The 72,089-nt window shown below is 43.4% G+C and overlaps 1 long non-coding RNA gene across 1 annotated transcript; it reads right to left on the bottom strand.

The window, feature by feature from the left end:
* Positions 1 to 19,698: 19,698 nt before the first annotated feature.
* On the bottom strand, positions 19,699 to 34,903 carry LOC117515073. Its single transcript, XR_004562032.1, has 4 exons — positions 34,821 to 34,903; positions 29,968 to 29,977; positions 26,986 to 26,989; positions 19,699 to 19,709 (listed from the first exon to the last, which is right to left on the bottom strand). It is a non-coding gene; the product is annotated as an uncharacterized LOC117515073 (long non-coding RNA).
* Between the last annotated feature and the right edge of the window lie 37,186 nt (positions 34,904 to 72,089).

A 72,089-nucleotide genomic window follows, 5' to 3' on the forward strand; every position in this document is an offset into this window, starting at 1 on the left:
GCTCCAATCGCTCAGCCATTTCCCTGACAATGAAAATCCGACGAGGGGGGTGGACCAGTGCTCAGTCAAAGCCTGCCCACAGGCGAATGATGCAACCGACGGGCGTGAAAAAACTCACGCATGCGCACGAAGGTCCAAGCTTGGCTGATGCAAGTGCACATGATTCAAATCCATCTAGTTTTTTAAAAAAATAAAAAGGTCGGATACTTTTCTAACAGAACTTGTAATTGTTGAAGCTTTGTAGGTGGAATTCTTTCCCATTCTTGCTTGATGTACAACTTCAGTTGTTCAACAGTCCGGTATCTCAGTTGTCATATTTTGCGCTTCATAATGTGCCACATATTTTCAATGGGCGACAGGTCTGTACTGCAGGCAGGCCAGTCTAGTACCTGCACTCTTTTACTATGAAGCCATGCTGTTGTAACACGTGCAGAATGTGGCTTGGCATTGTCTTGCTGAAATAAGCAGGGACGTCCCTGAAAAAGACGTTGCTTGGATGGCAGCATGTGTTGCTCCAAAACCTGGATGTACCTTTCAGCATTGATGTTGCCATCGCAGAAATGTAAGCTGTCTGTGCCATGGGCATTAACACACCCCATACCATCACAGATGCTGGCTGGTGAACTTTGCGCTGGTAATCAGGATGGTCTTTTTCCTCTTTTGTCTGGAGGACACAACGTCCATGATTTCCAAAAACAATTTGAAATGTGGACTCATCAGACCACAGCACACTTTCCACTTTGCGTCTGTCCATTTCAAATGAGCTCAGGCCCAGAGAAGGCGGCGGCGTTTCTGGGTGTTGTTGATGTATGGCTTTCGTTTTGCATGGTAGAGTTTTAACTTGCACTTGTACATGTAGCGACGAACTGTGTTAACTGACATTGGTCTTCTGACATTGGTTTTCCTTCAGTGTTCCTGAGCCCACGCGGTAAGATCCTTTACACAATGATGTCGGTTTTTAATGCAATGGTGCCTGAGGGATCAAAGGTCACAGGCATTCAGTGTTGGTTGGAATCTCTAAATGTCTTGAAATAGAACGTTGAGAAACATTGTTCTTAAACTGTTGGACTATTTTTTCATGCAGTTGTTCACAAAGTGGTGATCCTCGCCCCATCTTTGCTTGTGAACAGCTGAGCCTTTTGGGGATGCTCCTTTTATAACCAATCATGACACTCACAATTAGTGTCCTCAGTTCCCAAATGCTCATTGAGTATTGTTAGAAAGAAAGGTGATGTAACACAGTGGTAAACATATCATGGTCCCAGCTTTTTTGAAACGTGGTGCAGGCCTCCATTTCAAAATGAGCAAATATTTGCACAAAAACAATAAAGTCTATCAGTTTGAACATTAAATATCTTGTCTTTGTGGTGTATTCAACTGAATATAGGTTGAAGAAGATTTGCAAATCATTGTATTCTGTTTTTATTTACATTTTACACAACATCCCAACTTCATTGGAATTTGGGTTGTAAGAGGCGCAGCAGCAGTATTCTGTTGTGCACCCTCTCTCTCCCTCTGAATGAGAGTAAAGAAAAGCAACACCAGAAACCCTTGTACACATGTGATCTGTGACAGCACAGCAATGCCAGTGTCACACATACTCAATGGAGCTTGTGTGCAACAGGCATCAGAGAAGGCGTAATTCCAACAACACACACGTTTATTCTGCTTAAATAAAATTATTACTGATGCTTGAATTTTTATTCTAATTTCAAGTTTCACAGCATAGTAGGTGCTTTTGGGCCCCTTCCTTCACACATAGTACAAATAAGTACAAATCACGACAAAACAGCATCGAACGGGCAGACATGCAAAATCCTGGTGCGATGCTGTCATGCGAGCAGGAACACAGTGCAAGCAGCTGCACCACATCACGCCGCTGATGTGGAGGGAAATAAAATAAAAACCAGCTGTATAATTAGTGAATATCACTGAGTTGATATAAATAATAAATAAAAGGGGACGCAATACAGAACCCCACAGTTAAATAACCCTGGTTAAATAAAAAAACAAAACAAAAACAAATGCCACTCAGGGGATTTGAACCCATAAGCTCTGATTACCAGACAGAAACTTTACCACTGCACTATAATCACTGTCTTGTAACAGGAGCATTAAATGGCTAAAACCAACAAACAGATAAACACAATTTTTAAAAAAAGAAAAAAAGCACTGTGATAACTGACCAAACGGCGTTTGATACGGCATATTTCTGCTGATACGTGAATGAAAGTGGCATATTTGTTGGACTGTTGGCTTGTTCTGTGGCGCGCCGCTCACACAGCCCCCACAGCCCTCACAGCCTGACACGCATGTCCTGTCAGACAGACGTGACATTCAGATCGCCTGCTGCATGTCCACATGAACTGATGCTCCGTTTCTCCAGCCCGTTGCCAAGCTGATATATGTTTTTATGGATTTCCACGTGATGACAGCAAGCACACACATGCACGTGTCTGTCAAAACACTGGATGTGTTCTGCAGCCGTGACATCCAGGACCAGAGATGTCTCAGCAACTATTGGCAGCCAGCCACGCCCCCTGTCCTGTAAGTGCACAGACCAAGATGTCACTCTGTGATCTGATGAGAGGTGCCTTGCCTGCAGGGGGGGCACGCGAACCACACACACGCATGTGTTGGGGTACAGTGGGGGGGGGTTGCAAAACACACGCACACGTGTTGTGGGGGAAGCCGACACTCTGGCACGCCACATGTGCACTTGGCAACTCTACAGTCATGGGAGCACTTAGACAAATTGCACAGCCAACTCGACAGTGATTGTCTGCTGATGATAGTGTGAATGGCCACACATTTTTTAAGTGCCAAACGAGTGGACTTAGATGTTCGTGCATGTCACCTGGAATTTGGCTGACACCTGCTGCGAGAGGGATCAAATGGGCTCTCACAGGACACACTCTGTCTTTCAGCCGCTGGTGTGCGCAAATAGTTGTAACAATAGGTGTACGAGGCGCTGGAGGCAGCTACGATTTTACACCTATTGCATACGATTCCTGCTTCATGCACACTTCATTCGTACTATATGAGTGAAGGGGCTCTTAAAGTTATATTCATATTTCTATTTATATATTTGCACATTTATTACAAATCCTGTTGTCCTTCCATACTCTCAAAGAAGAAGAAGGGTCTTTATTATCACTGCACATACAAGGAAATTTGTCCTCTACATTTAACCCATCCTAATCAGACAGAATGTAACCACTAGGAGCAGTGGGCAGCCACAGTCCTACGCCTATCAACCATCTCCAGATATAGAGAAACTGCCTCGGCCAGGTGCAGAGAAAGGAGCAGACACTAATGTGTATGTATTGATGGTGGGAGGAAACCAGAGTGTCTGGAGGAAACCCACACAGACACAGGGGGAACATGCAAAGTCCACACAGAAAGGAACAAGACATGGGTTGCATCGAACCCCAGACCTTCTTGATGTGACCTAAAAAGTGCTAACCACTGATCCATTGAGCTGCCAAGGACCCTCACAAAGAAAAACATCTGGAGCCACTAGTGAACCCTGACAGCCCTACACAGGAAATGTTACAGAGTAAAATTTACTCTGCTGGGATAACGTTTGGTCCCAGTCTAGAGTTAAATATACTCTACCACAGGGCTAAATCAACTCAACATAGTGTAAAATCAACTCTTATTGGAGTAAAACCACTTGCATTGACTAGACATGTCACAGACTGAACGAACCCCCTAAAACTCAGTCTGCCCTGCCTTCACTGTGCATGAGTCATCAGCTGCGGTTCATGGATTATCACCTCATTTCTGCTTCAAACTACACTCCAGTCATCAGATACTGTATCTCAGCAACAGATATCTGAAGCTTTCATTCAACAGTCACTACCACATAAATTCAGCATTATTTCATCAGAAAAGATAGAGGAAGCGATCACAGCGCCACAGCTACACGGGCTGCTTGCTGTTGCGTTCACTGACCATCTGCCATTTTAAAGCATGACTTATTAACGCTTCGTTCCTGCTTAAAACGGCCTTGTTTCTGCTTAAAACTGACTTTGGAATGATTTAAGAGGTTTTACCTTGTCATCTGATGGTTAATAATCCCATTAATATATTAATATTTACTGTGTACATATTTCATAACACTACAATCAATACGATTTTTGGCACATCCATTGTCACAAGATTTTTACTAATTTGGGAGATGCCGTGACTTATACTCTGGCTTTTGTACCAAAAAAGTATTGTTATAAACAATAATTACAACGAGTTAATGATTTACCAAGTTAATGAGCTGATAAAAAAAACATGGTGCAACTTATAGTCCGGTGCAACTTACTCATATGTATGTTTTCTTCTTGAAGACCCATTTTTTTCAATATTTGCAACTGATCAGTAACTAAAGATCAGACAAGCTGAATGTGAGTCGTCCATGTGTGGGCCGAAAACATTTATTTTCATACAGAAACAATAGCGGCAAGAAGTTTGATCAACTACTTTAACTATTTTCGCACACAGCCATCTCTGGCTCCAACATGCATGTACACACATTATTGTCGTGAAGACAAACCTGCTGTCAAGACAAGGCAGCTGCAGGTGGTTGTAGAGAGCACAGACTCGCTGCAGAAATGATCACAGCGTCAAGGTCACCGTTTGCTCTGTTTTTCTTTTGTTAGTTTTGGTTTTATTTATGTCTTTTATGCGCTCTGCACTCACAGGCTTTTCAGTGATGGGAGATGTGCCAGCTCATTCATCCACTTTTTCTCGACGATTTGTGGCTTTGTGACTTTTTTTTTTGTTCATTCAGCGAATGACGTGCCGTGTGACCGGGCCATCAGTAAGCCCTGCGGGAGGATGAGGATGCTCATTACACGTAGTCTCACAAGTGCCACTAGCTTAGCTTATGGCAAGCTAAAAATGGACGCTCTCGTTTTGGCCGAACAACAATACAGTTTTTGTATATGCTGTGTTAGTACGTGCCTGCAGCCAATGTCCTTGATGAATTCCTGTGCAAAAAGTTCCCAAACAATGCTGTATTTGCTGCGACTTATACTCTGGTGCTGCTTTTGTACCAAAAAAAGTATTTGTTATAAACAACAACTACAACAAGTTAATGAGTTACAAAGTTAATGAGGTGATTTAAAAAAATGGCGCAACTTATAGTCCGGTGCAACTTATGTATGTTTTCTTCTTGAAGAGCCATTTTTTTTCAATATTTGCAACTTATGCATCAGAAAATATGGTAATTTGTAGTAAGGTACAGAGAGAGAGAGAGAGAGAGAGAGAGAGAGAGAGAGAGAGAGAGAGAGAGAAAATAAAAACCTAAAAAAGATTGACCATTGATAAAAACCTAAAAAAGATTGACCATTGATAATCAAGTTCTCCTTAGAACATCCTTAGGTACTGCTGAAACTCAGATGAGTATATCCTGGATTGTGAGGGAATGTCACCAATGACATTTTGGTTATTTCTCTCGGCATGATCCAGCACAGAGGTGCTGCGGGCCACAACAACTGGAAAAGGTCAAGGGTAGGGCCCAGTGTCATCTGACTGAAACATATGGTTGACTACTTTAGAGAAATTGGGATTGACCAATTGTCTACATAGGTGATTGCTATCCAGGACCTGGGGCGATTCCTTGGTGTGACGGATGTGGCCTTGGTACATCCTCCAGACCTGACCTGAATCAAGCACAGAATACCAGAGTGACAGCTAGTCGTCGAAAGGTCAATGGTTACCAGTTTTGGACAGGTTACTTTAAAAAAGTAATTGGTTATAGTTACTTCTCCCAAAAAGTAACTGAGTGACAGCATTATAAAAGTAATTAGTCACTAGGTAAAGTAACTTATTGTGTTACCTAAAAAAAAGTTCAAATATATCAAAGAATTTGGACCCCCCCCAAAATAAACTTTGAATTCTAAGTTCAATTATTTATTGCAGTGGAACAGTGTGAGACAAGACGTCCATCAAATTTAATATATTATCATTTCTATGTTTATAATAGTAGAACAATCAAACATAGATATTTTACAGCTTTTGACATTTATCTCAACAGGCCACAACCCATCAAATAAATCTAAAATTAAATTATGTTCATTCACATGTACATTATGGCCTTTTGTCTCAGTGAGGGGGAAGCAATGTTTGAAGTTCCTTTAAAAAATGCAAATGATACGTGTGTGTCTTGGTCGTTGGTGTGAGCGCATGCGTGTGTTTGTATTTCTGTGTGAACTCCTGCCTACCTCTGCCTCTGGTTGGCTTACCATGAAATTTCACTCTTCCTGAGCCAATCACCATCACTTATGCAGTTGTCCCACCCCTCCCTCCCTCTGAGAGATGAAAATGGCTTCAATAAGCTTAATTATAGTAACACTCTGCATTTTATTGTCAGTAACGATAAAGACATTGTAACGATGAAAACAGTAATTAGCTAGATTACCCGTTACTGAAAAAAATAACAGTGTTTGTAATGGCGTTATCCCCATCAGTGCTAGTTACAGGAGCGACCAGGTGAGTGCAAAGCTGCAAGAAATGTGGAGTGTGAGGTGTTCAGAAACACCAAACCTGTGAATGAGTGTTGTGACAACCAGACAAGAATCTGTTCTGTCACAAGATGTAAATTCCAAGTGCAATACTGTTAAGTATGATGCAAAATTCAAGAATTGTTCAAGCTTGGCAGATGTTCATGCTCTCTAGTGCTCTTTTAGGTTGATATGGAGCTTGGACCTTTTTCCTGGAGCCTCATGGTGTGCAGGCATTACTCAGCTGGTCAGTGCTGCACACAAAATAAATGACACGTAATTACTTCATGACTGTCTGTTCCTGGGACTCTGGCCTTAATAATCAATTGTCCAGAGGGCCACAGACACACATCTCCATTAAGAAACTAATTAGCTGTTTTGTACAACGTGATAGCAGGTGGACCTGTAATCAGACCAAAGCTAGCAGCCCGTGGGTACAATTCCTTCTCACCAAACAGTTAACCCTGCAATAAATCATTCCACAGCTGCACCAGCACATGGCCTCTATCACCCTGTGCACCCTTTGCTCCAAGACGGCGCTCGATGAGAGAGCCGATAGCATCCAGAGGTTGGTGTTACAGATGGAGTCTTTGAAGTCTGAGATGTTATGGATGGTGCAGGAGAGAACAGCCCCCCTAGGGAGGACGTTTATGCTTTAGGATGAGAGGCTTGAACAGTGTTTTAGATTAGTCTTCTAATCCCTTTAATGAAGGCCAAGTTTTGTGCTCCACTGTTGTGTAAACTGTCGTGCCCACAGTGCGTACGCAGCACCGAGGGATCTAGCGCCTTGTCTTTCATCAGTAAAGGGGTTGAACAAGCCGCAAGAGCTAATGAAGTCAAGCTGATGGGAGAGAATGTGTCGGTGAATGCAAACGCACTCGCATGTGTGCAATTAGCTCACAGAGTTTAATGGGTGTGCATGTGGTTAGGAACACGTTTTGTGCAATCGTGAGCACTTTGAGACTAATTTCTCACCATATGTTTTTGTTATTAACATAAATGGGGAGGCACTGAATTTGGAAGCAGTCTGATTGGACTATTGTCCTGTGGAGAAATCACATTACCAATCACAGCTGTCCTCATCCCTCACGTCCCATTTCTTGCATACAGCCTTGAGGGCCCCTTCACACTTAACACGATTAAAGCCGACTAGCGTATGAAGGAGGAACTGCATGCCATTTGTGAAAAACTGGAGCCACCTCTAACACCTCTTACACCTGTCGCTACAACTATTCGAGCGGCAGAAAGACAGAGTGTGCCCTGTGAGAGCCCATTCGATCCCTCTTGCGGCAGGTGTCGGCCAAATTCCAGGTGACACACACAAACATCTAATACTGCTTGTGGAGCACTTATGATATGTGTGACCATTTGTGCTGTTAGCAAAAAAATAGTGAGCAGGCGATCACTTTCAAGCTGGATGTGAAATGTGAAGTGTCCCTACGACTGTGGAGTTGCCAAGTACACATGTGGCGTGCCAGACTGTCGGCTCACCCCAAAACACGTGTGCTTCAGGCACTCTCCCTGCGCCCCTGCTCCCCCCACTTGCCCCCAACACGTGGCGTGCGTGTGGCCCCCCCCCAGCAGGTGAGGCATCTCTCATCTGATCACAAAGTGACACCTTGTTCTGTTCGCTGAATGGACAGGGGGCGTGGCTGGCTGCCAACAGCAGCTGTTGCCATCTCTGGTCCTGGATGTCACAGTTGCAGAACACGTACCGTGTTTTGACGGACAGGACCTTACTGTCCACCCTGACGCACGTGTGTGTGATGGCTGTCCTCACATGGAAATACATAAAAACATATATCGCTTTTGCGATGGGCTGGAGAGCGTGCACAGCGCACACACTGATAGGCTGTCCCAGCTGAAATGGGCCATCAGTTCATGTGGACACGCAGCAGGTGATCTGAATGTCATGTCTGTGACACAATACGCGTGTGGGCTCAGTCTGACACGTGTGTCCTGTGGGCGGCGCGCCGCAGGACAAGCCAACAGTGTGACAAATACGCCACTTTCAGTGACGTATCAGCAGAAACACGCCGTAACAAACACCATTTGGTCAGTTATTACAGTGATTTTTCTTTTCTTTTTTTTTTTGAATACGTTTATCTCCATGTTGATTTTAACCATTTCACACTCTTGACAGTGACTGTAGCACAGTAGTAAAGGTTCTGTCTGGTAATCAGAGCTTTTGTAAATTGCAGGTTCGAATCCCGTGAGTGGCATCTTTTTTAACCAGGGTTATTTAACCGCAGGGTTCTGTATTGTGTCCCCTTTATTTATTATTTATATCAACCCAGTGATATTTACTAATTATACAGCTGGTTTTTATTTTATCTTTCTCCACATCAGCGGCGTGATGTGGTGCAGTTCGTCCCAGCTGCTTGCACTGTGTTCGTGCACGCACACGATGGTTCATGGTTCCCCATTTCATGTTTGGTTCACGGATTTTCTTCCGGTTTCTGCGTCTTTCGTGTTATGTGTGAAGGGGCCCTGAAGTATGTTTAACCCTCACAGCAGCACATTTCCAGAGTATAAGTCACAGTCAGTTTTTTTTTTTACTAGTTTGGGAGGTGCTGTGACTTATACAGAAAAATAACACATTCAATATCACTAATAATAATAATTATATCTAACTAAAATAATAATAATAATGCCTATCAAAAATGCATTCATTTAATTTGTCCATTTTTAAAAACTAAATTAATTGCACTTTCTTCTCTTATTTTTTTACATCACTCATTTGGACAGTAAATCACAAGTGTTTTTGGGAACACTAACTAGTGTGTGGATAGTTTCTTCTTTTGAACATTTTGTCAATCGTACCCAGCACAGTGTTTATTTGGTTTGGATGTACATGCCTTTGAACACTTTTGTGGGTTTTCGCAAATCAACAGAACACAGATTAGCTGTACATTGCTCTCTGAGTGGGGAATAAAAACATCCTCCTTAATGTTTCTTGCTGCACAGCTCCACATTTAGTCGTACACCCGTGAAATACTTTTCTCACACAAGTAACTTGCTTTAATAATAGTCATCTATATATTTCAAATGTGTGTGCATAAGCTGACATTTTTCACTGAAATGCTGGCTAGGTTTTATTCATTCATTCATTTTCTATACCTGCTTAGTTCAGGTAAAGGTCACGGGGGAGCTGGAGCTTATCTTGGAGGTCACTGGACGAGAGGCGTGGCACACCCTGGAAAGGACACCAGTCTATAGCAGACGCAACACAAAGACAAACACATTCACATACTGTCAGGTTTAGCGGGGGCATGGCTCAAACGGAGTAGGACACACATGCAAACTCTCAAATGCTGATGGACTAAGGAAAAAGGTTTAATATTGAAGATAAGCAAAGATTTGGTACACAGGCAAGGCACAAGGCAATGTCAAAATACAGGCAGGTAGTAGAACAAGGTAAAATGGGACTGTGGAAAAGGATGGAACGCTAATGTAAATTCACCGAACTGGCAGCGAGTAGGAAAACACAAAGGGCTTAAATAGGACAGGTAGTGATTAGGAAACAAGTCACAGGTGTGAGGGAACAATCAGGAAGAGGGCGTGGTAAACAGAAGGGACAAGACACACCCATACCAAACCCTGAACACAAGACAAAAGCGTCCAGTAAGATAAATGCAAAGTGAACAGGACCCAACTAAAAGATGAACATAAAACCCACAGTGATCCAAATAAAATACTAAAACCAAAGATGAACAATCCCAAGGCCTAATAAGGAAGAGGTATAATAAAGAAGAACCAACACCAAGGATCATAGAACTAAACCAGGAAACAAATGTAAAAACTGAAAAGGGATCAATAAAGAAAATAATGGCTAAGACAAAACTAGAACGGAACTCATGAGTGGCAAAAGTATAATCGGTTGATTACACAATAGCAAAACAAACCACAGGCTGGACAGAAAATAAATGATAAACAGAAAACAAAACCAGTGACTAAAGTAACACAAACCAAAGATCAAAGAGGGAGGGCATAGATACAGACATGCGACAAAACCATAACAGGAGCCCAGAACGGGTAGAATCATGACACATACACCTATCGTAAATATAGCATCATCAGTTCACCATTTTACTCTGCCAATCAATGCATTAATGGACGTATTTTGGTCGTTTAAGCCGCAGGGTTCAATGCGTGTGAAAAAAGCAGCAGCTTTTTAGTTTGTAAATGATCGTGCATCTAATACCGAGATAAACTGTGACTTCTAATACTGTGTTTTACTGCTTTTGAAAGATGATAACAGTGTTTGGGGTTTTATTTTTTATTCATTCATTTTTCGTGCATTCTTATGGGTTTGTGATCCTTGAATTTACCCAGCAGCGAAAAGTGAAAGTGAAACTGGTTTATCAGAAGCCAATAGTGTAATCTGATGTGGCAGCATCAGAATCAATACTAATAATTATCGATTATCTGTAATAAAGATACATTTTTTAGCAGTTTATCTGTTGTGTGGGCCGCTGAAGAAGAGGTACTGCTGGCCCACCACCAGAGGGCATCCTGCCTGAAGTGCGGGCTTCAGGCGCGTGAGGGCGCTGGAGCACCGGGAGTGGCAGCTGTCACTCATCTACAACACCAGCTGTCACTCATCATCATCATCCACACCTCCATAAGAGCTGGGCAGCATCTTCACCTCACTGCCGAGAAATCGTCTACTGTGAAGCAAACGTCTCAGCCTTTGATTTATACAGTTGTAACGTTTTTACTTCTGTACGTACTGACAGTAATCTGAGTTTGCAGGATCTGTACAAACTCCGTGATTGAGAGGTGGAGGTGCTTTCACCTTCGTGTTGAACTGTTTGCTGGTTGTTCATACACCCACCATCACCTGTCTGTTCTTTCTGCCAGCAGTACCCGATCTGACAGCCGGAGGCAGTGGCCACCTGGGGACCCAGTGCTTGGCGGCTCCAGGATTGCTTCAGGTCCAGTGGAGTGGAAGGCGTGTGGGATCCGGCTCTTTTCTGGACAGGCATCTTCTATCCTCGAGCCTGCTCACACACCACCGTAACTTATTTGACTGGTGATCTCAACTGTGTTGTCTGTTGCTCTATTGTGCACATTCACAACATTAAATTGTTATATTTGGCTTATTCCATTGTCCGTTCATTTGCGCCCCCTGTTGTGGGTCCGTGTTCCTACACTTTTCACAACAGGATTTCTTGGCCAGCGTCATGGATCCCGAGGGGCGTCAACCATCGCTTGAACCACCAATGGAAACACAGGGTGCACAGGCGTCGGCAGGAGGCGTGTTAGGAGAGCTGCAGCAAATCTTAACCGCCTTCACTGCTCGGTTGGATTTAGTAACCGAGCAGAACGTCACACTCAATCGGAGGATGGAGGCTCTCATCGCCCAGGTGGAAGCGCGCACTCCAAGTGCTGCTGCAGCGCCTCCTCCAGCCGACCGAGCACAAAATACAGACGTTCCAGTGGTGATTCAATGAACTTCCCCCCATCCCCTGAAGCATACAAATGCCCACCGGAACCTTACGGAGGTTGTGTCGAGACGTGCGCAGACTTCTTAATGCAGTGCTCGCTTGTCTTTGCACAACGTCCCGTCATGTACGCGTCAGATGCCAGCCGGGTGGCTTATGTCATGGCCGGGCACAAGCCATCCCTCTTCCTTCCGGGTCCGAAAGGGTGCCGCCGTCTCCACGCTCCACAGTCAGAGAGCCCCGTGGAACCACAGCTCCCCCTGCTGACGAAGCTATGGACACGAGCAGGGCCAAAGTAAAATCACATGACAGACAACGGAGGCTGGCTCGCGGGGAGTGTTTTTTGTGTGGCTCTGATGAGCACATACAAAGAAACTGCCCCAAACGGTTAAACTTCAACGCCCGCCCTTAGAGACTGGGTTAAGGGTGGGTCATAACATCCACGCGGGAAAAGCCCGTAGATCAGCACGCATCCCAGTAACGATCCTTTGTGGGGATCCTACCCTTCACGCCCCAGCACTGGTGGACACGGGGTCTGAAGGGAATCTGCTGGACAGCAGATGGGCTAGGGAGGTAGAGCTCCCCCTAGTGGCACTACCTTCCCCATTGAAGCTACGGGCACTAGATGGCACCCTTCTCCCATTAATCCCACATCAGACACAACCAGTGACATTGGTTGTGTCTGGAAATCACAGGGAGGAGATTGTGTTTTATGTAACACCTTCTACCTCCCGAGTGATTTTGGGGTTTCCATGGATATTAAAGCACAATCCCCGGATTGATTGGCCATCTGGGGTAGTGATGCAGTGGAGCGACACCTGCCACCGGGAATGTTTAGGATCCTCGGTTCCACCCGGTGTGACAGCTAATGAGGAGGTTAAAGTCCCCCCCAATCTGTCAGCGGTGCCTGAGGAGTACCATGATCTTGCTGACGTCTTCAGCAAAGATCTGGCACTCACTCTTCCCCCGCACCGTCCGTACGATTGTGCCATTGATTTGATCCCAGGCGCTGAGTACCCGTCCAGCAGGCTGTACAACCTCTCACGTCCTGAGCACGAATCAATGGAGACCTACATCCGGGACTCCTTAGCTGCTGGGCTGATCCGGAACTCCACCTCCCCGATGGGTGCAGGTTTCTTTTTTGTGGGCAAAAAAGACGGCGGACTTCGTCCATGCATTGACTACAGGAGACTGAACGAAGTCATGGTTAATAATCGATACCCGCTGCCTCTGTTAGATTCTGTGTTCACGCCCCTGCATGGAGCCCAAATTTTTACTAAATTGGATCTTAGAAATGCATACCACCTGGTTCGGATCCGTAAGGGAGACGAGTGGAAGACGGCATTCAACACCCCGTTAGGACACTTTGAGTACCTGGTCATGCCGTTCGGCCTCACCAATGCGCCCACAACGTTCCAGGCACTGGTTAATGATGCCTTGCAGGACTTCCTGCACTGGTTCGTCTTCATATACCTGGACGACATCCTCATCTTCTCCTCGGATCCTGAGACCCATGTCCAGCATGTACGTCAGGTCCTGCAGCGGTTGTTGGAGAACCGGCTATTTGTGAAGGGCAAGAAGTGCGTGTTCCACCGTACTTCTTTGTCCTTCCTGGGGTTCATCATCTTCTCCAACTCCGTCGCACCCGATCCGGCCAAGGTTGCGGCGGTGAGGGATTGGCCCCAACCGACGAGCCGTAGGAAGCTGCAACAGTTCCTCGGCTTTGCTAATTTCTACCGGAGGTTAATTAAGGGTTAGAGCCAGGTAGTTGGCCCCCTGACGGCCCTGACCTCCACTAAAGTCCCCTTCACCTGGTCGGATCGGTGCAAAGCCGCGTTTAGGGAGTTGAAATGTCGGTTCTCGTCTGCACCCGTTCTGGTGCAGCCCGATCCCAATCGCCAGTTTGTTGTTGAAGTGGATGCCTCTGACTCAGGGATAGGAGCCGTGCTGTCCCAGAGCAGGGAGTCCAACAAGGTTCTCCATCCATGTGCCTATTTTTCCTGCAGGTTGACCCCGGCGGAGCGGAACTATGACATCGGCAATAGGGAACTTCTTGCGGTGAAAGAGGCTCGAGGAGTGGAGACACCTGTTGGAGGGAGCTGCGGTACCATTTACGGTTTTCACGGACCATCGGAACCTGGAGTACATTCGGACCGCCAAGCGTCTGAACCCCAGGCAAGCCCGCTGGTCACTGTTCTTTGGGCGATTTGACTTCTGGATTACCTACCGTCCCGGGACTAAGAACCAGCGATCTGACGCCCTGTCCCGGGTCCATGAAGAGGAGGTCAAGGTCAAGCTGTCAGATCCACCGCAACCTATCATCCCCGAGTCCACTATCGTGGCAGCCCTCACCTGGGATGTGGAGAAGACCGTCTGGGGGGCCCTGACATGGAACCCGGACCCGGGGACTGGTCCTAGGAACAAACTCTACGTCCCAGCAGAAGCCAGAGCTGCTGTCCTGGACTTCTGTCACGGGTCCAAGCTCTCCTGTCACCCAGGGGTGCAAAGGACCGTGGCAGTGGTCAGGCAGCGCTTCTGGTGGGCGTCCATGGAAGCCGATGTCCGGGAGTATGTCCAGGCCTGCACCACCTGTGCCAGGGGTAAGGCAGACCACCAACGGGCACAGGGTCTCCTCCAACCGTTACCTGTGCCCCATCGGCCTGGACTTCGTCACGGGCCTCCCGCCGTCCCAGGGCGTGACCACCATCCTCACGATAGTGGACCGGTTCTCCAAGGCGGCCCACTTCGTGGCCCTCCCGAAGCTCCCGATGGCCCAGGAGACTGCAGACCTCCTGGTCCACCACATCGTGCGTCTGCATGGGATTCCTTCCGATGTCGTCTCTGACTGTGGTCCCCAGTTCTCCTCGCAGGTCTGGAGGAGTTTCTGTAGAGAGCTGGGGGCCTCCGTGAGCCTCTCGTCCAGGTACCATCCCCTGACCAACGCACAGGTAGAGCGGGCCAACCAGGAGTTGGAACAGGCCCTTCACTGTGTGACCACGGCGCACCCGATGGCCTGGAGTAACCATCTGGCCTGGATCGAGTATGCACACAACAGTCAAGTCTCGTCTGCCACCGGCCTCTCCCCGTTTGAGGTGTGTTTGGGGTACCAGCCCCCATTGTTCCCGCTAGTGGAGAGAGAGGTCGGGGTGCCCTCGGTCCAGGCCCATCTGAGGCGGTGCCGTCGGGTGTGGCGCTCTGCCCGCTCTGCCCTGCTCAAAGCCCGGATGAGGGCCAAGGCCCATGCAGACCACCGGCGGTCCCCGGCCCCTGCATACCAGCCCGGGCAGGAGGTTTGGCTGTCTACGAAGGACATCCCATTGCAGGTGGAGTCCCACAAGCTGAAGGATCGGTACATTGGCCCTTTCCCCATCGTGAAGGTCCTCAGTCCTGCCGCGGTGAAGCTGAGGCTGCCAGCTTCACTGCGGATCCATCCTGTATTCCATGTCTCCCGGGTCAAGCCTCACCACACCTCTTCCCTCTGTGCCCCCGGACCGGCGCCGCCTCCTGCCCAGATCATCGACGGGGAGCCTGCGTGGACAGTTCGCCGGCTCCTGGACGTCCGTCGTAAGGGCCGGGGATTCCAGTATCTGGTGGACTGGGAGGGTTATGGACCCGAAGAGCGCTCCTGGGTGAAGAGGAGCTTCATCCTGGACCCGGCCCTCCTGGCCGACTTCTACCGCCGACATCCGGACAAAACTGCCCGGACAAGCCTCCTGGCGCCCGTGGAGGGGGGGGTCCTGTTGTGTGGGCCGCTGAAGAGGAGGTACTGCTGGCCCACCACCAGAGGGCATCCTGCCTGAAGTGCGGGCTTCAGGCACGTGAGGGCGCCGGAGCACCGGGAGTGGCAGCTGTCACTCATCTCCAACACCAGCTGTCACTCATCATCATCATCCACACCTCCATAAGAGCCGGGCAGCATCTTCACCTCACTGTCGAGAAATCATCTACCGTGAAGTAAACGTCTCAGCCTTTGATTTATACAGTTGTAACGTTTTTACTTCTGTACATACTGACAGTAATCTGAGTTTGCAGGATCTGTACAAACCGTGATTGAGAGGTGGAGGTGCTTTCACCTTCGTGTTGAACAGTTTGCTGGTTGTTCATACACCCACCATCAGCTGTCTGTTCTTTCTGCCAGCAGTACCCGATCTGACAGCCGGAGGCAGCGGCCACCTGAGGACCCAGTGCTTGGCGGCTCCAGGATTGCTTCAGGTCTGGTGGAGTGGAAGGCGTGTGGGATCCGGCTCTTTTCTGGACAGGCGTCTTCTATCCTCGAGCCTGCTCACACACCACCGTAACTTATTTGACTGGTGATCTCAATTGTGTTGTCTGTTGCTCTGTTGTGCACATTCACAACATTAAATTGTTGTATTTGGCTTATTCCATTGTCCGTTCATTTGCGCCCCCTGTTGTGGGTCCGTGTTCCTACACTTTTCACATTATCAGTTTAGCGTCATAAAAGATAACTTTTCAGTTACTGGATTAATGGTTATCGAAGCTAACTTTTTGGTTAGCTGTGCCCACCACTGGGTTTACTCAGGTTTATATTTATGCTGAAACACTTGCACCTTATCTTTCATTGTACGTGTACAATGACAAAGTATCTGTATCTTTTTATCTGTAACCTGCACGTCTTTGGAAGTGGGAGAAAGCCAGAGGAGGATCTTGCCCAAGGGCCCTTAGTGATTTGGGTTGGGTTTAAACCAAGGATCCTCTGGTCTTAAGCCCAACGCTTAACCACTAGACCATCACCTCTACAAAGCAAGAGTAAGTCCTGATACGTATTTCTATTTAACTGATTTTTCCTAATTCAATGTTGCTGGAATGCCATCTCTTTACAAGCTCTCAATTAAGTTAAATTAAATTCAGTTTATTTACATTGTTGTAAATCACAAAATAAGTTGCCCCGAGGTGCTTCACAAAGGTAATACCCCCATCACACATACACCAATTGAGGCCGTTTTGCGTCAGAATGACACATCTGGCCACAATCGGGAAATATTGACTTGTGGTCCGAAGACCAACGGATGGCAGTCTGTGAGCAACTACACATTTGGTCCCATTCGTTCAGCTGTCCCGAGTGTGTTGCACATGTTCAAAACACTCTTGGCACCATTGAGATGGAACACACATCTGACGGCACTCTATATGCAGTTTTTGCACCATCTCACCACAGTCGACATATTCTGACGGCATCAAAACAGCAACTGAAATGATCGGATTGCTGTTGATTGAGCTCCAAGATTGATCAGTCACAGCAAAGCCTGCCGGCTTGTGGGATGTCCACCTCCATACCATGTGCCGCTGCACCTCTCCGTGGTCTCATGCACAGTAATGCATCAATGCACATGTCCGGCACGGGGCTGAATGGATCTCACCGCTGTAATATGCATGTTGTTACCTGATTGCCAGCTAAACTCTGTAGGAGGTGTGACATGGAACTGTATCCCAGGCCGTGACAACATTATTAAACATGAGACTCACCTCCAGCACAGAACCAGGACAGTGCAGAGTGCACAGGATCCAAACTACAGCCTGTGGTGAAAAGGCTGCAAAAATTAAATCCCATGTGATAATCCAACCGACATCACGGTGTACAGAATTTTGTTGTGCTCCTGAAGTGAGCAAAAAAGAAAAAAGTTTGCTGGAAAGGCTGTGTCTGACACACGGTGTGAATGCTTGGCCCATGGCCAGCAAACTTTCAGCAAAGGTGTCCAGTGATGCACACAAGCGTGCGCACGCTTAGTGGCTCATGCAACCCTTATGAACACACACACACACACACACACACACACACACACACGAGTGTGCGTGGGGCGCGTGAGGAACACAGCACTGCCTCCAACTATCAGGCAGTCTTCAGTGCCTTTTATGGCTGTCTGACAGCAGTCTGTGTCATCTTCCTGTTGTCTACATGCGCTTTGGATGCCATCATGCAGGTGTGGACGATGGAATCTGGATGCGTTTTTATACTGCTGACCATGGCTCTTTCTCTCCCGACTGCGTCCGATGATGATAACATTTGCCATTTCGGCCTGGTTCCTGCACATTCTTGCTGTGTGTGATGGGGACCTAAGGTCTAACCACACCTTAAATCTGTCCATCATTTACCAGATAAAACAAAACCAGTCATTTCTATGGCTCAGCCTACTTGAGGTTCACAGAGTTCGTAGCCTATCACAAAAGACATTGGGGGGCTTTTGGGTCCAAGGCACGTGATCAGTCCCTAGACAGGCAGGTTATGTAGGGACGGTCAATGGACAACATTCAAACTTCACACAGAGCAGCCACAGGTCAGATTTGAACCTTGAACCTTCTTGCTGTGAATTGACACCGTGAACCACTGCAAGCAAACCACCTAATGGAAATGTAGCTGGGATGCTGCCATACATTTTCAGAGTAGCACACACGTATCACACACACACACACACACACACACACACACACACACACACACACACACACACACACACACACACACACACACACACACACACACACACACACACACACACACACACACACACACACACCAAAGTTAGGTTTTTCTCTGTAATTATTCTATTCCAGGACCATAATAATCTCTCTCTCTGTATTTCTCTGCCTCTCTCTCATGCAGTATGCTCTCCATCAGCCAGCCGAGAGTCGACACTTAACCGCAGCAACTCGGGCCAAGCTGCGACTGTCCTCCCCACATCCTCTCACCTCGCTCCTCCTCTTGAATCCTATACAGACACTCAACACAAATACCACTGCCATGGAAACTGAGGATTTTCCTCTGTGCTGTAGGTCCTTAATCCTGATGCTTGGTATGGATGTAAAAAGAGGTTATGTAAGATCAAAGATGTCAGTCTGGTGTTCACGGTGGTGCTGAGGGCTCCTGAGCACATAGACTCAAGTCCATAAGTATTTGGAGAGTGACAACATTTTTTCTCATTTTGCCTCTGTACACCACTAAAATGTACTACTACTCATAGTGCAGACTTTTATCTTTAATAAAACATATTGCATTAACCATGTTATTCACATTCCCTCAATATTCAGAGGCCAAATGTAATTGGACAAACTAATGATTATTTTTTAACTCAAGTCATTTTAACTTTACCAGTCAGTTTTCTTTACACAAGTCAGAGGATGCAGTCCCGTCGCCAGATCTCAGTCTTAAGGGGGACTTATGAAATCCACCTGGTGGGCACCACTATTAATACCTTATTTTTGCTTATTTTCACTATTCACGCAGCCCTAATCCCTCACAATAATCATCGCATTAACCATGACCGGACCAGCGCGCTCTCTCTCTCTCTCACACACACACACACACACACAAACAAACAAACGTGCGCACATGTTCGCACGCACACACACACACACACACACACACACACACACACACAAACAAAGAAACGTGCGCACATGTTCGCACGCACACACACACACACACACACACGTACAAATAACGTATTAGATCACACGCAGCATCTCGAACTAAACAAACAAAAAAACACCACGGCGGGTGCATTTGAAGGCAACCAACAGAGGGGTAGCTACCAATTGCCAACACACACACACCGCCACCACCAACTGAGTGTGCACATGACGTATTAGATGACAAGCAGCATCTCAAACTAAAAAAAAACACCACGGCGGGTGCATTTTAAAGCAACCAACAGACGGGTCGCAGTCATAGTACCAATTGCCAACACACACACACACACACACACACACACACACACACACGCACACACCTGTGGTGGATGCTGGTCTTTCAAGGAGGGGAAGCTCAATTTCGGCCTACGTCATAAAATGTCTCGGTTTATTTATACGTAAATTATACCCTCTGTTCCTTTTCAAGAAACAGTACGTTTTATTTGTTACAGCACTTCCAGTCAGCCAGCTCACTTTGTCATACCAGGACAGCTGAAAAGACCTGTTACTTTTCCCCACCTTTTGCACCAAATTAATCTGAGTTGATCGGCCCTGCTGTTTAACTCTAAGTTAAATCCGGTCCACAACATTCAAATAGTCTGCCATTATGTGCAGCTTGCTACCTAGCTAGCTGGCTAGCTGGGACTGGTGCGAGGCTCGTGTGAAGTTTGTCCGCCTCTGAGTGCTTTGTGACGGTGGAGGAGCTCAGCAGCACCCGTTGCTCGGTAGGGACAGAAACTGCGATAGAAGTCAGAAAGAGTGATAGAAGTCAGTCTCCAAACACAAGCAGCTACAAAAAAAAACAAAAAAAAAAAACCCACCAGAAATAGAAGCTCGATTTGTCGCTAGTCGTTTTCAACAAAGAAAATGCCGCTAAGAGGATTAGGAAAGTCTCCGGTTCAACTCAGACAGTGTTGCCAGATATGAAATATGAAACTATTGTACCAAAACCTCAAAATTATCGTATTTTGGGAGAAATTATCGTACACAAACAAAACGCATACAACGTAGCTATTTTAGCGTTTTTTTTTTTTAATTTCCAAAGAATTTTATGTCACATTTTTAAACAGTAATTCACAATATCCCTATAGTAATGGGGAACTATGGCACAAAAAGAACGCAAATGCACTACCAGACTAGAAAGATTTTTTTTTTCTGTGAAGGGACACAAACGTGTTAATTACCGGACTAGAAAGAGTCGAATTCAACCTCGAGGTTGCTGTCGTCATCCGATGCCATGGCCACTTGTGCAGATTTTGCTGAACACAGAAAAAATGTTGACACCTCCATAAGGAACTTGAACTATTTTTCTTGTATATCTCTTTGCTTTTGTGTTTTGTTCGTTTGTTATTGCATTTGTTGAAATAAAGTTTTTTTAAAAAAAAGACGATCATGGTTGGGGAATCTTCCTGTCACGGTAGAGATTGGATGGGAACTCATTACTTTGTATGGAGAGGAGGCGGGCTTTCAAATGACTTTGTCCCGGCCGGCCAAAGCCAGCAGCAGCCCTGTGTGTGGTGTGTCCTTGATGCCGCCTGCGTGCAACGCCTGCAAAATGATTATTGGGTGTCAGAAAGAAATGCGTGTTTAGGCAACCAACTGAAATTATCGTACATTTTGGATTTTTTCCCATTATTGATCGTACATTGTACAGAGGGCAAAACTATCGTACAAATACGATAATTATCGTACATCTGGCAACACTGAACTCAGAACAGAATGAAAATTAAAAAATGCTCCCACGGATGTTTACACCAAAAGATCACTGATTCGCTCATTTCGCTGTCAATCAAAAAGGGATTCAGCCTCAGACAGATCATCCAATCAGCAGAAGCTGAGCGTCCGGGCCAGCCCACTGCCCCATAGACCCCCAGACACGCTGAGCATCCGATGGGCGGGACAAAGCCCAGCATTTATCCAATGACTCGTCTCGTTTCGCTGCACTCTTTGCTTCGCTATTGAATGTTCACACCGGGCGCGACGTGAGCGACTGCAGCCACAGGTTGCCATGTAATCCCTATGTAAGGACGCGTTTTGGTGCCAAACCGTGCAGCGCGACACAATGGACGCGAGTGAAGCGATTTTGAGCGTTTTGCACGTTTGTCACGCGATATTGCGTCGCCTCACGTCGTGCTGCCCTCCTCCCAAAGTTCAAAAATCTGAACTTTTTCGTCTCGTCGCGCTGCGATGACCAATCAGGGACTGAATATGTAGTGACGTGGAGATGTCTGGAGTTTGACTGAAGATGTGAACATGTCCTGTATCTGGTAGCAGCCTGTTAGCAGGACTTATGTCTCTTTTGTCCTTTATTTCACAATCATGACAGAGTTTTTGAAGCGAACAGCAGCACCACAGCAGCGGGGAGCGGAGTTTCTTTTTATTTTTATTTTACGTGCGCGCGAATCGTCCTGGAGATTATTTTACTTATTAACTACACACCTGTATAAAGCAAATGGTGACTGGTTTCTAAACACAATTATGACAGAGTTTTTGGAGCGAGCAGCAGCCCTACTTGCAGCAGCAGGAGCGGAGCTTTTTCCTTTTCTTTTTATTATTACGTGCGCGCGCGAGCGAATCATCTGTAGAGAATATTTTATTAATTAACTACACAGACGTATAATAAAACAAATGGTGACTGGTTTCTAAACACAATTATGACAGAGTTTTTTGGGGGAAGAGCCAGCTGCAGCAAGCAGCGGAGTTTTTTTTTTTTTTTTTTTTTACATGTGCGCGCGCGAACGGGACAGTTGATCCTCAAACTGGGTCCCGCAGAGGCAGAAGGACCGCTGAAAGCGGCCGTCACCCAGACACAGCTCCTGCAGCAAATAATGATACTCTCTGTATTGGGAGCTTTTCACAACAGCTCGCTCCGTGTGATCAAGGTCCGTCATGATGACTTGACTGACAACCGGAGCCGGCGAGCGGAATGGAAGCTCCTCCTATTTGATGACGCACCGGGGCGAATTTTCGCAGCGAAAGTCCACCCAAGCAGAGCGATACACCGGGCGAAGGAGGCGCGTCCGTCGCCTGGCGACCCACGCGAATTTGTAGCATCTGATCGCGCCCGGTGTGAACGCGGCTGTGAAGCTGCGGGTTTGAGTGAGAGGAAAGCCGCGTTGTTACCAGTGATAAGAAGCTGATTCTGAACAAAAGATGAGCGCGTTGTAGCGCATATTTAGTCAGTGACATGTACACACAACAGTATATATTTGATCACTTATTTTTTGACAATTTAGGAGAAGCTGAGCTTCCCTTGCAGTCTTAGAGCAATCGCCTCTGACACACACACACACACACACACACACACACACACACACACACACACACACACACACAAATAAAAATTTGGACCTACTTTGAGTAGAGTGCCAGCGCTGTCCTCCTCTCTTTCGTCCACCCTGTGTCAGTGCAGGATCCACGGAGGTAGAAATGGGTCCAGGGTTTTCTTTGCCAACGACATCATGTGTTGGTTTATCCGAAGTTACCGATGTTGGGGTTTTAAACCAGTTACGTATATCCACATTTAGGCAAGCACAAAAACTAGCTGCTGTCTGCTGGCAAAAACTCACACTTCGTTTCCCCCCATAAACGTGATAACTGATTGTTGCTGGGCAACACTGACGTGATTACATACGTAGACAAACTTTCCAACAAACTCACACGGTTTTAATATATTAAATGTCTTAGTGATTATGCAACACTGGCCATTTTAACCCAAAGCAAGTAAATAAAATGAAATTAGGATTTTATTTATCTATTTATTTATTTGAGATCTGTGACTGTGATCTGGCTTGGGTGGGCGGGCCGGGGCGGGCCCAAGCATATCAGTGGGCGGGCACTGCCCCCTAGGGCCCGCCCATAGCGACGGGTGTGAGAGGATGGATGCATGAACATTAACTTTCCAAGTGACTGAATATGTCTTGGACTTCATTTACATCAATCGTTTATAAATACAAACAGTATGCTCCTGTGTGATAAGTGTGTCTGGAGTTGGCAGGTCCCAAACCTGAGTGAACGTGCAAGCAAGAAGGACACAAGTGAGGGAAGTAGCTTCTTGTGAACTTCTGTGGCTGTGACCAGAGAAACTGTGCATTGTCCAGCTTGCTTATTCATTTATTTATTTATTCAGTAATTATACAGAAGGCAGCATGGTGGATTAGCGGTTAGCACTATGGCCTTGCAGCAAGAAGATCCTGGGTTCATGTCCTGCCTAGTCCTTTCCGTGTGCATGTTCTAACCATGTTCATGTGGGTTCCTTCAGGTGCTCCGGCTTCCTCCCATTTCCAAGGACAACCCGGTTCGGTGAATTGGAAACTCTAAACTCTGTTTCTTTATCTATATGTGGCTCTGCGATGGACTGACGGTCTGTCCAAGGTGAACCTCACTTCTTGCCCAGTGACTGTTGGGATATGCTGCAGCTCCTCAGTGACCCTGAATTGGAGGAAGTGGGTACAAAAACCAAAGAATGTTTTCGAGGCTTCCCTCATGAGAGCAGTACCACAATGTTTGTATTTCTTAACAAGAACAATCAGATATTTCTGACGTCTGGATCACCTGCAAAATTTAATCGAGTATTCATGCCCTAACATCTATCTGTGGTACTTGATGGCTTGATTAAAAAAAAGAACCAAATTTTCTGTCAAATTGCACAATACATTTTGAAATCATAAAATAAATACAAGAAAGCTTTTGTAACTAATGAAAAATATGTTCAGTACCAAAGCACTGTGCACCTTGTGCTCCAGTTTGACAGGTGAGACTCTGATTGCTTGATTTCATATGGCTATGAACATCTATGAATAATTCATCCAGCCATCCATTTTCTATACCCACTTACTCCAGTTAAGGGTCACAGAGGAGCTGGAGCCCATCCCAGCAGTCATAGGGTGTGAGGCAGGGTACAATCTGGACAGAATGCCGTCTGTCACATGGCCACAGGGGCGTCAGAGTGGGGGAGTAAAGGGTACTATGTACCCAGGGCACAGAGCATGGGAGGGGGGCTACAAAAAACTGGCATTAAATACATTTTTGTGTTGCATGTTATTAATGTCCATATAATTCATGTTGTAAAATAATATAATTTGAATGAATGTATAAGTGTTGCAAAACATAATTCTGCGCTAAGAATAATATTGAAAGATCTCTGAGGGCCCTTCCCACCCCTGCACAGTTGTACAATGGTTTACCCCAGGCGCACAGGCAGCACTCTGCCCCACACACACACATCCCAAACAGGATCTGACAGAATGAGGAGGTGTTTAGTAGAGCTTAAACAACTAATTGATTTAATCGATTATTAAAATAGTTGTCAACTAATTTAGTCATTGATTAGTTGTTAAATAACTTTGTTTTACCGCAAGTGTTTTGTTTCTTCCATATAAATCAACCATTTCTGCAGTGCGGCTTTGCTTTGAACCTTGAACCAATCAAAGCAGTGATTGGCAGATCGAAGCAGTGCTTTGGCAGTTCATTATTATATTCCACTTTATCTTAATTTTTCCCCACTAAAACCACAAAAAGCATATGTCTGTGAGTAATATTTACCTTGTTATATTAATCTGACCTGTTATGGTCTTATGAAACAGTTGGTAGATGTATTTTATAACTTAAAACAGGACCGATGCTAACGCGTTAGCATGTCTATGGCGTTTTCAATGTTAAAGTTAGCATGAAGCTGTTGCAGCTGTCAGCACATTTGTTTTCTGTATAATAATTCATGGCTCAGCGTTTGTTGTAAAAGAGTCAAATGTATTACAAATTGTAATTTTTTTAATTTATGTTTTTATTTATATATTAGTAATAATAGCAACAACAATAATAGCAATAATAACCAGTAATGCTACAATACAATTTTAGAGAAAGAAACAAAAGAACCTGATTAAACACAAAAGATAAATCCAACTAACAATGAACATAAATAAATAAATATAGAAATAAATAACTGTTTCCTGTGAATACCTAGTGACTCTTAAACCCCCACTTCACCTCTGTTTTATTTAAGTTTAATAACCATTTGTTTCGGTCAAACCACATCTAAGCTGTGTTTTTACACAAGAAAAAAAGATGCAGTTAACTGCACATTTGTGTCTTTTTTCATGAAAATATGTTTTTAAAGATCACATATTACACTTTAGTCAGGCCTTTAAAATAGTTTTGTGGACTCTTGCTGTAATATGTTGTCAGTGCTTGAGATAGTTGCTGTAGGAATCTAAGAATGCTCATAATTGGGTGAAACCTGATAGAAATCTCTTTGTGGTGTGTCGGTGATGTATATGTGCAAAATAAAACAAAACACTACTCCAGGTATGTTTTTGACGAGAATATAACATAACTTTGTTACAAGCTCAAACGTTGATGTTGAGCGATAAAGGCCTTTTAATAATAACTCACGTAAAGAAATAATGGCAAAACTCACATGCAAGTAAAAAAAAAACCCAAAACGATTAATCGACAAAATAATCGACCGATGAATTGATTACTAGTTGTAGCCGTAATGTTTAGGCTGAAATAAAATATGTCTTTCCTAAAAAAATCAAAGTCAAAATCAAAAGGATTTCAAAAAAAGAAGAGAAAAAAAGGACAGGGAAAGAAAACTAAATGAGGGAAAGCAGCTGCTAACCAAATTCTTTGAAAAGAGAGGTGAGCTTGAAAGCTAGCTATACTGAGTTGGGGGGTCTGGGGGACCAAATTGCACCATTTTTGGTGCAATTTGGTCAACGATATTGACGATTTTTACTTGTATCATGCTCGTACTCCTCAAAAATGTTTTATCCGTACCGGATACTCGTCTGAAACAAGTATCAGGCTCAACCCTACCAAATACATTTGCATACTGTGTTTTAGACTGTGCACCACAGACCCTCAAGAAAAGTTTGGAAGGTTCATTGAACAATGTGCTACCATTGCCTAATGTGCTCAGAACGTAGAGTCTGTCCCTGAGTGTATACAACATGAGGGTATTCTTACATATTTAGGTATTGTCAGCCCTTCCTTTGTGTCCTTTCAACACTGCAGACAGGGATTAGAGAAGTCTCTGCATTAATCTGGTTCCTGGTGGATATTGGTTTCTTTTTAAAGGCTATCTGATGGTAGGCACCGCTGGACTGATAGCATTGCACACCAGGCATTTGCCCGGTGGCCTGATGGCCTACTGACCTGTGGATTTATTTTTTATTATTATTATTTTTTTTTTTACGAAGTAAAGCCCTGTGAGCTTTTCATACGCGTTTTTTTTTTTTTGTAGCAGCTACGACTCGTCCTCACCTCTTAAAGCGTGGTGATAACAGCACACCTGTATTGAGCTTTACAAAGTCATTTTTATGTTTTTTTTCCTCCTTTATTTAGAGCTGAGCTGAGCCGCTCCGTATCTGCACGTTAAAACAGCTGATCCTCTGCAACGCGTCAACAACTAACACTATTTTCCACTCAAATGCACCTAAACTCTCTTTCTGGGGAGCGCATGATGTAAAAACGCAATAACACTTACTAACCTGTAAATCTGGTCATGTTTTCTGCATAAATAAATGTTATACATTCTTTGTGCTCAAACGCCAAAGCAGGGGCGAATCCAGATGGAATGGGGGCGTGGGGCAAGGTTGTCCCCCCCTCACAACACCCCTAGATTAAAGGTCCAGTTTTGAAGCCTTTTTTACTACAACTACTAATACTACTTAAAATAATAATAATTTCGACAAGTAAAATGTTTAGAGAAAATTTAAATGTTAGAAAAATGTTAGAAAGAATTTAATAGTTACATTTATTAACAATGTAGGTTAGAAATTACAGGTTTTACTGTTACAGTGCTGTCAACAGTTAAATATGAGGTCAAGAAAGAGATCTTTATTTTACTTTTTATAAAACAAGCATATATTTTCATTGAAGTCAAGAAAGGGTGACTATAAAGTGAGGTGGGGACCACTATGGCCATGACGGTAAATGAAGGTTAACTTCAGCTATTAATTGATGAACAGCAACCTAACTTGTTCATAAATCAGACATCTGTGTGTGAGAGACATTCTGATCTTCTTGTCCAAAGTAAAGTGCTGTCTAACTGGGTCACTCAGATATGAATTAAGGTTGGATATTATTTCCGTTCGTGCTAACTCTGCCAGTCACATAACCTAGCCTAGCAGTGTAACCTGTGCAAATGGTGTGCATGGCTAGCTACCATGCTGTCGCCGCCAGGTTGTTTCTTTATTCTATTTGTGTGACGGTCGTGCGTCGGTCATACGAAGTATGCTGTTTTGCATAGTCTGCGGTGCGGTGGCATGGTATAACGGTGTCCCTGTCTAAAATGTATTTTCCCAAGTCCTGGCATAATTTCACATACCTAACATTTTACTTTAAATTGAGAGTCATTCTCTAAGTTGATTAGCAACACAAATTGGTAATAAAAGAAATCCTTGATGTTACTTGTAGCTTGTAGTGAGATAGACAACTGTCTCCATCTTGTGGCCTTTTTGTGTATTGCAGTTTCAAAAGTTCAACCTTTGTATCCAGTCATTGGTCCAGTCATCCAGTCATTTCTTGCTTTATGTGATGAATAGTATCACACAAGTAATGATATATTATTTATAGTATAGCCTACAGTATTTCTATAACAAATGTTTTTATATAATTTCTATTTCTAAATTTAAGTAATGTGACCTACTGTCAACAGATCGTACTTTTGATAAGCCTATGATAACTCTATTTCGGGAGAACTTTTCATAATGCTTCTTATAGTGTTAAAATGTATGTGTCTCCTGGTGCACATTGATCGGTTAAGGGACCAAAAAAAAAAAAAAACACTGTCACAGCAGGCTTAATTTTTTCCCCCTTCGATATCTGGTGGTGGCCTGGTCTTGGTTAAAAATGCCCGGCCTGAAAAATTTCCCCAGTCCAGCCCTGACAGTAGGTCCTCTGATTGTTTGATTTTACATGTTGGCCATTCTGATTGGTTGTTCAAGGACCCTCATTCTGGGTTATTTTAACCCCTTAACGCCCGAATTTATATAGCTGTATATAAAAAAATGTTTTGTGTGTGTTTTTGCCTTTAAGTAGATGGTAAATAATGTTGAGATTATTAATTTCACTTTTGCACAAAAACTAGATAGTAATATTGGGTATTCTGGTAATGACTTTGTTATAATGTTATAATAATAATGATATGTTGCAAATTTGCGACAACGGGCATACAGGTCAATTTGATAAGTTGCATATTTGAGTCAGAGATTGTAGCATACGAGGGCTGTCAATAAAATATAGGTCCTTTTTATTTTTTTCAAAAACTATATGGATTTCGTTCATATGTTTTTACGTCAGACATGCTTGAACCCTCGTGCGCATGCGTGAGTTTTTCCACGCCTGTCGGTGACGTCATTCGCCTGTGAACACTCCTTGTGGGAGGAGTCGTCCAGCCCCTCGTCGGAATTCCTTTGTCTGAGAAGTTGCTGAGAGACTGGCGCTTTGTTTGATCAAAATTTTTTCTAAACCTGTGAGGCACATCGAAGTGAACACGGTTCGAAAAATTAAGCTGGTTTTCGGTGAAAATTTTAATGGCTGATGAGAGATTTTGAGGTGATACTGTCGCTTTAAGGACTTCCCACGGTGCGAGACATCGTGCAGCGGTCCCAGGCGCCGTCGTCAGCCTGTTTTAAGCTGAAAACCTCCACATTTCAGGCTCTATTGATCCAGGACGTCGTGAGAGAACAGAGAAGTTTCAGAAGAAGTCGGTTTCAGCATTTTATCCGGATATTCCACTGTTAAAGGAGATTTTTTTAATGAAAGACGTGCGGACAGGTCCGCGCGTCGGGACGCAGCCGGCGCGATGCGGCGGCACAGGAAAAACACCTCCGTGTTGATAACCATTTGTAAAATCCAGGCGGCTTTTGATGGCTTTCAGTGGAGTGAGTGTATGAGAAATTGTTTAACAGCTGGACATGTTCCAACTTGTCCTTAAGGCTTCCAACAGAGGTGTTTTTCCTGTGGCGGAGCGTCGCGGCGGCTGCGAGCCGACGCTGCAATCCGCCCGCACGTCTTTCATTAAAAAAAATCTCCTTTAACAGTGGAATATCCGGATAAAATGCTGAAACTGACTTCTTCTGAAACTTCTCTGTTCTCTCACAACGTCCTGGATCAATAGAGCCTGAAATGTGGAGGTTTTCAGCTTGAAACAGGCTGACAACGGCGACTGGGACCGCTGCGTGACGTCTCACTCCGTGGGAAGTCCTTAAAGCGACAGCATCACCTCAAAATCTCTCATCAGCCGTTAAAATTTTCATGGAAAACCAGCTTAATTTTTTGAACCGTGTCCACTTCGATGTGCTTCACGGGTTTAGAAAAAATTTTGATCAAGCAAAGCGCCAGTCTCTCAGCAACTTCTCAGACAAAGGAATTCCGACAAGGGGCTGGCCGACTCCTCCCACAAGGAGTGCTCACAGGTGAATGATGTCACCGACAGGCGTGGAAAAACTCACGCATGTGCATGAGGGTTCAAGCATGTCTGACGTAAAAACATATGAATGAAATCCATATAGTTTTTGAAAAAAATAAAAAAGACCTATACTTTATTGACAGACCTCGTATATGCGACGATGGGCGTTAAGGGGTTAAACAGCAAAATCACTGACAAAACAAAATGTTCAGTACAAGTCACGTCATGTCTGGGAGAATGCAATGCTGACACATTACACATCATGTTACATTTGCTAAAACCTGTGTTATTTGGTACTATGTAGCTTTGTGCCTGATATGGACCAGCAGCAAGCCCTAAAAGACTGTGCTTGGGTCAGTGTAGCTTTGTGTAGCTCTATTTTATATTGTGTATAAAAACAACAAATGTGTAACGTAAGATACAAACACTTTAGCAAGTGCTGCACTGTTTTTCACATCTCATCAGCCAGGTGTTTTATGGACCATCATGGCTGAGTCAGACATCCTATGTATAAGCCAGTAGTAACTCCCATGTAAACCACACCCTCCAACAGTATAACTTTTATTGCACGTGTAACCACCTTTTTTGTCAGCATTCAGGGAGACAGTGATGGTGCTTCTGAGGGGAAGGTGGTGGTGGTTTGTGTGTGTGTGTGTTGGGGGGGGGGTGTCTTTCTGCCTCTTCGTGGTATTTGCTCAGCTTACATTTTTGCACTGCACCAGGGCCACTCGATTTGGGGCCTGCAGGCTCCCTTAGAGTTGGTCCATCATGTTGCCCAGCATGATGTTTACAGCAAAAGTAGTATTTTTTTATTTCTGCCCCAAAGGACATCTTTTAGGGCCCTTTCACACATAACACAATAGAAGCCGACTGGGGCATGAATGAGGAATTGCATTCCACTCATGAAAAATAGGAGCCGCCTCAAACGCCTCATACAGTTGTCGCCACAACCATTCGCACACACCAGCAGCCGAAAGACAGCGAGTGCCCTGTGAGTTCCCATGCGACCCCTCTTTCGGCCGATGTCGGCCAAATTCCAGGTGCCACACACGAACATCCAACCCCACTTGCTGGGCACTAAGAATAGGTGTGGTTATTGGCGCTGCCGGCACAAGAGTAGAGAGCAGATGACCACATACGAGCTGTCTCTGAAAAGTGTGGTGTTACCAAGCAACACACGTGTGACTGTGCCACACACACACACGGCTTGTGGAGTGTGTCACACCCCGCATCACAAATGGCTTGCGGAGTTGTGGGGTGTGTCGTTGCCCCCCCCAACACAGACACACACCATGAATCCAACATTGTCAGCTGTGGTTGAGGGTCCCGGAGTCTGGTCGCTGTCCAGCTGTATACTGGAACAGCTGACCACTGTATACTGCAACTCATCTGGTGAACACGCAATGCACATATGCGGGCAGCCGCTCATGTCTGCATGACATGCTGATAATTATGTACAGACACGATTACATGAGGACCGCATATCACATTTGCAACGCAGTCACCAGTGAATCACTGTGCACTGAACACGCTATGCCGGCTGATTTCTTCATGACACAGGAGCTGGCTCTTCATGACACGGTAGCCAACTCTTCATGAGACGAGAGCATCAGGTAATTCATGTAAAACATAAAAGGGAGAACAGTAATCCACGTCATTTCATTACTTCCTGGTGTACGTCTAGGCGGAGGCTAAGTCCGTTCTTTTTAACAGTAATTAAGTATTATAAATTGTGGTGTTTTTTTTTTTTTTTGGTCCTCTGCTGTGTGCATGACTTTCCGTGTGCTCACACGTGTGTTTGTGCACGCGAGCATGATCATGCACGAAACTGACGCAATGGTATTATGCATGCCTGTCTGACCATGTGTTCCTCCCGACAGCAGGTGGAATGTTTCATGGTTCCCCATTTTGTTTTGCTGTTTGTGGATTTTTGGCCAGTTTCTGCTTCTTTCACCCAATTTTGTGTTCTGTTTGAAGGGGCCGTTGGGGCTCGCCCCAGTTCCATATCTAACCACAATTTTACATCTAGAAATTGTAGGGTGCTGTGGAGTTTCTGTGATGGTCAAAGGACTTCTGTTTTCTTGGCAGCTTTTTATGGAACACTTCCATCTAGTGGGCTTTGGAACAAAAACACCAAATTCTTCACAAGGCCTCATTTTGTCATCACTACCTCATTCAAGAATGTTATGCAAGGTCTGTCCTAGGGCATTTTGTGATTTGTAACTTACAACCCAAATTCCAATGAAGTTGGGACGTTGTGTAAGATGTAAATAAAAACAGAATACAATGATTTTGCAAATCCTTTCCGACCTATATTCAACTCAGTACACCGAAAAGACATTTAATGTTCAAAGTGATAAAATTTGTTATTTTTGTGCAAAAATTTGTTCATTTTGAAATGTATGCCTGCAACACATTTCAAAAAAGTTGGGACAGTGGTATGTTTACCTCTGTGTTACATCACCTTTCCTTCTAACAACACTCAAGCGTTTGGGAACTGAGGACACTAATTGTTGAAGCTTTGTAGGTGGAATTCCTTCCCATTCTTGCTTGATGTATGACTTCAGCTGTTCAACGTTGATGTATTTTGCGCTTCATGATGCGCCACACATTTTCAATGGGCGACAGGTCTGGACTGCAGGCAGGCCAGTCTAGTACCTGCACTCTTTTACTACAAAACCACGCTGTTGTAACACATGCAGAATGTGACATGGCATTGTCTTGCTGAAATAAGCAGGGACGTCCCTGAAAAAGACGTTGCTTGGATGGCAACATGTAAAAAGTAAGTCCCTTCGGCTGCTCCCTTGTTTGCACTCGGGTCCCCACAGCAAATCCAAGGTGGACCTGCATGTTGAATTGGCACGTTTTACGCCAGATGCCCTTCCTGACGCAACTCCACATTACATGGAGAAACGTGGCAGGGGTGGGATTTGAACCCGGAACCTCCTGAACTGAAACCAAGCGCATTAACCACTTGGCCACCACCCCTGCTTTGGATGGCAACATGTGTTGCTCCAAAACCTGGATGTACTTTTCAGCATTGATGGTCCTATCACAGATGTGTAAGTTGCCCATGCCATGGACACTGATACACCCTCTTACCATCACAGATGCTGGCTTTTGAACTTTGCACTGGCAACAATCTGGATGGTCTTTTTCCCCTTTTGTCCAGAGGACACAACGTCCATGATTTCCAAAAACAATTTGAAATGTGGACTCAGACCACAGCACACATTTCCATTTTGTGTCTGTACTTTTCAAATGAGCTCAGGCCCAGAGAAGGCAGTGGCATTTCTGGATGTTGTTGATGTATGGCTTTCGCTTTGCATGGTAGAGTTTTAACTTGCACTTGAAGATGTAGTGGCGAACTGTGTTAACTGACAATGGTTTTCTGAAGTGTTCCTGACCCCATGCAGTAAGATCCTTTACACAATGATGTTGGTTTTTAATGCAGTGCTGCCTGAGGGATCGAAGGTCACGGCATTAAATGTTGGTTTTTGGCCTTACCGCTTTCATGTAGAAAGTTCTCCAGATTCTCTGAATCTTCTGATTATATCATGGACTATAGATGATGGAATCCCCAAATTCCTTACAATTTAACTTTGAGAAACATTGTTCTTAAACTGCTGGACTATTTTTCACGCAGTTGTTCACAAAGTGGTGATCCTTGTGCCATCTTTGCTTGGGAACGGCTGAGCCTTTTGGGGTTGTTCCTTTTATACCCAATCATGACACTCACCTGTTTCCAATTAACCTGTTCACCTGTGGAATGTTCCAAACAGGTGTTCTTTGAGCATTCCTCAACTTTCCCAGTCTTTTGTTGCCCCTGTCCCAGCTTTTTTGAAATGTGTTGCAGGCATCCATTTCAAAATGAGAAAATATTCGCACAAAAACAAAAAAGTCTAACAGTTTGAACTTTAAATATCTTGTCTTTGTGGTGTATTCAATTGAATATAGGTTGAAGAGAATTTGCAAATCATTGTATTCTGTTTTTAATTACATTTCACACAACGTCCCAACTTCATTGGAATTGGGGCTGTAGATTTGTACAGAAAAATAATGTAATATACCTTAAATTTTTGCTCCCTTGGTCCTCCATCCAAATTCTTTTTTGACACGTCATTTGAAAAATATGGGTACCCCTGACCTACACTCTTAATTGCAGCTGATTTATTTAAATGTAACAGAATTATGAAAACTGAGTGGATTCTGGATCATTTCTTCATGCTTGCAAGATGCTGCGTTCTATACAAACTGATGCATCACAATCACTGGAAGTTGCACAGCCTCTGCTTGCCTTGTATCGGATTTGCATGTCCGTATTTTCTCAGCACAGCTTCTATAGGTTAGAGGTCTTGTGTGGGCTGTAGGTCAGTCAGGCGTGATGTGTTTATGGTCATCGAGGACAGAGAAGACCATCACTGTGGCCAACCCCTAACATTGTTGAAAATGTAGTGAGGAGGACTCTAGGAGACATATACGAGTCAAACTGCAAGACATTTTCTCCCTGAAAATATTCAGGGTCATACAGAAATACGCAAACACACTAAGAAGCACAAAGTTCTGGTTTCCCAGCTGTGTCTGTGGCCTCCTTGGTACAGGCAAAGGGTTAAAAATAGCAAGCAATGATTCCGGTATCTCATAATGACACCCTGGCTAGACCAGCAGAGGTCTGAGAGTTTGCTTCACTACACATCAGACATTGCCACGAGGGGAAATTAGAGGGGAAAAGTGCACCACCACTGAGGTATTGAGGTATTCTGTAGTGGCACAAACTATGGGGCGGTTTTGGAACCTTTTTCTTAAAAAAAAAACAAAAAAAAAAAACGGTGTGCCAGCACCTTTCCCACACCCTAATGCTAGAAAACAAAGGAAAGACAGCTGCATGTCCTTCCATATCTGAACACAGGGTGCTTTTTTCTCTTGCTTCAAATGAACAGGAGCTCATGATAAAATTTTCTTTTTATGTCAGTCAGCTTTCGATTGTTTGCAGGCTGTGATTCCAGGAGGCTTTCACTAGTCTGTCTATAACACACTGGCCCCGTTTACATGCACATAAAAATCTGGTTGCTATCTGATTATTGGCCCTTATGTGATTAAGTGGTCATGTAAAAGGAAAAATCCAATATGCTTTACCTGATAATGCCCGTTTTCAAATTATGAGAAATTCGATTAACACACCTGGATTTCTCCCCCAAGACTCAGATTTCTTTGGTTATGTATACCATTAATCTGATTTATTTAGTTGTTTTACATCTGTATATGTGTGAAAGGAATAGTCACTCACATTTGCAGAGGTACAGTGGATGACTTGCTGTCTCGTCACACCTCATAACATAACCTTCATCAGATCACAAAGTTCAGGGAGTCCACTGTGTCTCCAAAAAAATTTGACAGGACACCCAAGCGTCCTTGAACGCTCTGTGTGTTGTTTCAGCATTCTAAAAATGGCAAATTTCTTGGTGATCAAGTGTGTTAATTTAATTTATTAACTTAATTTCAAAGGACTTAATTCATTCAAGTGTTATCAAATGACAATTCAATTAAGTTGGTTCAAGTATTTTCTTTTATCAGTGCTGATTGCAGCACTTTGGAAGCTGAGTGAGGAATCAGAATGTCTTGGTTTGTGATTGTACTGGATCAGTCCACACTTTCAATGACTTGTACAGACATTCACTTATTTCTGTAATGACACTCTCTCTGAGTCCTCAGCCTTTGAGTTTGTGAGGCACCTTAGAACAACTTATGGCGTCATGAAGCTGCTGGTCAGAGGTCTTTGGCAAGATATATTTGCAGGACAATGAAGGTCCAAGTCTGTAATGTCCTGGGTCTCCTTTATAACCATTGTATATATACAAAACACAACTGGAAAGAGGAGCAATTCTCATGCCAATAATGCGATGTAGTATCAAAACAAACTCCGACCCATTGGTGATCTAGGTGAAGAACATGAATTAAAGCCAGACTGTAGAAAAAATATTAGTGGCAGCCTTACACATATAATGATGTGTTGTGCTAGTGTCATAACTCTTACATTTAATTTCACTGAATAATGCATATGTTACATATATACATGCACTTTATCATAAAAACAAAATCTCAACCTTTATTTCGAAGGATGTTTAAAACAACACCTGTCGACCAAAGTGCTGTACATAATTTAAAAATGGGCACCAATTTACTCCCAATCGTAAGTAAATGAATTAAGAATAACAATAAAATTACAACAGGCAATTAAACAAAAGACAACGTAAAATAAAGAGTAAAAAGTAGTAATTCAATTTAATTTATTTACATAGGGCCAAATCACAACAAAGCTGCCTCAGGTGCAACGCATAAGTAAGGTCTAACCTTGCCAACCCCTAGAGGAAGCACACAGGCAGCAGTGGTAAGGAAAACTCCCTCTGATGATTTGAGGAAGAAACCTCAAGCAGACCAGACTCAAAGGGGTGACCCACTGCTTGGGCCAGACTACAAATAAGGTATAATTTGTCGGCATTAAGCAACAGGAAAAACAGAAGAAATACTAACATGAACAGAGATGTAATTGCTCATTTAGGAAACACCATAGAAGTCTCTAGTGACAGGGATGATCTAATATTAAAGGGGAGACTATTCCAGAGCCTGGGGGCAGCCACTGCAAAGGCTCTGTCACTTCTTGTCTTTAATCTGGTTTTAGGCACCTCCAGCAACAGTTGGTCAGAAGACCTTAAGGCTCTGGTTGGGGTGTAAGGAAAAAGAAGCTCTGAAAGATGCACTGAGGCCAGGCCATTGAGGGCTTTAAAAACAATGAAAAGAAGTTTAAAATCAACCCGGTAATGGGTGTAATGCTCACACACTGCTTGAGACGATGCAGCAGAATCACGTGGTCCACTGTGTCAAAGGCAGCCAACAAGTCTAAAAGCATCAGGATGGCGGGACTACTTGAGTCAGCAGCTAAAAATTTAATCATTAAAAACTCTCTGTAGAGTGGTTTCAGTGCTATGCCTGGGTTTGAAGCCAGACTGAAACTTTTCATAAATGTCATGCTGGGCTAAAAAATGACTGCAACTGGATGTAGACCACTCTCTCCAACACCTCGGATAAAAAGGGGAGTTTGAGATATAGGCCTAACATTTGAAAGGATGGAAGGATCACCATTTTTCTTTTTAATTAAAAGGTTTATCCTTGTAATTAAAGGAGGACGACTATCGGTCGGCAAACCGTTTTCTGGCAAACCGTCCGACGCCTCAGGAGGCGGAAGCAGCTCTCCACCAGCACTGTCTACGGTGCGGATGGGGAGCTGTTGACCCTGACTGGGGATGTTGTCAGGCGGTGGAAGTAATACTTCGAGGATCTCCTCAATCCCATCGTCATGTCTTCCGAAGAGGAAGCAGAGACTGGGGACTCAGAGGCAGACTCATCCATTACCCAGGCTGAAGTCACCGAGGTGGTTAGAAAGCTCCTCGGTGGTAAGGCTCCTGGGGTGGCTGAAATTCATCCTGAGTACCTTAAGTCTCTGGATGTTGTGGGACTGTCTTGGCTGACACGCCTCTGCAACCCTGTCGGGGGTGTTCCGGGAGTATGGGGTCCGGGGTCCTTTGCTAAGGGCTATCCGTTCCCTGTACGACCGCAGCAGGAGCTTGGTGCGCATTGCCGGTAGTAAGTCAAACCTGCTTCCAGTGCACAGTGGCCTCTGCCAGGGCTGCCCTTTGTCACTGGTTATGTTCATTATCTTTATGAACAGAATTTCTAGGTGCAGCCAGGGTGTAGAGGGGGTCTGGTTTGGGAACCACAGAATCTCGTCTCTGCTGTTTGCAGACAATGTGGTTCTGTTGGCTTCATCAAATCAGGACCTTCAGCGTGCACTGGGGCGGTTTGCAGCTGAGTGTGAGCGTCCGGGATGAAAATCAGCACCTCCAAATCAGAGGCCATGGTTCTCGACTGGAAAAAGGTGCTTTACCCTCTTCAGGTCGGTGGAGTGTCGTTGCCTCAAGTGGAGGAGTTTAAGTATCTTGGGGTCTTGTTCACAAGTGAGGGATAAATGGAGCGTGAGATCAACAGATGGATTGGTGCAGCATCTGCAGTGATGCGGTCGCTGTATTGGACCTGAGTAGGGGAGCAAAGTTCTCAATTTACCAATCGATCTATATTCTGATCCTCACCTATGGTCATGAAATTTCATGACCGAAAGAACGAGCTCACGAGTACAAGCGGCCGAGATGAGTTTCCTCCACAGGGTGGCTGGGCGCTCCCTTAGAGATAGGGTGAGGAGCTCGGTCACTCGGGAGGAGCTCGGAGTCGAGCCGCTGTTCCTCCGTGTCGAAAGGAGTCAGTTGAGGTGGCTCGGGCATCTTATCTGGATGCCCTCTGAACGCCTCGCTGGAGAGGTGTTCCGGGCACGTCCCATCGGGAGGAGGCCCCTGGGAAGACCCAGGACACGCTGGAGGGACGACGTCTCTCGGCTGGCTTGGGAATGCCTTGGGGTTCCCCTGGAGGAGCTGGGGGAGTTGTGTGGATCGGGAGGTCTGGGCGGCTTTGCTTGAGCTGCTGCCCCCGTGACCCGACTCCGGATAAAGCGGAAGAAAATGGATGGATGGATGGAAGGTTTAACCACAGCATGTTTAAAAGCTAAAGGCACACAGCCAGAAGTAAGACTGGTGTTAACCAGCAACAAAATAGTGGTTCCCACTGAATAAAAACTTCTCTGAGGAGATGAGGAGGAATGATGTCTAAAGAACAATTTGTAGGATGCAGATAATTGACTACGTCAGACAGCTGGGAGGAGGACAAAGGCTTGAACTGATCGAGGGCAGCCAGAGCACAGAGAAAAATCAGGGTCTGTGATGGGCCTAACACCTGAATGAGCTGGTCTGAGGGCAGACACTTTTCTGATAAAATCAGAACTTTTATTTGTGATTGTGGGCCAGAAGCGTTCCATAACAGCTCAAAATGTTAAATATATAAGGTGAATCAGCTCTAAAATCAAACTAGAGTTCTAATATTTTATCAGCTCTGTCTTGCACAGCATGTTCATTCTCTATGTAATCTGAAGTTGTGTCAGGAAGGGCATAAATCCTGTGCCAAATCAACAAGCAGATCTGTGGTGACCGTGATCATAAAGGGTTAAGCTGAAAGATCTTACACCAAGGAAATCTTTGGGGTCAACTTTAGACTTTTTTTTTGTATGGTTGCATTCATGTTGTGCTGCTACACAATAGTGATGCATGAACACTGCACCTGACCACATCTTATTTTGAAACCAACACAGCAGTGAAAAATACAACTGCAGACAACAGTGTACATTGCATTGTGCACTGATTTGTGCCCGACGTAAGATATCACCCATTCCCTTACACTTCCACATGTTTGACAACCTTTTCCAACTTCTGAAATCTGGGTTGAACTGATGTGAGTTCAGCATCATTTCAGGTGTGTTTAGAGCTGCTTATGACTGCACAGGTGGTGTCCGAGTTTATTGCGTGATAGTAGCTTCACAGAAGGTGTGTGAGGCGTTCACGACAAAAACTGAAAGAGCAAATATGTGCGTGCAAGTGGCCCTCTGTTCTATAAGTGGGAGAAGCACCCTGTCATTACCTCCCATGAGTGCTGATTACTGCGGCTACGTGGCCTGAGGTGCACCTGGGGAGCAGATCACACCTGTCCTGGCCCCGTCTGCGCCATAAACTGATTTTAAGGTTCCTGATTTGTGCTCTGTCCAAGTTGTGTTAAAGACACAGCTCACTGTCATGTTTTCTAACTCTTGTGAATCAACTTGTCTGAAAACTCTTATCTAATAGCCCGCTGACAACATGTAACACCCTCCAGCAGACAGGATCTACACCTGCCAGGACATGTTACTGTAGTTTTCAGTGTGTGATTGCGTGCATTTGTAATGACTGATAACCATCATCACTTCAAATCCATGACTGTGAGTGTGACTGCTGTGCTGGAAGATGAGCAGCTGCATGTTCTAATGTTGACAGGGTGTAATAGGACCATCTCCGTATGACACATTAAATATTAAAAGGAGGAGCACCGCGTACGAAAACTGTGTAAAACAGGCAGGTGTGGACACAATAATGGACTCTGGCAGTTTAGAGATGAAAACTGTTTTTACTCGGGGTCAAAAAGCAAAAAGAGGACACTGTCATAGACAAACACGGGCAAACAATCGAAGAAAATGTTCAGGCAGGACAACAGGGTGGAACAAGTCAAAAAGACAGTTTGAAAGATGACAAGAAGAAATGACACGTATGCTGTTGTTTATACTGGAAGCAGGTGTGCTGGTCAGGTGAGTGGATAAAACACGACAGAAAGAACTGTCAAAAAGTGAAAAATGCCCTTATTTACAAAAAATAAAAATAGCACATCCAATAAATCTTCTGACTCTGATGCTACGACAGCTGTGTCACTATCGTGCAGGTGTCACCAGCCCTGCTCCTGTAGATGACCTGTCCTCTATGAACAAATCCAGGCGTGCTTAGCCAACCAAGAACGAGGAAACATCAGACTTTACTACCGTATTTTCCAGAGTATAAGTCGAACCAGAGCATGAGTCGCACCTGTCAAAAATGCCTCTTGAAGAGGGCAAAAATATAAAAAAAAAAAAAAAAAAAAAAAAAAAAAATCACACCAGAGTATAAGCGACATTAATACATCTATTTTCTATACCTGCCAAGTCCAATTAAGGATCATGGGGGGCTGGAGGCTACCCCAGCAGTCATAGGGCGTGAGACAGGATGACAGTCCATCACAGAGCCACATATAGACAAACAAACACACTCACACTTGCATGCACACCTACAGGCAATTTAAAGTTTCCAGTTTACCTAATATGCATGTTTTTGGGCGTGCAAGGAAGCCGGAGCACCCAGAGAGAACCTATGTAAACACGGGGAGAACGTACAAACTCTACACAGAAAGGCCCCAGGTGGGAAGTGATCCCATGACCTTCTTGCTGGGAGGCAAAAGTGCTAACTCAGTGTTTCCCTGGGGGTGAGTTTAACAATGGGATAGGAACTCAGTAGCATATGTGCACACCACAGCATGTGCTGTCACTTAAAATAAGGACTTTTGAATTCCAAAAATAAGCAAGATGGGCAAATAAATGTCTGTTGGGACAGCATATGGAATATTACTTAACACTGATTAACACAAATCACTGGCTCATAATGTTGGAAAACAATAATACGAGTATGTTGTGTTCTACCCCTTGTCCCTGTCTGGTGTCCTGTTTGTTAAATGTTGTTGCTCTTACTCACTTCACCTTTGTTTTATACTTTTGCCATTTTTTATTTATTTATTTATTTTTTAGTTTTACTTTGGTTTCCTGACACTGATTTTTGTTTGAGTTCTCTTTTCATTTAATGCACAGGTTTTTAAGTATGTTATTTAGGGTTTAAGTTATACTCACCCTGGGTCCTTGTAGTTTCAAGTTTGTCAGTCTGTGCTTGTGTGTTTGTAGGTGTGGCCCAGTCACTTGGTGTTCCTCACAGCTGCTCCACATTACAATCAATACACCTGTCTCTTGTTTCCTCATTACATGTCACTATATAAGTTCATCATTATTCGCCCTTTGGTTGCTAGAATAGTTTGGCTCACTTATGCTTTGGGTCCTGATGTCTATTTTCTCACCCTACATTCCTATATCTTAGTATATTTCTTCATCTGTTCCTCAACTCCACATTCCTGATTTTAGACTGGACTTCATTGTTTGGTAAAATAAACCACCTGTTACCTTACATTCTATGTGTTCATTGTCTGCATTTTTGATTCAGTGTATACAAATTGTGACAATAAAAATGTTTGATTTTTATTTATTTTTGTAAATCAGCTCTTTAATTTGGGATTTTTGTGCATTGTTGGATGTATTGTACCTTTATTGGCATTTATTCTTTTATTATTGGAGTTTACCTTTGTTTAGTGCATTGATTCCTGAAAAAGGGCAATATAAATATGTATTATTATTATTAATATTAATAAACAACAAATGCATGATTTTCCTCTGTATAAGTTACACCAGAGTATAAGTATCATGACCTCATAAACCTGTAAAACCAATTGGTGAATCAGGCTCAACCCACCTCAGAAAAAACCTATCTGGCTTAAGCTGGATTCAGGCCGAATTGCCAACCACTTAACTGCTTGAAGGAGAAAATTCAAAAATAAGTATATAAGCAAAAACCTCTTGGAAACACAACTGGAACACAGGGTTACTGGCTCACAAGTCTGATGCCCTACCATTTATGCAAACAGCATTCTATGCTCTGCCATGGGTCATACCGTAAAGTCATGGCAGAACAGAAACAATAAATTAAATCTAAAACCTAACCATAACCCCAACCTCTAACCTTAACAAAACCGCAAACACGGCTATGCTACATATACAACTTGGTATTATTAATACAATGTACAGATAGAGGGTGATGGCCAAGTGGTTAGTGCACTTGGCTTCAGTGTGGAAGGCTCTGGGTTCAGACCCCACCCCTGCCACATGTAATTGTGGAGTTACTCAGGAAGGGCATCCCGTGTAAAAAAAAAAAAAAAAAAACTTGTGCCAAATCAATATCTGCTGTGGCGACCCCGAGTGAAAACAAGGGGGCAGTCAAAGGGACTGTACAGATAGCTTTTTTCATTTAAATATGTTTACTTGATATTCTGGTGAAAAAAGTTTGAGGTCAAGAAAATAAAACTGTTCACCTTTGTGCGGCAAAACAGCAGACAGTGATCTTGGTGGAGGCTGTTCTTTCTGTGTTTTTCTGAGTTTTGACTGGACTTCTTTCATTCTGTGGTTATTGCTCTTCCTCACATTGTCTCCATGTTCCTTCTCTGTCTTTATCTTAGCCTCCTGCCAGTGTAGTTTCCTTATCAATCCTGTCCCTGTACTCATGTATCACATGTCTGTGGATTGGCCATCACTTTCAGAACTGATATCTTCATTAAAACAAACCAACAAAACCCTTCTCCTGGGTCTTTATCTTGGTGGTGATTCATGGTGTCCTCTCCTGTAAATGATGGATGCAGAGTCCGTGAGGTGAAATGCTACTCCGTGGACATGCACAGAGGTATGCAAAACCATAGCACTGCTTCCCCAGACGCCACACAACTCCATTAGCCCTGTTCTCTAAAAAGCCTGCTCTGTACATAGTCTGTATACCAACTCAAAGTAGGCCAGTAAAAGACAGTTTGAGTTGCAGCTCTCAGCAGGCGAAGGAGGACAAACTCAGAAGCAGAGTGGGTCAAGATCACTGACTTTGGCCTGGCTAGTGTGCTAGAAATATTTTAACACAATCCTCTCGAGGAAAAGGCCTCAAAATGTAGTCCAATCTGTGGTCTCTGTGTCCATCGTTTGTTGCAGTATCACTATAACTACAACACATAGAAGTTCAATCAGAAATAACAGGATTTACAGTTTTCCCCCCGGTAAAAAAAAGTTTCCAGATTGATTCTCCAGTCTGAAATGAATTCATGTTGTAGCTCCATTTTGGCCCATCCACAGTGAGAGTGGCTCTATTGATATCTAAAAAAGTCAGGGCCCCTCGTTTATCAAACTGAGAGTAGAAAAGGTTCTAAATACTGTTGCACAAATAACATTTAGTATGTGTGTAAGTGCAAAAAAAATCTGTATTTATCAAACAGTCATATAAGGTGTTGATAAATCCCACATCTTCATGGTCATTTGCATTCAGAAACTCCCTCATAACATTAGTTTGTTGCTTGTGTTCAACAGAACAACGGGCACAAATGCAAAGAAAATCAACTTTTGTGAAACTGAAATTGAAGCGCTTGTGTGTCTGCAGTGAGACGAAAAACATGATAAGTGGCACTAGGTGGTGATGACTCATTCTTCTTAATTTAAACAACAAAATCACCTCTTAAAGTTTAACAAGCTTTAAGAAGCTTGAAAAACTTCACCACAAAAACCAGCATAAAACTTTCCAATTAACAGAAGAAGAAAATTATTTATCATTACAGTTCTCTGAAAATCCTTTGCACTGCTGTGATGTCACTGCACTGCTGTCTTTAACACACTGAACAAAAATATAAAGGCAACACTCCCTTTTTACTCCCATTTTTCATAACCTGAACTCAAAGTTCTAAAACACTTTGTATATACACAAAAGTCTTATTTCTCTCAAATATTGTTCATAAATCTGTGTTAGTGAGCACTTCTCCTTTGCCAAGATAATCCATCCCACCTCACAGGTGTGGCATATCAAGATGCTGATTAGACGGCATGATTATTGCTCAGGTGTGCCTTCGGCTGGCCACAATAAAAGGCCACTCTAAAATGTGCAATTGTATCACACAGCACAACGCCACAGATGTCGCAAGTTTTGAGAAAGCACGCAACTGGCATGCTGACTGCAGGAATGTCCACCAGAGCTGTTGCCTGTAAATTGAATGTTCATTTCTCTACCATAAGCTGTCTCCAAAGGCATTTCAGGGAATTTGGCAGTACATCCAACCGACCTCATAACCGCAGACCACGTGTAATGCCTGGTTCACACGGCAAGATAATTAGGCTGATATCGGACCCAGTCTTCCCTTTCCGACAATCTTAAGGACGGCCCGACAATCGTAATGACACTAAAGATAATCTTATCAGATATTCCTGCCATGTGTGGTGTGTTAAGAGCACTCTGATCTGCTCGGAAGGATGTCAGGAGCGCTCCGATCACAAATCGGGGCTATTCAACATGTTGGATTGTCTTGGCCCGATATCGCAGTGTGTGTTGTGTCCTCTGAGTCCGACCACAAACGAGCATGCAGCCTGCTGAATGTGACATGTAGCCAATCAGAAAGCGAGGTGACAGACGCATGGAGCGATATCTAAAATCAAAACAGCTGTTCTGACTTACCAGAAAGTCCGGTGGTCATGCTGTCTCCACTCCTTTAAAGAACGCATTTTCTTTTTCTTTTTGTGTGAGGTTTTCCCCCTCTGTTGTAAATTGTCCACAAAGTATCTCTGTTGGTTTACTCTGAAGTCACGTTTAATGTCGAGAGATTGTGCGAGATTTCCTGTCTGACCTGGGAATGTTTGTGTGTGAAATCTGTTCGTGTGTGCTGTTGTTGTCCTTACTGTGTGGCTGAACACCACACACTTTTTGACCAAACCTGTTAGATCTATGATTCTTTTTTTTTTATCTCCACGTGTGGTCTCTCAGGTTTTGGAAACCTACAGATAATTTTAAAATCCTGCCATGTGAACCAGGCTTAACCACACCAGCTCAGGACCTCCACATCCAACATGTTCACCTCCAAGATCATCTGAGACCAGCCACCCGGACAGCTCCTGCAATAATCGGTTTGCAGTACCAAAACATTTCAGCACAAACTGTCAGAAACCGTCTCAGGGAAGCTCATCTGCATGCTCGTCGTCAATGCATCATCGTAACCAACTTGAGTGGGCAAATGCTCACATTTGATGGCGTCTGGCTGCTGATCAACTCTATGTGAAGGAGATGTGTTGCACTGTGTGAGACAAATGTTGGTCACACCAGATACTCACTGGTTTTCTGATCCCCCCCAGACCACCCCCCTCCCCAATGAAGCAAAACTGCACAATTAATAGTGGCCTTTTATTGTGGCCAGCCTAAGGCACACCTGTGTAATAATCATGCTGTCTAATCAGCATCTTGATATGCCACACCTGTGAAGTGGGATGGATTATCTCGGCAAAGGAGAAGTGCTCACTAACACAGATTTAGACAGATTTGTGAACAGTATTTGACAGAAATAGGTCTTTAGTGTATATAAAAAAAAATGTTTTTGATCTTTGAGTCCAGCTCATGAAAAAAGGGAGCAAAAACAAAAGTGTTGCATTTATATTTTTGTACAGTGTATGGTAAAAGCGCTCAGAAGTGAAAATAATGTTGGTGCATTTTAATATAAAATTGCAGGAGGGAAGCGGTTTTCTTTAGACCTTTTAGCGGGTGGACACGGAGGTGCTTTTTGATGGTCAAAACCTGCTGTTTAGTACACACAGATGGCTTTTGTAGGTTTGACAACAATGAGGCTACATGTCTGTTTCTAACTTGACATAATGATTAATTTTGTACTTATTTATTCAAGGAAATAACATAGCATGTGAGGTTGCATGCTGTGATGGCAGCATACAAGCCTAGCTGCAGTTCCCTTATTCGACCCCTATCAGTAATGCTTTCTATATTAACTAAAGCACCTCAGCTGCTGTTTTCCACAATCCTACCCAACACCCAGTCCATGCAAGCACTGAACAGACGAGGCGGAACACATCCCCAAAGAATGCCAGAATTCCGTGAGAAGTCGTCACAGACACTGACCCCGCTGCACACAACACTCACAGTACCTATTTATCAGCCAGCTATGATATCCAGAAAATTGTTGGGAAGCTTGTTAATTTTCAGGATGTCCAAGACAGCAGTCGTCTATATCACAAAATGCAAGCACGCAAAACCGCACTGCTGAGATTTGCACTTACTTTCAATGAGTACTCGCAAAGCTGGAATGTGGTTGATGGTTAAGTTCTTGCATGTAAAGCCAGAATGTTCCAGTCACTGAGTGGCAAGTAAATGGAACTATATCCTGTTAAGAACATTCCTTGTCAGCAAGATTAAACTTTGACCACTGTGAGCATCACAAAGCAGAGTAACACTCCTCTATATGTTTCCAAGTGCTTTTACAAATAAACATACGCGCATCCATAAATGACAGTGCACTAATGTCAAAACATGATTTAAAAACTAAACTAAAAATCTGTACAATAATTCATTTAAAAACAATCACTCAATCAACCTCCAAAATGAAATCAGGCAAAAATCACTGAACCAAAGTGGCTGACAGAGATATATTATTTATAAGTTAAAGGTGAAATGTCTGGCTGCCAGTTATATCAACTCCTCTACACAGATTGCATGCAGACTTCTGACAAACAGTCTGATTTTGAAGTCTTGCCAGATTTAATCTTGGGCACAGAGCAGATGGCAGTCTCCAGGATAAACCACAACACATCTGTGGTCTACAGTTCTGCAGCCATCTCCAGCGTCTTCCCACAAGAAAATGATCAGTCTCCGTAGCTGTACTGCCAGTATTAGAATACCACGTTCAGAGGTGCCACTCAAACCACTGTAACCAGGATCCAGCAACTCATTGACCCCAGTTTTTCACAAAGTTGTGGAGCATTGAGGGATTTTTGCCAGAATTACCAGATCCGTGAGAACAACTAGCTACTCAAAGCCAGCCCCATCTGTGCCCATGATCGGACTGAAATCACACGTGGCCAGTGGAGTGTCATCTCTGGGGCAGCTGTCAATCATCGCGTGAAGCTGTGACTAAAAAGACTCCTTCACCGAGCCATCACTCATACCACTGGTGCATACACTGAGAAAACAAACAAACAAAAACCCATATATTGGTTACGTTTGAACCTCATAATGTGCTCACTGACAAGGGTGATATCTGACAAAATCTGAAGGAACTGGTCTCTCACAGAAACTTCCACTTCCTCAGTATTCCAGCCATTGGGGTGAACAGACCAAAGGTGGTGTTTCATCTGAGTGACCTCTGGCCACCTCTGAGGGTCCAAGCATAAGAGAGCCATTGGGTGTTAGCCACCTTGTTAGAGCGTCTGCTTCCACTACCAGAGGTCATACGTTTGTGTCCACTGAGACACAATCACACACACAGGTACTGTATATATACAGTTGTACACATACGTTAATTGGTATATTGTACTGAATGTGCAGCAACGGCAATCATATTCATGAACAATTATAATGGTAAGTAATTCCAGGGGGGGGGGGGGTCTTTGGATGTGGGAGGAAGCTGGAGCACCTGGGGGGGGGCACACAAACACAGGAAGGACATACAAACGCCACACAGAAAAGCCTGGGTGAGAAGCGAACCCATGACCTTCTTGTTCTGTGGTTTTCTTTTTGCAAGATAAACAGAAGGTAATCCATTTTGAGTGCACGGCTAATCTGTCTTGTCTTCTGCACTACATGTTATCTTGAAATTCCTAGTCTCTTGTGCATGACCATGGCTTTCTTCCTGTTGTGTCCCACCAGGTGTGTCTCGTCTGTGTAATCATGTCTCAGTCCATTTAACCTCTCTGTCCACTTGCACTCTCTGCTAGATTGTCTCCTCGCATTATGCAGAGCTTTCCTGCATTTCCAGTGTTTGCTTTTCTGGTGTGTGACCTTTGACCTTTGAGTTTTCACTTGCCCCTTCGGACTTTGGTACCTATGCTGACTGCCTTTCTGGTTCTGACCCACTGCCTGCCTCATGGACTTGAGAACCTGTCTGTGCCTGTACATAACTATCAGCCTTGTCTAGCACAACAGGATAGTACTGCTTCTGGAGAACCGAACTGAATTAAACAGAATTTAAAGCACCTACCTGAGTTGCTTCCTGTGAAGGGGTCCTGGGTTGTATCCATGGAGCTGTATATGAGTACTAGAGAGCGCAGTCCCAATGCTGCACACTAAACGAAAACATCCCTGCATGGACAGCGACATGACACCTCCTAATCGGGCAAAATATTGATGAAGTCCCCGGATGTTAATGCATTCTCAATGGAGATTTGCAACTGAACACACTCAGAAAAATGCTCGCAAAATACGTGTTAAAATGCCATTTTGACCTGGATATCGAGCCAGTAAAATTAAATTACATTAAATGATGTCAGGAAAGTATTCAACTTACTCTGACACACATTCCCAAATATTAGTGCTGAAAGTTACACGGATCTGCGCTGTTAAGCTACGCTGCAAGACTGAGCTGTTGCTGTATTCAACACAGCGCGGCTCCTAAAACCATTACAATACATTTATATATATTATATATATTTTTACACAATTATCCTTTATTGACCAAGTTTCATTCATGAAGTCAGTGGTGTGGGTACACATATCTCTGTGTGGGTGTGACTGTGAACAGCACAGCGCGGGTCATTATAATCTCATTATTTTAAGGTGCAAATTAAAAAAAAAAATCCCCAGTCTTGTCGCACAATTTTAATCAGTAATGACAAGTATTTTAACTAGACATTGGTCTAGCAGTGGAAAATATCAACTAGGCATAAGTGAAGAGTTAATGGCGTGTCATCGGGTGACACAGGCACGGCAGGAAACATACAGCTGTTTATCATCCAAATATCACAGACAAAGTGACAAGAATAACCAAAACCACTTACTTTAGGGGAGGTGATGGTCTAGTGGTTAAGGTGTTGGGCTTGAGTCCAGAAGATCATGGGTTCAAATCCCCGTTTGAATGGAAAATCACTAAGGGCCCTTGGGCAAGGCCTTTAATCCCCTATTGCTCCCGGTGTGTAGTAAGCGCCTTGTGTGGCAGCACCCTGGAAGGAAATATTGTCTCCCTTGTTCCTCCATTTGTGGCTTTGCCAACATGCGCAGCTTTCCGGTATATTCCACCTGTTTCTTGAAGAGACTAAGTGAACTTCTATGCATGCAAATCACTGACTTGCCCGGAATTAAAATGGCAATCACGCCTCCTTGTCGGCACACGGCTCAGCGCTACTGCGCTCTCTAGTTCTTATATACAGCTCCATGGTTGTACCTTATGTCTCAGAACCGCCGTCCTCAGGAAGAGTTCTCTGCACACATGGCAAAGTGCACAGTCCCAAATAAATGGTGATTTGTTATATAACTCCAATTCCAATGAAGTTGGGACGTTGTGTAAAATGTAAATAAAAACAGAATACAATGATTTGCAAATCCTCTTCAACCTGTATTCAATTGAATACACCACAAAGACAAGATATTTAATGTTCAAACTGATAAACTTTATTGTTTTTGTGCAAATATTTGCTCATTTTGAAATGGATGTCTGCAACATGTTTCAAAAAAGTTGGGACAGTGGTATGTTTATCGCTGTATGGGAACTGAGGACATTGATAGTTGAAGTTTGTAGGTGGAATTCTTTCCCATTCTTGCTTGATGTATGACTTCAGTTGTTCAGCAGTCCGGGGTCTCCTTTGTCATATTTTGTGCTTCGTAATGCACCAGACATTTTCAATGGGCAACAGGTCTGGACTGCAGGCAGGTCAGTCTAGTACCCGCACTCTTTTACTATGAAGCCACACTGTTGTAACACATGCAGAATGTCGCTTGGCATTGTCTTGCTGAAATAAGCAGGGACATCCCTGAAAAAGACATTGCTTGGATGGCAGCATGTGTTGCTCCAAAACCTGGATGTACCTTTCAGTATTGATGGTACCGTCACAGATGTGTAAGCTACCCATGCCTTGTGCACTAACACACCATCATACCATGACAGATGCTGGCTTTTGAACTTTGCACTGGTAACACTCTGGATGGTCTTTTTCCTCTTTTGTCCGAAAGACACAACATCCATGTTTTCCAAAAACAATTTGAAATGTGGACTCATCAGACCACAGCACACTTTTCCACTTTGCGTCTGTCCATTTCAAATGAGCTCGGGTCCAGAGAAGGCGGCAGCGTTTCTGGATGTTGTTGATGTATGGCTTTTGCTTTGCATAGTAGAGTTTTAACTTGCACTTGTAGATGTAGCGACGAACTGTGTTAACTGACAGTGGTTTTCTGAAGTGTTCCTGAGCCCACACGGTAAGATCCTTTACACAATGATGTCGGTTTTTAATGCAGTGCCGCCTGAGGGATCGAAGGTCACAGGCATTCGATGTTGGTTTTCAGCCTTGCTGCTTATGTGTAGAAAGTTCTCCAGATTCTCTGAATTTTCTGATTATATTATGGTCTGTCGATGACAGAATCCCTAAATTCCTTGCAATTGAACATTGAGAAACATTGTTCTAAAAGTGTTGGATTGTTATTTCACGCAGTTGTTCACAAAGTGGTGAGCCTCACCCCATCTTTGCTTGTGAACAGCTGAGCCTTTTGAGGATGCTCCTTTTATATCCAATCATGACACTCACCTGTTACCAATTAACCTGTTCACCTGTGGAATGTTCCAAACAGGTGTTCTTTGAGCACTCATCAACTTTCCCAGTCTTTTGTTGCCCCTGTCCCAGCTTTTTTGAAATGTGTTGCAGGCATCCATTTCAAAATGAGCAAATATTTGCACAAAAACAAAAAAGTCTCAGTTTGAACATTAAATATCTTGTCTTTGTGGTGTATTCAACTGAATATAGGTTGAAGAGGATTTGCAAATCATTGTATTCTGTTTTTATTTACATTTTACACAATGTCCCAACCTCAATGGAATTGGGGTTGTATGAATAGTACTTTCATTATTAGTATTGTCTCAGCACTCTGTCTTTTCATCTTACCACAAGTACTGACAAGGTAAACAATTATTTTAAGAAAAGACCATCATTGTTATTTAAAATGTAAATGTTTCCCTTAATGTAGTCTGGAGGAGGTCACAGGGAAGGATGAGGAAAGGAGGACATGAGTGAAGGAAAAGGAGACATGCAGATCCCACTGGGCCTTGTGTTTTTAACAAACACATTATTTTCCATCTGGGTTTCATTGACCAAAGAAACCTGAGTATCATTCCAGTTATGCAACTTAGTTAAACGAGCTTACACCTCCTTGTAGAAGAATCACCATCTATCAGGCACATTTTAAAGAGGTTATCGTCATCAAATACCAGACTCAACGCACGTTTTTGTGTCCCAGCTGCATCAAGTAGTCTGAAGGGACCCCAATGGCAAATACATGTTGAAAGGGTCTTGAGGTTCAAAGTCAGGTTTTAGGTAAAGGGTGGAAGGTTTTGGGTCAAACAGAGTGTAAGACTGGAAATACCACACCAGCATGTTAGCGTGTATTCCCTCTCCTCAGGCCCCAGGAAGCGATGGAATAGGTAGTTGTGTTTTGGCTCTGAAATGAGTCCTTCCTTAGTGGCAGTGGGTTTATTGTTGTAGTGAAACGGGAGAGGATTGATACCTATAGGTAGCAGAGGAGAAAACCGTATACGGCCAAATTGTCTGGAATGCATTACATATCTGTGTCACAGTCAAAAAATACCTCACCTCACAACATCGCACTCCCCATGTGGTCTGCCTCGCTACACCGGCTTCATGTTACAATAGGATTCAAGAATCGCATGCTAACAGGCAGGGGAACAGCAGGCGTTCAGTTTTGAACTTTTAACCGTCAGACGTTTCAAAACGTCATTGATTAAATGCCTGATTTTTTGTTTCAGTCAGTGCAGCACTAATAGACTTTTGGTTCTTAAACTCTTAAAACAGTAAAATAATTGCAACTCATAAAACACGACTGAATACAATTTTCCTTCTGTAATTTTGAAGAACAGTTTGTCTAAGTGTAATTTATTGCATTCAACATCTATCAGTCAGCCATTAGCAGGATTTAATAACTGAAAAAGAAACATTATTTATTTATTTTTTTGCTTTAAATGACCCATCAGTGTTTGCAATTTATTTCTTTTGTTACATTAGCCACACACATCGCTTCATAACTAAAGATGGTTGGACATGATAATGACACATTATGGTCACGGCCCTGTGCACTATGTTTGCTCTGTTTTGTTTGTGTCCAGATGTCCGGCGGGGTGGGGTGGGGGGGGGGTTTGTGTGTAGGCACCTGGACTGATTGCTTTTGTTTCAGCTATAAGAGCTGGGGCTCTCAATTGCTCATGTTTTATTTCATTTTTGGTAGTTTAGATAAAGAAATATTTGAAATGCTCCACCATGCTTTTATTTCAAGAATTTATTTCTTCATGCTGAGCATAACATTAAGGGCCCCTTCACACATAGTGCAAATTTGGTCGATTTGCGCATAAAGTGCACATGAAGCAGGAATCGTGTGCAAATCTTTTAAAATCGTAGCTGCCTTGTACACCTGTTGCTACAACTATTTGCGCACACCAGTGGCTGAAAGACAGAGTGTACGCTGTGAGAGCCCATCGATCCCTCTCGCGGCAGGTGTCAGCCAAATTCCATGTGACACACACGAACATGTAACACCGCAGGCACTTAGAAAATGTGTGGCCATTCGCACTGTTAACACGACAACAGTCAGCAGACAATCATTGTCGTGCAGGCAATGAAATTTGTCTGAGTGCCCCACGAGAGTGGCTTTGGTGTGTGCGCTAAACTGACAAGAGGTGTGGCGGCCGACAGAAGCAGCTGTGGAGATCTATCGATCTGGACATCCCAGCTGGACAAGAAGTACTGTGTTTGGATGGACATGGACTAACAATTGCCCACTGTGATGCACGTGTGTCTGCTTGCTTTCATCACGTGGACATAAATAAAAATATATATCGCTTGGCAATGGCTGCAGCGAGCGAGCGCATGCATGCTGCAGCCCATTGACAGCCTGCCCCCAGGTTGAAACAGACCATCAGATCATAACACGCAGTGGGCGATCTGGCTGTCATGTCACCCACGTGAGCTCTGTTCCACATGACACGGTGTAAGCCCTGTGGCTCGCCGGCAGGACATGGGCGCGGCCTGGCTGGACACGCGCCAGCAGATGTGGACTTGATCAGAGTGCCCTGCTTCTCAATCATGTCATTTCATGACTGCAGGTCAGTGACCATGGGTCATCTACAGAGGAGCAGATGGATCATATTTGTGTTGCCTGCTTGATAAATGCTGTGTTTTATATGGTGTGTGGCTTTTTTTTTTTAAATACGTCCATGTCCTTTCTGATATCAGGCAGTTTCCCACATCTTTCATAGGACAGCGATGGTCGCTCAGTGGTAAAGTTTCTGGCTAGAAATCAGAGCTTTTGGAAGGCACAGGTTCACTTCCCGTGGGTGGCATGTAATTTTATTTATTTATTATTTTCAACCACATTGTGCTGCTGGTGTGAAAAGCTGCTGTGTTCCCACGTGCATAGAACCGTCACAGCATGTACAGTATTTTTTTATTTATTTTTTCTTCACAGCAGATGCGCAATGTGGTTACACATCGTGCAGCTGCTGGCACTGTGTTCCCACATGCACAAAACATCACACCAGCATCGTGCATGCCTGCCCGTCAGTGCAATGTATTGTGATTCACTCATACGAGCTCTACCACTGTGAGTCACCCTGGAGTTGTACATATTTGCACTATGTGTGAAGGTGAAAATCAATATAACGCTGCAATGTGCATTCACATGGTAATATTTACGTTAAAGGCTGCCTGCGGATGGCTAGCTGGCCAACGTGATCTACCCCTGTCAGTTCACACCACATTCCCATTGTACAAGTGCAAATAGTTTTGCTACACATTTATCAGAGGCAGTGCTGCACATATCAGGCACGAAGGAGTGATTGTAATCAGCAGTTTGTGATTGTATTGTAAAACTTCCCGATTTAAAAAAATGAATACAGTTAAATGTTGGATTACAAGTTCACCGCTGTCGTATTTATGTAAATATAAATCTACACATTTGTGAATATTTTTATATAATGGCTAAATGGATCCTTGTCATTTGATTGGTGCTTTGTATGTCACGTGACAGATTATTCCTCCCTTTTGTGTTGCGTTGCACTTACCATGCAAATTTGATTCCATTCACTGCGCAAATTTGGTTGCATTTATCGCACAAATTTGGTTCCATACATTTTGTACCATTACACACTGTGACCACCACGTGCATGCACACACTAGTGGGGGCGGTGTTTAGCTAAAAATGGTGGAAATTGTTTGGCTGATGGACATTTGAACAAGCTAATTGACGGAGCTAATTCTTCTAACACAAAAAACAAATCTACTATGCTGTAAGCCTTCTGGAGGCATGAAGAGCTGTTAGGATGAAGAGCTGGACAAATTTCTGGCACGATTTTTCACTGGACTGAGCATATTGCATGCTGTACATGAAGTCACGGACTACGTTGTCAGAATTGTTTTTGAACTATCAACTTTTGCAAGTTGACTGAAAACAATTTTGGACTCCTATTTAAAGTTCGTGTTGGACTGTTGTCAAAGCACCAGTGACGAATACCAAAATGTAAGTCCCTTTTCTCTTGTTTATAAATCAATAGAATATCAAATAACAAGGACCTATTTTTGCTGTTATATGAAAAAAATAATGATTTTTTTTTCCATTCTTTCAATGGAACGACTATTTGGAACAAAAGATGTAACATGCCATTCAATTCGGCTTTGCCTTGTTGAATGGCACATTCCATCTTTTACGTCATGAAATATTCATACCATTGAATACATAAACATTTATTATTTGCATGCTATTATATATCACCTAAATAGTTCCTTGTTATTTCACTGGTGGTTTGTATATCATGTGATACTGATCATTTGTCCCATTTGCAATTTTGTTCCATTTACCGTGCAATTTTGATTCCAAACACAATGTATTGCATTTGTGTGCATGCAGTAATCAAGCATTGACAGACTGTATGCTCACATAGCACTCTCGCAACCTTTGACATGGCGACGGCGCTTAGTTTAAAACCAAACAAGGCGGGATTTGTTTTAGTGACAGATGATGATTTGAACAAGCTTATTGACAGTGCTCATTTTTGTAATGCAAAAAAGAAACCCGGTAGGGCTTACGCCATCTGGAGGCATTTGCCATATTTCCTAGGACATCTCTAGCTGAAGTAGAATCGTTGTTGGATGAAGAGCTCTGATGCAATTTTTCATTGTACTAAGGAAAGCAGATGGCAGACTACACTGTCATTTTAAGACCATGAGAGATGTTGATATTACCTAAGCTGATAAGTTTCATTTCGGATTGGATTGCTATTTAAAGTTTGTTTTGGAATGTTTAGAACCTCTTGACCTCAAAAGACTAGTAAAGCACACCAAAATGTAAGTCCCTTTCCTCTTTATAAAATATCAAATGACAAGGATCTATTTTAGGTCTTATATAAAAAAAAATAATGAGTGTTCATGAACATTCATTATTTGTATACCATTGAAAACAATGTGCAACTTAAGATTTTTTGTTTTACAAGCTTTCAACTGTTTTTACATGTGACTTCAAATTTAGTTGTCGTTTGTGAATATTTAATACAAGTGAAAAATGTGAACATATGAGCTCAAATTTTTGTTGAACAAGTCCTCACATCAAGGGTACAAGCTCTCACATTTTGGAGCATATTTACTTTCATACATACCTTGTCTTTTTCAAAGCCTCTGAAAAAAAGCCAGGACTAAACTAGTCAAGGCAACTGATACTGTAGCTTCGATATACAGTAGTAGCTCCAATATAACAGGTTCCCAAAGTTGCAATTGGGCAATAATACAGCGGTATGTAAAAGTTTGGGCACCCCTGATGATTTCCATGAATTTCCTTTATAAATCACTGGTTGTTTGGAGCAGCAATTTCAATTAAATATATCATATAGCAGAAAAACAGTGATATTGAGAAGTGAAATAATGTTTATAGGTTTACAGAAAGTGTGCAATAATTCTTTAAACAAGATTAGGCAGGTGCATAAAGTTGGGCACCCCAACAGAAAAAAATACATCAATATTTAGTAGATCCTACTTTTACAGAAATAACAGCCTCTAAACACTTCCTATAGCTTCAAATGAGAGTCTGGATTCTGGCTGAAGGTATTTTGGACCATTCTTCCTTACAAAACATCTCAGGTTTGTTGGTTTCTGAGCATGGACAGCCCGCTTAAAATCGCACCAAAGATTTTCAATAATATTCAGGTCTGGGGACTGAGATGGCCATTCTTGAACATTGTACTTGTTCCTCTGCATGAATGCCTTAGTAGATTTTGAGCAGAGTTTAGGGTCGTTGTCTTGAAAGATCCAGCCCCTGCCCAGTAATTCCCAGTACCTGCACTGGCCACAAAGCATGATGGAATTACCTCCAAATTTTACTGTAGGTAGCAAGCATTTTTCTTGGAATGCTGTGTTGTTTTTCAGCCATGCATACTGCCCCCTGTTATGTCTGAATAATTCAATTTTAGTTTCTTCGGTCCCCAGCACCTTATTCCAAAATGAAGCTGGCCTATCCAAATGTGCTTTAGCATACCTTTTTGACTCTGTTTGTGGCATGTATGCAGAAAAGGCTTCTTCTGCATTACAGCATCATACAGCATCTCCTTGTGCAAAGTGCGCTGGATAGGTGAATGATGCACAGAGACACTATCCACAGCAAGATCATGTTGTAGGTCTTTGGAGCAGGTCTGTGGTTTGACTATGACTGTCCTCACCATCCTTCGCTTCAGTTTATCTGAGATTTTTCTTGGCCTGCCACTTCGGGCCTTAACTAGTACTGTGCCTGTGGTCTTCCATTTCCTCACTATGTTCCTCACAGTGGAAACTGACAGCTGAAATCTCCAGCAGGTGATTTCACTGATGAACTCATCCCACCTGCTCAAAGTGATGTTAATCAGTGAAATCACCTGCTGGAGTCAGTGGCTGCAAAGAAAACCTGCACTCTCTCGGCCCTTTCTGGAATAGTTTGGACACCACTGCCGGGTCATTTCAGGTCATTTGAGAGTTGTTTAGAGGCTTCCATGTTGCCACTCATTAGAAGAGATGCAAAGAGGGGAAACATTTGCAAATGGCCACCTTAAATACCAGTTCTCATGATCGGATTCACCTGTGTAAGGAGGTCAAGGGTCAATGAGCTTACCAAACCAATTTTGTGTTCCAATAATTTGTGCTAAATGTATTCAAATCAATAAAATGTCAAGAGTACCCAAATTTATGCACCTGCACAATTTTGTTTAAAGAATTATTGCACACTTTCTGTAAATACTAGAAACTTCATTTAATTTATCAAATATCAGGGTGTTCGTCTGCTATATGACATATTTAACTGAAATTTCTGATCCAGACAACCAATGATTTATAAAGGAAAATCATAAAAATTATCAGGGGTGCCCAAACCTTTGCATACAACTGTACACTGTAAAACTCAATGAGTTAGTTGAACTCAAACCATTTGAGGAAACCAATTGCCTTAAACCATTTGAGTTTGCCAACTTAAATATAATAATTTAAAAAAATTAAGTTGTTAAAGTTTTAGTAACTTAACAATTTATAGTTAATTAAACATAAATCTAGTTTATGTTTTTCAATAAAAAGTGACAAATTTCTGCCTAAAAAAATCTGCATTACATCTTGGATTAGATTTTTTGATGCATTCGTTGGTTTACTTGTTGACTGTGTTGTGTTGCTATGACTTCACCCATTCGCTCTCCTCGGGACGTGAACTCACGATCTCCAGCATGGAAGTTGGACTCTCTAACCAGAAGGCTAAAACCCAGGGCTCTGGCCTTGTGACCAGAGAATTCTTTTGAGCTATGGGAGTGAGGTTTACTAACTACATATGCACAGCGACACCTGCTGGCCTTTACATAAACTCAATTAAAATGAGTGAATGGAATGCACTGGAAATACATCACCAACACTTAAATGGCCCCAAACTTTAAATGCACTTAAAGGAACTGAGTTGTTATGACAATTCATTTTTGAGTTAGTTTAATTAATGGAAATGAATGACTAACTTTTTTCAAAGTTCAGAGACCTGCTCCTCAACAATGGAACACAGGGCAGGAAGCCAACAGACAGAAAAAACCCAGAAAGAAAGCCAGGATAGTGATTGGGCGGCAAGCAAAAGAAAACATGAGATTCGGGAGGTCAGACAAAAGCAGAGGCCAAGGGTGTGCCACAAGGATGACCGGCCCATACTGCAGTCATGTGACCAGCCACAGGACCCACAGGGAACCACGGCTGGGGCCTGAAGACACTGGTTCGGCTAACAGAGCCCATGGCAGGGTCAGGAGGTCGGCCAAGAACCACAATCGAGCCAGAGGAAGGACAAGAGCTAACCTCGTCAACTGAAGTGGACACAACACTGAACTTTCCCAAGGCTACGGCGTTACAGAGCCACCCGAGGCAGGAGAGATTACAAAACTTAACAGGGGAGCTGAGAGAGGAGTGAACGTGCCGGAAAACAAGACACATCAAAGGGGAAGCACAATTAAACAAAACAGTAATCAACAAAATCCAAACCAACCAAAAAAGCCATGGGCAGATGATGGATAATGAGCAAGCACAGAGTTGGGTGAAAACACAAATAGATAAGCAATAGGAAAAAACAAGAAACAGTCACTGTCCTGCTGGTCTTGGATTCTGCTGTTTTCTCTGAGAATGATTCAGAAGATTGGATGTGATGAGGTGGTACTGAAGACGCATCTTGTGGTGGACTCGCAGTTGACGATTCCATTTGCACTGCAGAAAAGCTTACAGCTGGGCGCATTGTTGTCTGCGGCGTGCGCTCTGACGATGATTCGCTTTGCACAGCTGAGGAGCTCACAGCTGGACGCGTTGTCTGTGGCGTGCATGCTGCCGATGATTCCGTTTGCACGGCTGAGGAGCTGACAGCTGGACGCGTCGTTGTCTGTGTGTGCGCTGACGATGATTTGGTTTGCACGGCTGAGGATCTTACAGCTGAGTGTGCTCCTGATGTACGAGGTCTGTCAATAAAGTATAGGTCCTTTTTATTTTTTCAAAAACTATATGGATTTCATTCATATGTTTTTATGTCAGACATGCTTTAACCCCCGTGCGCATGCGTGAGTTTTTCCACGCCTGTCGGTGACGTCATTCGCCTGTGAGCACTCCTTGTGGGAGGAGTCGTCCAGCCCCTCGTCGGAATTCCTTTGTCTGAGAAGTTGCTGAGAGACTGGCGCTTTGTTTGATCAAAATTCTTTTTAAACCTGTGACGCACATCGAAGTGGACACGGTTTGAAAAAATAAGCTGGTTTTCGGTGAAAATTTTAACGGCTTATGAGAGATTTTGAGGTGATACTGTCGCTTTAAGGACTTCCCACGGTGCGAGACATCGCGCAGCGCTCTCAGGCGCCGTCGTCAGCCTGTTTCAAGCTGAAAACCTCCACATTTCAGGCTCTATTGATCCAGGACGTCGTGAGAGAACAGAGAAGTTTCAGAAGAAGTCGGTTTCAGCATTTTATCTGGATATTCTACTGTTAAAGGAGATTTTTTTTTAATGAAAGACGTGTGGATGGGTCTGCGCGTCGGGACGCAGCCGCTGCGACGCTCCGCCACAGGAAAAACACCTCTGTTGGAAGCCTTAAGGACAAGTTGGAACATGTCCAGCTGTTAAACAATTTCTCATATACTCACTCCACTGAAAGCCATCAAAATCCGCCTGGATTTTACAAATGGTTATCAACATGGAGGTGTTTTTCCTGTGCCGCCGCACCACGCCGGACCCGTCCGCACGTCTTTCATTAAAAAAAATCTCCTTTAACAGTGGAATATCCGGATAAAATGCTGAAACCGACTTCTTCTGAAACTTCTCTGTTCTCTCACGACGTCCTGGATCAATAGAGCCTGAAATGTGGAGGTTTTCAGCTTGAAACAGGCTGACGACGGCGCCTGGGCCCGCTACCCGACGTCTTGCACCGTGGGAAGTCCTTAAAGCGACAGTATCACCTCAAAATCTCTCATCAGCCGTTAAAATTTTCACCGAAAACCAGCTTAATTTTTCGAACCGTGTCCACTTCAATGTGTCTGACAGGTTTAGAAAAAATTTTGATCAAACAAAGCGCCAGTCTCTCAGCAACTTCTCAGACAAAGGAATTCCGACGAGGGGCTGAACGACTCCTCCCACAAGGAGTGCTCACTGTTGTGAAAGTGTAGGAACACGGACCCACAACAGGGGGCGCAATGAACGGACAATGGAGGAAGATAAATAACAAGGTTTACTATTGTGAAACAAGCACAATAAGTACAACAATCACAATTTGGGGTCGAATTTGCTGGTGTCGTGTGGGCAGGCTCGAAGGTAGGAGACACCCGTCTCAGTCGAACCGGAACCACCCCGATCTCCTCTGCCACCGAACCCTGGAAATACTGGAACCGCCAAGTCCCGAATTCCCAGGTGGCCACTGCCTCCGCTCGTCGGATCCGGTACTGCTGGCAGGAGAGAGCAACAACACACAGGTGTGATGCGACAGCACCCAGTAACGGAGAGGGGAGAAGCCGCCTCCACCTCTTGTCAATGCACAACAGGAAGGTGAGTACTTCTCCAAGCAATATAGCTTCTAGCAGTCAACAATCCTGAAAAGGTTTAACAAATGATTAGCTGGTTAATCAGAATAAGAATGCAGAGATACTACCTCAGTCTTAGGCGATATCTCGGCACTGAGGTGGAGACGCCGTCCTCCTGATATACCTTGGTGCCGAGTAGAAACAGCTGTGTCCAATAATGGGTGACAGCTGTCACCCTGGCTGCTCATCTCAGGCGGCGACGCCCTCTGGTGCCTGGAGCCCGCACTCCAGGCAGGGCGCCCTCTGGTGGTGGTGGGCCAGCAGTACCTCCTCTTCAGCGGCCCACACAACACTCACAGGTGAATGACGTCACCGACAGGCGTGGAAAAACTCACGCATGCGCACGAGGGTTCAAGCATGTCTGACATAAAAACATATGAATGAAATCCATATAGTTTTTGAAAAAAATAAAAAGGACCTATACTTTATTGACAGCCCTTGTATAGTCGGTGGCGTGGATGCTGACGATGACTCTGCTTGCAATGCTGTGGAGCTTACTGCTGGGCACACCACAGACGTCATCTGTGGCGGGCGCACCGATGATGCCAGAGTCGCAGAACACGCAGCCAGCTGTGGAGGCGGGTAGGTAGAGATGTACTGTGGTGACGAAACATTTCCTGATGGCTCTGCTGATGGAGTGATCAGTGCAGAAAGTTCAGGCAACATGGGAGCTTCAGCTTCCGTGGGTGGACCAAGTGTAGGTGCTGGGTGCTGGAGCTGAGGGGCTTGAGATTTACGTGGTGTTGGTAAAGGAGGTGGTTGTGGAGCAGCCAACGACTGTGCCGGGAGACGCCAAGGTGCAGGCTCAGGTGGCAGATGTGGCGTGATTCAAACAGAAAGTTCATGGGATCCTCGATGTAAGAAGGAACCCTGCCCTGCCTGAAAAAAGTCTTTATATTTGCTAGGTCTGAATAGGCAGTCACAGTATCATGCTCTGCTCTCAGGATTTGGTCTAGTGCAGAAAAAATTTGGTGTCTGTGTGCTTGCTCAGGATTGTCCCAATATTCAAAAAATAAATCTTGAATCTTGAAAAATATATTAGCAGTATCTTGGAGTGCTAGACCTTCCGCTTCTGACAATGAGTCATCATCCACGTCATCCAACTCTGAATCGCTGTCAGTGAACTGATGACTCGGTGGCAGGTGCAGCTCTGGATGTTTAATCCAGTCTGGGAGACTCTTTGGGGTGAAGATTTCATCCAGATCTTCTAATTCTGGGTAAGAGCCAAACAGCCAGGAGTTTGCCTCCACCGCTTCCCAAGCCTGATCCAGATGGTCAAACTTCTCCCTTGGAGAGGTGCAGTCGCGGAAGCATGCGAAGAAAAATTCGAGGTCGGTGAAGATTTCTTTTATTGCGGCCATGTCCAGGCTTGTGATGGTGGAAAGTCTGTTGACGGACATGACGGGGTCTGAGTCCACTGTGTTCAGGTTCTGGCCAGTTCATTCTGTCATGAGCTGGGTAGGTGTGGCACAGAAGGAGGTTGAACACAAATGCAGACTCAAAATACTGAGGTATAAGTTAAAGGCTTTATCTCAGAAATCAGGCTGGAGTTCGGTACACAGGAAGGCAGTCTGAGAAGGAGCGGTACAGGCAGGGGTCAGGCAGAGGTGTAGTCAACAACAAGCACAGTTCCAAAATACCAGGAGACACAATACATGGGCTGAAGAGCAAAGTCAAAAACAAAGCACACTCAAAAATGGCAAGAGCAAAAAAAAAACAAACAAAAAAAACAAAGGCTGGAACGTGGACAAGAAATCACAATGAACTGGCAGGGAGTGCAGAAAGTGAGGGGCTTAAATAACAGGTGCAGTAATTATGGAAACAAGGCACAGGTGTCAGAGAAGGTTCTGGAAGGGGTGTGATCAGATGAGACAGAGGTGAGACAGGAGTCAAGAGAGTGCAGAAAGACACAGCAGACACAATTATAATGAAGGTGAGAGAAGCTAGTGCAAGATAGTGCAGTTAGACAAATGCAAAGTGAACAGGACCTGACAAGATGGTGAACCTAACCACAGTGATCAAAATAAAACACCAACACAAAAGATGAACAAAACCCAAGTCCAGGGCCAGCCCAAGCCTTTATGGGGCCTTAAGCAGAATTTCATTTGGGGGCCCCCCTACCATCACCTCAGCACCAGATGCCTCATTATTCCATAGGCTACACTGTTATGTGTGTAACATACCCACAATCATTAGCATTATTTGTAATTATCTTACATCAGACAGGTGTCATTCTTGTTTTTAACCTTAAAGGGGTAGCAAACTCATAAATATGTTTTAATTAACTTCTACATACAGCGTGATGTATAAGTATGGCTCATTAATTTAACTATTTGAAAGTAACATCAGCAGGCAGGAGACTGCATTTATAGTAAACACGTTAAATAGTTTAATTTCTTTCAGATGTGCAATGGTGTACAAAATGTTCAATATCCAAATACAAAATAGAATCAAATGACATTCACATTATCTTACAGAAAAATAAAGTTGTAATCAAAATTAAATACAATACTTAATCTCCAAAATGAACATAGAAATCCACAACATAACAGCAATGTGTGTGCATAGCAATGCACACACATTGCACTGGGGGCTATTGCTTTAACTTTGGCCTGCAAACCATTGAGAGCTGAGCTACTTTTCCCCACCTTTTGCACCAAATTAATCTGAGGAGTTGATCTGCCCTGCTGTTTAACTCTAAGTTTTTCTTCGTAAGTAAGACTATCAAATGGCTTCGCCAAAATCCGATCCACAACATTCAAATTGTCTGCCCTTATGTGCAGCTAGCGAGCTAGCTAGGTGGGCCTGGCGCGAGGCTAGTGTGAAGTGTATCCGTCTGTGAGCGCTTTGTGACGGTGGAGGAGCTCAGCAGCACCCGCTGCTCGGTAGGGACAGACTGCGATAGAAGTCAGAAAGAGTGATATAAGTCAGTCTCCAAACACAAGCAGCTACAAAAAAAATCCCACCAGAAATAGAAGCTCGATTTGTCGGTAGTCATTTTTAACAAAGAAAATGCCGCTAAGAGGATTACGAAAGTCTCCGGTTCAGCTCAGAACAGAATGAAAAGGCTCCCACGGACGTTTACACCAAAAGATCGCTGATTCGCTCATTTCTCTGTCAATCAAAAAGGGATTCAGTCTCAGACAGATCATCCAATCATCATGCAGAAGCTCAGCGTCCGGGCCGGCCGAGGCCAGCCCACTGCCCCATAGACCCCCAGACACGCTGAGCGTCCGATGGGCGGGACAAAGCCCAGCATTTATCCAATGACTCCTCTCGTTTCGCTGCATGCTTTGTGTCGCTACACTGTTTAAAACACTGCGAAGCTGCGGGTTTGAGTGAGAGGAAAGCGGCGTCGTTACCAGTGATAAGAAGCTGATTCTGAACAACAGTTGAGCGCGTTGTAGCGCATATTTAGTCAGTGACATGTACACACAACAGTATATATTTGATCACTTATTTTTTGACATTTTAGGGGAAGCTGAGCTTCCCTTGCAGTCTTAGAGCAATCGCCTCTGACTTTAAGACACCTAAAGCACTTTGCACTAAACGAACGGAGCATTTCGCAAATAATGACAACAAAAATTGTAATATTGGACATGCAAACCTACCTTTGTCTTGTTTTTTTCTCGTCTTCCATCTTCTTCTTTTTTCTTTTCTCCGCTCCAGAGGGATAATTTCTTTTCTGAGACATGACTTACACTCTCTTCTTTCGTCACGTTTAGTCATCGACCACCTGACCCAAGCGGTGCATCTAAATTCCCCAACGGTGGCAGCAGCCAACAGGAGGCATCAATTAACCTAGTATTGGTATTTTGTCAAAATTATTATTTTTTTTTTGGGTGTAATACAATTTCGTTTAAATTATTCAATATTATTTTAATTTCATGTATATATTTACTTTTTTATCACAACGTCTCGGTGCTCTCGGGGCCCCCTGGTGGCGTGGAGGCCCTAAGTGACCGCATAGTTGGCGTATGCCTTGGGCCGGCTCTGCCCAAGTCCCAATAAACAAGAAATAAAATAAAGAAAACCCGATATGAAGGAACAAAGAATTAAACCATGAAACAAATGTAAGAACTGAAAAGAGCTAAACAAGAAAATAAAGACTAAGACCAAACCAGAATGGAACTATGTGTAACAATAAACAGATAATTCAACATAAGACAAAAGAAAAGCAAACAGGAAATAAAACTAATGAATATACAAAGGTAGGGCTGAAACTAGACACATGACTAAAGTAAGATAAACAGGAAATAACTGAAATAGAAAATAAAACCCCTGACAAAAGTATTACCACAGGAGCAAAATAATCAGAACAAAAGTATGAGAGAGAGTAGATTAATAACTAAAATAAAACGACCAGATAAAAACAATAGGTGACAAAACATGACTGGCCCAGACTGGGGCCAAAACCTGACATTATATACACATGTACAATATTTATTTCTTTGGTTAATGGGGTAGGCATTTACAAGCTTTGTTTCTGCCTAACCCCTTTCGGCCGCATGGGTGCACCTCTTGGACTATTTTCTCTTTTCCTTGTTGTACTATTTTCTCTTTTTCTTTCTTTGTATGTTTTCTTAATTACTTGGATCCATGTGTGCCAAAATAAATTAAATTTAATTCAATAAATTCAATATGTTGTTTTTGAAGTGTTGTTGCTAATTGCAAGGTGCTGGTGGCCACTATGGCAATTGTTGCTGGTCGATACTAAGAAATTCTCCCAGTGTCTTGGCACATTGACAGCAGGAAATTACTGCAATGTGTAACTGTTTCCAATGGATGCATGTTTAATTAAAATGATAGAAATCCCCTACTTTCATTCTTCTTTAATGGAGAAGCTGTGATCTAAAGCTTAGAGAAGTGGACTTGAGGTTGGACTGCATGCAGATGAGGAAGTTGAAAGAAAAATAGTAATTGCCATCACTAAGATGCCCTTGAGCAAGTTCCTTCATCCACTAGCTATGTAACAGAGCTCCCTTAGCACATAATGACAGCAGATCGTCAAAGGAAAGATAAAAACTTCAGGTTTTGGATACATTTTCAATAATAATGGAGTTGCAGCAGGACTGTTGCGGATTCACAGAAAGAGGGGAAACTGATTTACTTAGAATTGATTTTAACAGCCATATTGATTTTTGTTGAATTTCTCATCTAATTTGGTTAAGGGGTGTTATTTATTTAGTTTTAATTGCATCATTTAAAATTTACATTCCCAGTTAAAGCTGTAAAAGTTACTTTCCTGTAGAGGACACAAATGCAGAATGCTTGCTGGCCACACAGGAACCTTTACCTGCCGCAGATGAATGTGACAGTGGAACTGTTGAGTCCTGCTTTAGCAAGTAATTCGCCAAAAAAAAAAAAAAAAGCAGCTTGTCTCACACAATCAAATCTAACCCACAAACATGTGTTTATTATCATGCAAACACTCTCCCCAAGGCTCAGTCATTGTTCATACCGAGAAAATCAATTTGCCAGTCTTGGGACCCAATTGGATCTGCCGACTATGAGCTTCTTCTGGTTTATTACCAATGGAGGGATTTCGAATAAACACACAGACACGCAAATGCAGATGCACTGTAACCACAATACCAAGTCTAGCTGCACATATGTAATGCCAAAGTCGGCCTCAAACGAATTGGTCAATTGTTGGCAATCATGAGATCTATAGTTTCCCCAAAGCCCAGAAATCTGGCTTGCATTATGTTGTCCAGAGGTAAAGAGCCGTGAAATGCAGGACATACCTTTGGAGTAAAATGGTTGCTGCTCCACATGTTGTCTGGAAGTCAGTCAAACTATAAGACAAAGGCCTCTTCTGTTGTCTTCTCAAACAGCTCCATGAACTGACACTGCCATCTTCTGCAAACCGTCTCAGCATCCAGATGTGAAAAGAAACATGTTGGAGGATCAGCAGTCGACTTTGGACACTAAGTTTTTATTGTACAGCTTTGGAAATTGTTCAGTTATTAAAGCTGCAGGCTTATGTCTTGGCTTCAGCAGAGCTCCTGGTATTTGCCACAACAGTGTATGCGTGAGAAGGCAAGACTGCAGAGAACATAAAATAAAGTAATGGAGGTTCTGTGTTTTCTCTGAGATGCAAAATCACAGTTCATTAATGACTGGAAGTTATAAGGACCACAACAGGTAAAATGTTTCATTGATCCGCGGTTAAACATGTGCCTGAATATCGGCACTGTGAGTACTCAACCTGGTCTCACGGCAAGGCGTGATTCAGCAGCACGAAATATACATTCATCTGCTGGTTCGTGATATTATGACAAAAGGGCTTAATTTTTGTCATGGCATCACAAATTCATTCTAATACATTCCGTGATGGCTGCACGAAATTAAAAGTGAAGCGGGGGGGGGGGGGGGGGGGGGGGCGGGTGGTTAAGGTTAGGGTTGGGGGAAGGAATAGGGTTAGGTTATGGTTATGGTTAGGGGTTATGGTTATGGTTATGGTTAGGGTTGGGGGTAGGAGTAGCGTTGGTAATAGTGAGTTAAATAAAACCCAGTCACAAAAATTTGAATCATTTCGTGATGGGAGCATGGAAAAAAAAACAAAAATGTGAGACTGGGCTGTGAGTACTAACATCATCCAGTGACGGGCCTTCTGATTCTGTTGTGTCCTGCATTCTTCTTTTTGTATCATGTTCCAGAACCTGTGTCACTGCCGTTTCCCAAACATGTTTTAATTGCTTTTAATTGTTACGTCTGCTAAGGATGTAATAAAATCAATGTTTGGTTATTTATTTATTTATTTATTTTTCTGTCTCATCAATTTCTATTTAATCCACTAGATGGTGGATGCAGGCTGTGAGCTGTTGCCAGCAGCCGCCTTCTTGCTTAGCATTATTCCGCGTTGTCAGACATTGGATTAAACAGAAATCTATGATCTGCTGACTTAAACTTGGGTTAAAGTGATCTGAAAATGCTGTTTTGTGCAGCGATCGGGTTAGGGATGGGTATTGAGAACTGGCTCCTTTCGGGTATTGTTAAGAAATGATTCGATCCACCAACGTCAATAACCTTCATGCTTAACGATTCCCTTATCGGTCCTTCAGAGTGGTCGTTGTTTTTGTGGGTGTTTGTCAGGAAAATTATCATTTCTCTACATTGATTACAGACCCTGCAGGGGGTCTGTAATCAACTTTTCTGCTGTGCAGCTTTGCTTTGAACCTTAAACCAATCGAAGCAGTGATTCGCAAATCAAAGCAGTGCTTGGATCTGCTGCTTCACTGATTCATTGCTTTATTTTGCTTTATCTTAATTTTTCCCCACTAAAACCCGAAAGAGCATATGTCTGTGAGTAATATTTACCTTTTTATGTTAAACCAACCTGTTATGGTCTTCTAAAGCAGTTGATAGATGTATTTTATAACTTAAAAACGGGACCGATACTAACGCGTTAGCATGTAAATGGCGTTTTCAATGTTAAAGTTAGTATTGAAGTTAAGCTGATCGCATCTCAGAAAGTTTGGGTGCATTTGGTTTCTGTATAATAATTAATGGCTCAGTGTTTGTTGTCGTATGAGTCAAACAGTAATTTTTTAATTTATTTTTATTTATACATTAATAGTAATAGCAACAACAACAATAATAGTAATAATAACTAATTAATTATGCTACAATTTAGAGAAAGAGACAAAAAGAACCTGATGAAACAAAACACAGCAGAAAAGATAAAACCAACTAACAATGAACATAAATAAATAAATAAATAAATAACTGTTTCCTGTGAACACCTAGTGATTCTTACACCTCCACTTCATCCCTGTTTTATGTTTAATGACAATTTGTTTCGGTCAAACCATATTTTCACTTTGTTAATTTCTTCAGTGATTTCCTCCAGAACTATCTGCCAAACTAGAAAACTGCTGCATCCTAGTAAGAGCAGAATACTACTGGAATGAATTTGAATAAGGAAAGTTGGGTTTTTTTCTCACCAAAATGGATGCTGCATTCACTGCAGTTTATTGTCTGGAATAGTCCCAGATTGCATTTCAGAGCTTCTAGAATTTAAACATTTTCTTGTGGGTGGTGTTGGGGGGTAATTTTGGGTTAGAGCTTTTTTTTGTTTTTCACCACTTTCATCCCTGAATATGTCAATCGTGAGTCACTTTTGTGCGGATTAAAGTCACTAACTGGGACTTCTGTCTTCTTGTGAGAAAGAACCAAAAATCGTCCTCCGTTCTGTTCACACAGCTGCAAACGCTGCGTGGCTCTCTGCTGAGTCAAGTTAGAATGATAGAGTCCAGTCAGAATTAAGAACTTCAAAGCAAAACAATGTTTAAATCAATTAAATCAATCACTCCGTATTCCAGTGAAGAGTTTTCAGATTTCTTTCAACTTGTTCCAGAAATTACTGAATAATCTTACTTTCACCCTGGCTGGTGTGGCTGTTTCATTTTATTTATTTTATTTGATATTTTTGTGGAGAAGCGCTGTATAAAAGCAGCACCGCAGGTGGGTTAAGAGCTATCTTTAATCTATCTTTGCAATATCTGGACTGGGACTAACAAATTCATTCATGTCTATTATATTGTCTGATCATCTTCTGTATTTGTTTTGACAAATAGTTGTCTAAAGTGGAAAAGTGTGTTGTGGTCTGATGAGTCCACATTTCAAGTTGTTTTTGGAAATCATGGGTGTTGTGTCCTCCGGACAAAAGAGGAAAAAGATCATCCAGATTGTTACCAACACAAAGTTCAAAAGCCAGCATCTGTGATGGTATGGGGGTGTGTTAGTGCCCGTGGCATGGGCAACTTACGCATCTGTGATGGCACCATCAATGCTGAAAGGTACATCCAGGTTTGGGAGCAACACATGCTGCCATCCAAGCAACGTCTTTTTCAGGGACGTCTCTGCTTATTTCAGCAAGACAATGCCAAGCCACATTCTGCACGTGTTATAACAGCGTGGCTTCGTAGTAAAAGAGTGCAGGTACTAGACTGGTCTGCCTGCAGTCCAGACCTGTCGCCCAATGTGTGGCACATTATGAAGTGCAAAATACGACAACGGAGACCCCGGACTGTTGAACAACTGAAGTCGAACATCAAGCAAGAATGGGAAAGAATTCCACCTACAAAGCTTCAACAATTAGTGTCATCAGTTCCCAAAAGCTTATTGAGTGTTGTTAGAAGGAAAGAAGATGTAACACAGCGATAAACATACCACTGTCCCAACTTTTTTGAAACATGTTGCTGGCATTTCAAAATGAGCAAATATTTGCACAAAAACAATAAAGTTTATCAGTTTGAACATTAAATATCTTGTCTTTGTGGTGTATTCAATTGATTATAGGTTGAAGAGGATTTGCAAATCATTGTATTCTGTTTTTATTTACATTTTACACAACATCCCAACTTCATTGGAATTGGGGTTGTAGTTATCTCCTCCTCACGGGCTTATTTCTCCTACTTTTGTGATACTTGTGACTCATTTCTTATTCTGTCCAGCTTTGTAACTTCACACATCCATCTCAGCATCATTATTTCTGCACTCCCTTCAATCCCCACATCTCCCTATTCATCATTGCTGTTATCTATATGAAGCAGCAGGACCTTCTTGGCCGGGACGACGGTGGGGATCGAACCCACGCGGCTCGCACCAAAAGACCGTTCCTCTACCAGGTCAGCCAAAGGGGAGCTCCCCGTTAGCCAAGCTAGCGGGAACGTCTTTTCAATTGGGACCCGGGACTTTCATCCCACTACATATATATTAAATACAACGTGGCCTTTGTGTATGTGTATGTGTGCGTGTGTACCTTCGATCACAGAGAAACTGGGGAGAGTTGACATTTGGGATGCTTATGTATTTTGGGTCAAGCATGAATGCCATGAAAACATAAAGTTAATAGGACAAATTTTTTGGGGGAAAAATTAGGGATATTAGGTAAAAAAAAAAAAAACAGTGAACAATGGACTTTGATATCAGCATTAATCAGTTCCTGGTAACCAGACCAGCTCTGAACAAAGGAAATATCTCAGCCTTGCCAGTTGTAAAACACTAAAGTAAGTAAGTAAGTCCCTTCGGCTGCTCCCTTGTTTGCACTCGGGGTCGCCACAGCAAACCCAAGGTGGATCTGCATGTTGAACTGGCACAAGTTTTACGCCGGATGCCCTTCCTGACGCAACTTCACATTACATGGAGAAATGTGACAGGGTGGGATTTGAACCTGGAACCTTCTGAACTGAAACTAAGCGCATTAACCACTTGGCCACCACCCCTGCTAAAACACTACATCAACAAAATGTGCCAAATAATAAATACAATTATTCACAAAACTTTCTCATTTTAATTTCCTGCACTTTCAGTTTAAATCATTATAAAAAGTTTGCATAATTTATTACCACCCTTGAAAAATGTCAGCTATCTATTTTATAAACACTACCCATTCTAGAACCCGTGGATTTGCATGGGCAATGCGCTAGTTACCACTATAAATGCTAAATGGACAGCATTTGTGTTGTTGCACTCAGCTCAGAGTGGTTTACAATGATGCCAAACATTCCCATGTACAATCACATAATACTGCCATACAACCTAGCTAGGCGTGCAACCCGGTGTGCAACCTAACTGCATACCGGGAGCAACCATAGTGATCTTTTTGTCTGATGTTGGAATTGAACCAAAGATCCCGCCTCTCTAACCTCAAAATCACCTCCTCCCCACGGTCTCATAACCCTGACCTTTAATACTTGCCTTGATTCTGCATTTGGGAACCCCTACTGCTGACACTTTCCTTGCAGTATGTTTGAAAGAACGTTCTGTTCCTCGTGTTTAAAAGCTTCCCTTAACCCACGTGTTATCAGCTTTGGATCTGTAAAGTCACTTTCTTTGCCTTTACCCAAGACATTGTAAATGTTTCCAAACCCAAACAAATCTGCAGATATCATACCAAGATGACAACTGGAGTCGCCACCATGAACATGTATAATAACAATGTGACAGCAATTTGGCCATGATGCAGTGCAGGAATCTGTACCATTTTATAGAAATGTCTGATGCAGAGACACTGTGCAACATTTAGCAAAACCACTCAAACCGTATTAGAACACTAAAAGAGTGAACAACTAGGGCAAGCCTCCCCCTTTGAGAGCGCAAATTTCTATTTCTGAGTCAAAACTGGAACACAACCTACTTAATACAGGCCTGACCACAAAAGGGCACAGCTAAATGTTTCCTCACTTACCTCCTAAAGCAGCACCTTTCAGAGGCTGAACCTCTCTGTAGGACCTTCTTGCCCCCAGCTGCCTAGGTATCATTCAACACTTTATCCTTCACCTTCAGTCTGGCTTTATTGCTGACCTGGAATGCATGGTATGTCCAGAGGCGCACCCATCCTCTCTCCA

The sequence above is a fragment of the Thalassophryne amazonica genome, chromosome 8 (assembly GCF_902500255.1).
Source record: "Thalassophryne amazonica chromosome 8, fThaAma1.1, whole genome shotgun sequence".
NCBI lineage: Eukaryota > Metazoa > Chordata > Actinopteri > Batrachoidiformes > Batrachoididae > Thalassophryne > Thalassophryne amazonica.